The sequence below is a fragment of the Pectinophora gossypiella genome, unplaced genomic scaffold (genome assembly GCF_024362695.1).
Source record: "Pectinophora gossypiella unplaced genomic scaffold, ilPecGoss1.1 Pgos_50, whole genome shotgun sequence".
Classification (NCBI taxonomy): Eukaryota; Metazoa; Arthropoda; class Insecta; order Lepidoptera; family Gelechiidae; genus Pectinophora; species Pectinophora gossypiella.
Genome location: NW_026063260.1, coordinates 130,179 through 202,267, shown reverse-complemented (window position 1 = coordinate 202,267; position 72,089 = coordinate 130,179). Strand labels below are relative to the sequence as shown.

Below are 72,089 nucleotides of genomic sequence, written 5' to 3'. Positions count from 1 at the left end.
TAGAAGAACCTCTCAACCCAGAAGATCTTGCAAATTCTCAAGACCAGGATCCTGAGCTGCAAAGTCTTCTTAATGATGGTTCTGCCCTAAGACTCGAGAAGTGCAAGTATGGCAATACACATCTCTACTGCGACACATCAACTGCAAACATGAGACCTTATGTTCCCTGCGTGCATCGCCACCGTGTCTTCAAGGTTTTACATGGCCTTAGTCACCCTGGGATTAGAGCAACAGCTAAGCTGGTAGCACAGAGATATGTTTGGCCCGGTGTCAACAGAGATGTACGAAGGTGGACAAGGGAATGCAATGATTGCCAACGTTCCAAAACCTATCGCCATACTACCGCTCCTTTCACTCCTTTTTCCAGTCCTACGTCCCGTTTTTCCCACGTCCATATGGACATCGTAGGGCCTTTACCCATTTCGTCTGATTTCAGGTACTGCCTCACAGTCATCGATCGCTTCACCCGTTGGCCTGAGGCATACCCAATCAAGGACATCACCGCGGAGACCTGCGCGCGCACTTTCATTTCCGGCTGGGTAGCCCGCTTTGGCTGCCCCGAAAGAATAACGACCGACCGCGGAAGTCAGTTCGAGTCCAGTCTCTTCCACCAACTGTCATCTGTTCTCGGCGCGCAGCACCGCCCTACCACTGCTTATCACCCCACCTGCAATGGTATGGTAGAACGCCTTCATCGCCAACTGAAGAGCGCCATAATGTGCCACAAAAACGACCGCTGGAGTGAGGTGCTTCCTCTCGTGCTGCTCGGAATCCGTAGCGCGTGGAAGGAGGATTTGAAAACCTCGTCAGCCGAGCTGGTATATGGCGAACCTCTGCGCTTACCTGGAGATTTCTTCGCCCCGTCGAAGAATGTCTCCACGGATTATACGCAGTTTGCATCACGGTTGCGTCATCACATGGCAAATCTGGCACCTGTCCCGGTAACTTGGCATGAACACAAACCATTTTACATACCGAAAGACCTGAAGACCGCTGAATACGTTTTCCTGCGTCGTGGTCCACCCGGGAGATCCCTCGAGCCACCCTATACTGGTCCCTACAAAGTTCTTGAGAGAGGGGAGAAAGTATTTAAGATCCGCATCAAGGACAAGGAAGCCGTTATCAGTATTGATAGACTGAAACCAGCTTATTTGGCCAAAGAGATGAAGAGAGAGGACCCTATCCCTGAGCCAGTTAGAAAAACTCGAAGTGGCAGAACAGTGAAATTCCCTGACTACTATCGACCTCAGCAAGCAACGGTCTCGGCGGAGGAGTAGTGTGGGAACCACCACACATAATTATAATATATATAGCTAGAATTATGTAGTATATACTTACAAAATAATACAACACAAAGATACTTTACATATATACATACAGACATACATTACAATATATTATATATACACAATAATATCCCAATAGTATATTTGATTCATGTTAGTATTTAATTATGTCAATTCGCAAGCAAAGCCGCGTGCGCATTGTTGCATTAAACTTGCCAGGCGCACTATGCCTACAGGCGCGCGCGCACCGCCGCGCGGCGCTTGTTGCTACGCGCGCCAGCAGTCGCTAATTACCTCCGACGGTGAACGTATGTCGCTTCGTCTTGCGAGCTCCCGCGCTTTTGCTTACGATTATTACCTAGGCTTCTAAGTTAGTGCTTTCCGTAGCTAAACTGTATCTACACTATCTTGCTTCACTGTCTACTTCTGTGCTTGTCAATTCTACTCTTCCGTGCTTGTGTTATTTATGTACATTCTTTGGTGAACGTGAAATAAACATTTGATTGGAGTGTATTTGCTGTGTTCGAATTATTATAACGATCCCGGTAGGTGCACCCCATACGATCACATTCCCATACACAGTTTTTACCCCCGTGACATTTTCTGGGAAAACCAAGGAGCAGTTTTCGAAGATTGAGAACATTTTCCGTACTCGACAAGACACTCCGATTACACTCCCATACACAATTTTTACCCCCGAGACATTTTCTGGAAAAACAATTTTTTGTATGGCGGCCATCTTGTTTTTCCGCCATTTTGTTTTTTTTTCACTCACAATAGAATTTGACCAAGATTTAAATAGGTTTTGCGAAAAAAAAATTGTTCCAGGTGTGATAGTTTTGCCAGGCCGTAGGGTGTCTCCCTGATGCGGAGCAGTTTTCCAAGATCTGGAAGTTTTCCTATACTCACCGGGAGGTCCAGATCACACCCCCCATACATCATTTTGACCCCCCGACGCTCCTTCTGGGAGAACAATAATGTCAGTGAGTGAGTGAGTGAGTCAGTCAGTCAGTCAGTCAGTGGGTTTGCAGCTATATATAGTATAATAACTAGATGTCGCGTGGTTCGCTCGCAGCAAGCTGCTCGCGTGTCCTGTATTAGTTCGAAGCTTTGTATGGAGGCCATCTTGTTTTCGTGAAATCAAAAAAGTTCTAGGTGCTATAGTTTTGCCAGGCCGTAGGGTGTCTCCCTGATGCGGAGCAGTTTTCCAAGATGACGTTCCGATCACACCCCTATAACATCATTTTTACACCCGAGACATTTTCTGGAAAAACAAAAATTTATATGGCGGCCATTTTGTTTTTCGGCCATTTTGTTTTTTTTTTTCACCGGCGATAAAATTTGACCAAGATTGAAACGGAAATCTTTTGCTACCTATAGGAAGGTAGGTAAAATAGACAAGGTGTTATAAAAATACAGATATGTTTCAGAAAATTTATAAAGTGGTGTTTACCTGAAGGGCACAGCTAGATGTTATAGACCGGTGAGCATGAGACAAAGAAAACTCCCTTTGAATTTGTACAATGTATATTTCATAATATAATATTAAAGTACAACCATGGGCAGGTAAAAACCCTATGGAGGGAGACAGGTCGCGCTTTGGTCCGTCAGGTTAATTGTCACTACGTAACAGCCATGGGATCTCACTATGTTTAAAACACTGTCCGTACACCTATAGGCACCTCACTTACTCGAGGACCTCCGACTATCAGGCCTACCTGAGGCGTTCCGGAATACCATACAGGTGATGCGTTGAAGCCGGCTCAGGCCAGGGCGTGCTGGACGATGGCGGCACAGCGGGCCAGCTGTGTACGCAGCTGGCGGGCTGCACGTCCACCGGTCAACCTCGCAGTCCTTCACCGGGCCTTATCCGGAGTGTTGACAAAAGGAGAGGCGCGGCACATCCACATGCGCGCCGCACAAAGGAAAGCTTCGACGTGCAAACAACCAAGGCAAGCTCCGCCGAAATGAAGCTTGAAATAACTCTCAAATGCAGAAGAAAACAGTAGGAATCTTCATTCACAAAATTTGTTGAAATAGTCTGATCCAATCATAAACTTCTTCATAGAACTTAAAAACGTCAGAAAATTAAACAAAACTTTAAAGACGTTAAAAACTCAAAAACTTTAAAAACTCAAAAACTCAAAACTTTAAAAACTTTAAAACTTTAAAAAAACTCCATCTGCAACAAGGAATGGCAATGATTAGCATGTGGTTCAGCTGACAGCGTGGCAAGGCAACTCACGAGTGTAAAACAAAGAAAATAACTTACAGGTTCATCCGGGATAGTTGGGCATCGCTCGGATGAAACCTAAACCCACCCACTGGACCTTAGACGATGGGATTTCAGTGATGTTGCTGAAAACAAGGACCTCGAGGTTATCACAAAGTTGGTGCAAAAATATGCACGAAGAATTGCGAGGACTCACCATCTCGGTTAAGTTGTTTATTTAAATTGAGACATCGGCTCTTGATGTCGCCGATAAATCGTGGCTTTTAACTTGCCCACATTATAGTTACGGCAGTGGAGTCTCCGGCGCTCTCGCGACGTCCCCACTTTCCAAAACCTGTCTCAGCTCAGCCAGCTGTCAGTCTGACACAAGAACCACGAACAAAGTTGCCAAACTAGAAAAAATCTACCAAACCATAAATTCGCCGAATCAACGACAACAATCGATCGATTTGTTTGATCCCAAAATTTAAACAATATAATTATAATATATCAAAAATAAATGTTGCAGATAATTTTAATATACCAAATTTTGAAGAAAATAAAATAATTAAAAATATTCGGGCCCATCGATAACCCTGCAGCGCCATCTGTGATTTCCTGCGGGTAAAATATAAAACAACGTTATATCGCCAGAAACCACAAGATGTCGCTACAAGGCTCGTTGGTCCGAAATGCTTCGTTACAATACCCCCCTACCCACGAGAGGTTTCGGACTGGGTGAGAAACACGGCTGCCCTCAGCCATAGAGCCTGGGGCGCACAACCAGTCTAAATTAAAAAAAAAAGCTGTCTCTAAAGACGAGACGACAAAACAATTCATAAAAAAACGTAACGAAGCACAACTCAAACATCTAAACAGCACAACGCTAAGCACAACAATTACCCCGACCTGTTATTCATCACCATTCATTGATCACCTTTCACTTCTTTCATATAGTAGCACCCAGTATCCATTTCACTGGATGTTACCCACATTCATAACCCTGTTGAGCTGACGACTCTCATAGTGTCACTCGATACCCCAATTATAAAGACAAAGACAAAAAACAAAACAACAGTTGTTAGAGGCTTATTTAAGGAGTCACTACCCGCTCCGTCGAAAAGGGGAAAAAAAACAAAGAGTAACCTAATAAGGTTCCCTAACTAAACTTAATTTACAACGGCTACTATAATGCCCATTAAAAATTTTTTGTTGACACGAGCAACGTAAATAATAAAAAACTATACTAAATATTTGGCTATAACCGCCTAAACAAAAAAATATGAAACGCTAAATTGAGCGTTCATAAAAACGCTGCGTTGCAAACGCTAGTGTGCTTGGGCCTTATCAGTGCACCATAAACACACTAAAAAAACATGTAACATAAAACCACATAAAACATTTATTTGTAAATCTAGTGATTTTAAAAATCAAAAGACTACTTAAACAAACGTGACAGTTACAAATAGGTTGTTACTAGGTCTATTACGACACAAGTAAGCACACCAGTTTTATTTTTCTAAAACAAAATGTTATCAAAGCTAACCATGAAAAGGAAAAATACTAACATTCTTTATAAATGTAAATTTAGATTGAGCCAAAAACAATGATCCAAGCCGGAAAAATTTGTTTTAAAAAATTATGACATGGGGGAACACGGGGCAATTTGTAAATTAAATTTTTAAATCCTTTATATGCCAAGAACCTAAGTTCTTGCCACTAAATGATACCAATTCGTACACCAAGGGTAATAATACCTTTTTAATTACGCACTGCTCGTATTTTGGGGCAAGTTTCGAGGCTTTAAAACTTGCGGCGTCACTCTGTACGTACGTTTTCCGCCACACTACTTGACCCTCGCGCAAAGTATTAATGTTACGGCGTCGCAGGTTGTAGTACTTCGCGTTCGTCGTGTGAGCCTTCTCGATATTAACTCGAACCTTATTAAAAATATCCCGAAGGACCCCAAATTCACCCGCATACTCGTCCCTTGGCATAGAGACCTCATATTCCCTGTCATCATTATAAAAAGAACCGTTAATAATTGGTTCCCGGCCATGGACCAAAAAGAATGGACTAAACCCAGTGGTTTCGTTCACCGTACTATTTATTGCAAATTGCACCTTAAATAAATTGAGATCCCATGTCCTATGATCGTCAGCTACATAAGACGAAACAGCTGTCATGACTGTTTTGTTATACCTTTCCACCATGTTAATCTGTGGCGTGTACCTAGGCCCGTAGTGAACTCGTGGAATATTGTACTTCTTGAGAAGGCCACTGAATTCTGATCCCGTGAATTGAACCCCATTGTCGGTAATTACGGTTTCAGGAATCCCGTGAGCTAGAAGCACATAATTCTCAAAGTTTTTAGCTACTGCAGCACTAGTCGCTCGACGAAGTGGAAATAACATGGTGTACTTTGAAAAACAGCATGTTACTACTAAAAGGTGCATGTAACCCGAACGTGATCGTGGAAGAGGTCCTACCAAATCTACGGATACAGCTTGAAATGGCCTATAGCACTGCTTAGGCTGACCCATGATCCCAGGAGTGAGTTTGGTCCTGTGCTTATAAGCGGAACAAATACGACATTTGTTGACAAAATCAAGCACGTCGCGGTACATTCCTGGCCAGAAATACCTCAAACACAACCTACGGTGCGTTTTAAACACTCCGAGGTGTGCCGAGGTCGGTGGTTCGTGGTTTTCGGACATGACCTGCAGACGGTTTGACTTTGGCACAACAATCTTCCAATCAAACTCCTGAGTCAGGGCATACTTACCCTTGCTGTATCGTAGAAGAGTACCATTTTCGACGCGATAATTGGGATAATTTTTGGGATAAGCCGTACATCCAGAGTAAACCTTATCATACCACTCATCACCGGTTCCTGCATTTGGAGCATCGATGGCATCCACATGCAGCAATCGTGAGAGGGCATCAGGGACGACATTATCCTTCCCTTTCCTATGCTCGATTTTAAAATTAAATTGGGATAACCTACAACCCCAACGAGCTAAGCGTCCCGTAGGATTCTCCAAATTCATGAACCACCTAAGTGAAGCGTGATCGGTTACGACGGTGAATGGTCTACTACCTAAATATGGTTCAAATTTCTCAACCGCGTACACAACTGCTAACGCCTCCCTTTCGGTAGCACTATAGTTACGTTCGTTTTTGTTAAGGGATCTGCTGATATAAGCGATAGGGCGGTCATGGCCATCAATATTCTGCGCTAACACACCTCCTACGCCAAAATTAGATGCATCGCAGTGAACTGAAAATGGTTTACTATAATCAGGGCAGGCTAAAATTGGAGCTGAAACTAAACTGGTTTTTAATGTATCAAAAGCGTTTTCTGCATCTTGGTTCCAGATATATTTGGTTTTTGAGCTGGTAAGAGCGTGTAAGGGTGCCGCAATGGTGGAGAAATTCCTAATAAACCTACGGTACCAAGAACAGACACCTAGAAAGGTTTTTAGTTCTTTCGGATTTTTGGGTACCGGGAACTCCAGAACAGCACGAACCTTATCGGGATCGGTCCTAAGGCCAAACTCATCCACTACATAACCCAGATATTTTAAGGAGCTTCGGAAGAATTTGCTCTTTTCAAAGTTAATCGTTAAATTGGCGCTCTGTATTCTTTCGTGAAGCCTTTTTAAAAGAAGTATGTGCGTTTCTAGATCTTCAGCAACTACTATAATGTCGTCGATGTACACGAATATCATGCCTTTAGTTACGTCACTGCAGAAAGGATGTCCAAACAACATGTCCATGAGCCGTTGTTGGCGAGCAGGAGCTCCGCATAGGCCGAATGGCATAACTTTAAATTTAAACAACCCCCTACCAGGCACTGTAAAACTCGTCTTCTCCTGTGAGCTAGGGTCGAGTGGAATTTGCCAAAAGCTCGATTTAAAATCCACAGAACTGATGTACTTGGCATTCTTGAGGCTATCTAATATCTGGGGTATGTAAGGAATGGCATAAGCATCGCCTTTCGTCACAGAGTTGAGCCTCCGGCAGTCCAGACAAAATCGCCATGTACCGTCAGCTTTAGGAACCATAAGGACCGGGTTGTTCCAAGGGCTCTCGCTTGGAGCGACGACGTCCAGCTCCAGCATCCTGTCCAACTCCTTATGTAGTTCCTCCTGCTTTTCCGGTGACATGGGATAAGGTCTACACTTGACCGGTGGCGCAACCCCAGTGTCGATGACGTGCTGAGTAAGATGCGTCCTACCTAAACCCTTGCGCTCAAAAGAAATGTCATGAAATTTCGATATTATTAGCTCCGCTAACTCTTTGTGTTCACTGGGAAGACTGTCATAAGCTTGTATAGAGTTGACTGGCATTTCTAAAAACATTTGTGGACCTTTCATGTAGGAAACACTTTCGAAAATTTCTGGCATTAAATTGTATGCCCGCCAAAAGTCCACGCCTAAAATAACATTTAATTTAATACTGGGTATTATAAAAAATTTCAAAATTTTGGTTACTCCATTAAATGTAATGGGCAACATTAAAAATCCAATTGAAGTACACTGGGAACCATCCGCTACAGTAACATTAGTGTCTTTACCAGATTGTACTGTGAAACCTAATGACTCAAAATATGTATGTGCTCCATTACCTAAAATAGAAATTGCTGCACCTGAGTCCAGTAATCCATAAATTGACAAATCCAGGACATTAAGTTTTAAATATGGTCGAACGTCATCATCATTGGGCTCGAACAAAACGGAAGCTACGTTGTTCAGCTTAAAATAATTAGTTACTACCTGTAACCAATGTTTCCAATCCCCATCTTCGACCTTTGATGGAGGATCGGCGTTATTGTCCGAGCAACCTAGTTTTTTGGGTTGTTGCATTTAGGGCACGACCTTACCGTAAACCCTAAATGACCGCATTTGAAACATTTGACTGTCTTGTCCCTACACCTTGCGGTTGAGTGAGTAGACACCTTACATCTTTTACAAAATACAGAGTTGTTAGCCGCACATTTTGACTTATAACCAGGCTTTTCACTAGTTGGCGGGTGTAGCTGCCTAATAGTTTGTGCCTGAATTGGTAGCTGAACTGCCGAGACCTGTTCGGTTTCCCTACTATCGGCGGATTCGCTGACGGGCATTACAGGTTTCGTTTTGCCTTTATACACGAAATCATTATTCAAACTAGACTGCTTAGGTGGTTCGACAAACAGCTGTGTCATTTGTCGCGCAGATTCTATTTTACGGCATTTTTCCTTAAGTTCAGCTATCGTAGCTATGTCGTGCAATGCTAACTGCTCTCTAAAAACGGGCCTAATATTATGTATTAAAATTTCAAATTTGTCACTGTCCGAAAGTGGTCGTTTCAATTGTGAAAACATACAGTTCATGACTGCAAAATAGATGTGTGTTGGTTCATCCTGTCCTTGGGTGCGAGCTCTAATCTCCCCCAGCAAACGATAATCAAAATCAACGGGTGCGAATTCTTGGACTAAAAGCTCACTCAATTCCTGCCAAGACGAAACCTGCTCCGTAACACCTCTGTACCATAGAAGACCTTGGTCCGAAAAGAAACAAAAGGCGGACCTGAAAAGTACACTGTCACTGACCCCGAACGCTGAGGCGCGTTCACCTATCGATTGCAAGAACGTATGTGGACTCATACGGCCGTCGAACTTAATATTCCATTTCATGAGATTAATTGCTGAACCACTTGTCCCTTTTCCCCTGTTTTCCTCTTCTGGGTCGATGACGTTTTTTGTTGACAACAATTTCTGCAATGAGTGACCGTAAGCTTTAAGATTTTTAATCAGCTTCGATTGGATGTCCCTATCGACAGACTCCGTGCATACTACACGCTCAAGACGGTGATGAAGATGATTATACAAAGCCCTAGCACGCATAAGGTGATGACGCTCCCTAGACTTCACTGCAGTATCAATCTTTGCCTGCAGCTCCTTCAGCTTCTCGGTGATGATTGGGAATTCTGCCTGTGGTTTTCGTTCATCGTCCATTATTTCATCCGGAGAGAAACCAGTGATCAACTCCCTAAGCTGTTTCTTCAAATTGAGAACAGTATCAGCCGGTGCTTCTGCACGAATACTCACTTCATATATTAATTCATCACGGAGCAGTGAATGTAAATAGACAGTTTGGATATCCATGGTTGTGTTTCAGAGTTATAATTTCAAGATTGTAAAGTGGTTTGAAGTAAACTGAAGTAAATTTATGTTTCAAAATGTACCCGTCTGCCTCCAAAACTTATTTTCTAAAATTTGTACAAATTTTCCATTAAATATAAACCAAATAAGTGTAATTATCACACAACATCAATTCTCAGTCTATCCCTGTAAATAATTTTCAAAACAATAAAAGAAACAACAGTGTTTTATATAAATTTTGTTTAAGGTTATGTTTACTATGAAGTAAATGTTTATTTTTAAGTTGTAATATATTATCAATCAATATGTAAAGATGGTAAAGGAAATTTACTACTGAATACTCAATAAAGTTGATGATGAAAGACAGTTCTATAATTATTTCTATAAAACAAGCAAAATGTTTGCCAAGCAGCGGCACAACTATCAATATTATGATGATGAAACAAAGTTACTTAATATCAATTTCCACTCAATGTCCTGTTGTAAATTGAGAACAGTATCAGCCGGTGCTTCTGCACGAATACTCACTTCATATATTAATTCATCACGGAGCAGTGAATGTAAATAGACAGTTTGGATATCCATGGTTGTGTTTCAGAGTTATAATTTCAAGATTGTAAAGTGGTTTGAAGTAAACTGAAGTAAATTTATGTTTCAAAATGTACCCGTCTGCCTCCAAAACTTATTTTCTAAAATTTGTACAAATTTTCCATTAAATATAAACCAAATAAGTGTAATTATCACACAACATCAATTCTCAGTCTATCCCTGTAAATAATTTTCAAAACAATAAAAGAAACAACAGTGTTTTATATAAATTTTGTTTAAGGTTATGTTTACTATGAAGTAAATGTTTATTTTTAAGTTGTAATATATTATCAATCAATATGTAAAGATGGTAAAGGAAATTTACTACTGAATACTCAATAAAGTTGATGATGAAAGACAGTTCTATAATTATTTCTATAAAACAAGCAAAATGTTTGCCAAGCAGCGGCACAACTATCAATATTATGATGATGAAACAAAGTTACTTAATATCAATTTCCACTCAATGTCCTGTTGTAATTGTTATAAAAAAACTACTTTTATGTTTTATGGAAGTAATATTAATTGTTTTATAAATTAAATTGCAAATTGTTTGTTTTTATCATTTATGTTTACAAATTGTAAAAAAAATTGTTGAAAAATGCAGTACTAGGTATAACTATTATTATGGATATTAGTAGTCCAAATCTTACTTAAAAAAAATAGGTACTCAATACTGGTAAAAAAATAATTGCTAGTAAGCATTAAAAAGTTCTAATAATTGGTTTTAACCTGTAATTTTAAATAAAAGGTTTATAAAAAAAAAACAAACACAAATGTAGTAGGTACTAAAATGACAATAAGCCCTAGACCATTTAGGCCATAAAATTGGGTTTAAACTTACTGCAAATTATATAAATACTTAAGTTAGGTCTCTGTAGGAGGCCTAGAACCTTACTTATGCTAACAAACAGACACAACTTAACCTAAGATGCAAACAAAACACAAACAATTCACACAAAATCCCATCACTTTTTTTATTAAAAAAATACACTGTTTTCACAAAAAAAATTTCTTAAAGTTTATGCCAACACCACTTATATTCTAAATGGTTGTACAGAGCGACAATTTCACCAAGAAGGGCGCCACTGAAACGGATCTTTTGCTTAGAGAATGGAATTCAATGAAAACTAGTTGGCCGTTAGGTAAAGTATCACTCTGTGACATGACCATAAGATAGCACTAGGTTTTAAATATCTTTCCGTCCTCCTTGTAGGCACCTCACTTACTCGAGGACCTCCGACTATCAGGCCTACCTGAGGCGTTCCGGAATACCATACAGGTGATGCGTTGAAGCCGGCTCAGGCCAGGGCGTGCTGGACGATGGCGGCACAGCGGGCCAGCTGTGTACGCAGCTGGCGGGCTGCACGTCCACCGGTCAACCTCGCAGTCCTTCACCGGGCCTTATCCGGAGTGTTGACAAAAGGAGAGGCGCGGCACATCCACATGCGCGCCGCACAAAGGAAAGCTTCGACGTGCAAACAACCAAGGCAAGCTCCGCCGAAATGAAGCTTGAAATAACTCTCAAATGCAGAAGAAAACAGTAGGAATCTTCATTCACAAAATTTGTTGAAATAGTCTGATCCAATCATAAACTTCTTCATAGAACTTAAAAACGTCAGAAAATTAAACAAAACTTTAAAGACGTTAAAAACTCAAAAACTTTAAAAACTCAAAAACTCAAAACTTTAAAAACTTTAAAACTTTAAAAAAACTCCATCTGCAACAAGGAATGGCAATGATTAGCATGTGGTTCAGCTGACAGCGTGGCAAGGCAACTCACGAGTGTAAAACAAAGAAAATAACTTACAGGTTCATCCGGGATAGTTGGGCATCGCTCGGATGAAACCTAAACCCACCCACTGGACCTTAGACGATGGGATTTCAGTGATGTTGCTGAAAACAAGGACCTCGAGGTTATCACAAAGTTGGTGCAAAAATATGCACGAAGAATTGCGAGGACTCACCATCTCGGTTAAGTTGTTTATTTAAATTGAGACATCGGCTCTTGATGTCGCCGATAAATCGTGGCTTTTAATTTGCCCACATTATAGTTACGGCAGTGGAGTCTCCGGCGCTCTCGCGACGTCCCCACTTTCCAAAACCTGTCTCAGCTCAGCCAGCTGTCAGTCTGACACAAGAACCACGAACAAAGTTGCCAAACTAGAAAAAATCTACCAAACCATAAATTCGCCGAATCAACGACAACAATCGATCGACTTGTTTGATCCCAAAATTTAAACAATATAATTATAATATATCAAAAATAAATGTTGCAGATAATTTTAATATACCAAATTTTGAAGAAAATAAAATAATTAAAAATATTCGGGCCCATCGATAACCCTGCAGCGCCATCTGTGATTTCCTGCGGGTAAAATATAAAACAACGTTATATCGCCAGAAACCACAAGATGTCGCTACAAGGCTCGTTGGTCCGCAATGCTTCGTTACAAGATTTAAATAGGTTTCGTGAAAAATTTATTGCTCCAGGTTTTATAGTTTTGCCAGGCCGTAGGGTGTCTCCCTGATGCGGAGCAGTTTTCCAAGATGACGTTCCGATCACACCCCAATACATCATTTTTACCTCTGAGACATTTTCTGGAAAAACAAAAATTTGTATGGCGGCCATCTTGTTTTTTCGGCCATTTTGTTTTTTTTTTCACTGGCGATAAAATTTGACTAAAACTTTAATAGGCTTCGTGAAAACAAAAAAAAAACCAGGTGCTATAGTTTCGCCAGGCCGTAGGGTGTCTCCCTGATGCGGAGCAGCTTTCGAAGATCGAAAAGTATTTCCATACTCAACATGATGTTTCGATCACATTCCTCATACATCATTTTTACCCCCGAGGCATTTTCGGGAAAAACGAAAATTTTGTATGGCGGCCATCTTGATTTTCCGCCATTTTATTTTTTTTCACCGGCGATAAAATTTGACCAAGATTTAAATAGGTTTTATGAAAACCAAACAGTTCCAGGTGCGATAGTTTCGCCAGGCCGTAGGGTGTCTCCCTGATGCGGAGCAGCTATCGAAAATCCAGACGTATTTTCATACCTGACATGACGTTCCGATAACATTCCTAAACATCATTTTTACCCCCGAGGCATTTTCAGGAAAAACTACAAATTTGTATGGCAGCCATCTTGATTTTCCGCCATTTTGATTTTTTTTCACCAGCGATAAAATTTGACCAAGATTTAAATAGGTTCTGTGAAAAAAATAATCGTTCCAGGTGCGATAGTTTTGCCAGGCCGTAGGGTGTCTCCCTGATGCGAAACAGTTTTCCAAGATGACGTTCCGATCACACCCCAATACATCATTTTTACCTCTGAGACATTTTCTGAGGTTTTGATCACTTTTCTCATACATTATTTTTACCCCCCGGCGCTCCTTCTGGGAGAACAACCCTGTCAGTGAGTCAATGAGTGAGTCAGTCAGTCAGTACATGGGTTTGTAGCTATATATAATATACTAGATTTCGCGTGGTTCGCTCGCAGCAAGCTGCTCGCGTGTCCTGTATTAGTTCGAAGCTTTTTCCCGCCATTTTTTTACCGCGATAGAATTTGACCAAGACTTAAATAGGTCTCGTGAAATCAAAAAAGTTCTAGGTGCTATAGTTTTGCCAGGCCGTAGGGGGACTCCCTGATGCGGAGCAGTTTTCCAAGATGACGTTCCGATCAAAACCCTCAGACATCATTTTACTCCTGAAGCATTTTCTGGAAAAACGAAAATTTTGTGTGGCGGCCATCTTGTTTTTCCGCCATTTTCTTTTTTTTCACCGGCGATTGGATTTGACCAAGATTTAAATATGTTTTGCGGAAGAAAAATTGCTCCAGGTTTTATAGTTTTGCCAGGCCGTGGGGTGTCTCCCTGATGCGGAGCAGTTTTTCAAGATCGAGAAGTATATCCATACTCAACATGACCTTCCGATTACGCCCCCATACATTGTTTTTGCCCCCGAGACATTTTTTCAAAAAACAAAATTTTGTATGGCGGCCATCTTGTTTTTCCGCCATTTTGATTTTTTTTCACCGACAATAGAATTTGACCAAGATTTAAATAGGTTTTGCGAAAAAAAATTTGATCCAGGTATAATAGTTGCGCCAGACTGTAGGGTGTCTACCTGATGCGGAGCAGTTTTCCAAGATCTGGAAGTTTTCCCATACTCATCGGAAGATCTTGATCACATCTCCCATACATCATTTTTACCCCCCGGCGCTCCTTCTGGGAGAACAACCCTGTCAGTGAGTCAGTCAGTCAGTCAGTCAGTACATGGGTTTGTAGCTTTATATAATATAATATATATATATATATACTAGATGTCGCGTGGTTCGCTCGCAGCAAGCTGCTCGCGTGTCTTGTTTTCCCGCCATTCTTTTACTGCGATAGAATTTGACCAAGACTTAAATAGGTCTCGTGAAATCAAAAAAGTTCTAGGTGCTATAGTTTTGCCAGGCCGTAGGGTGACCCCTGATGCGGAGCAGTTTTCCAAGATGACGTTCCGATCGCACCCCAATACATCATTTTTACCTCTGAGACATTTCTGGAAAAACAAAAATTTGTATGGCGGCCATCTTGTTTTTTCGGCCATTTTGTTTTTTTTTTCACTGGCGATAAAATTTGACCAAGACTTTAATAGGCTTCGTGAAAACAAAAAAAATCCAGGTGCGATAGTTTCGCCAGGCCGTAGGGTGTCTCCCTGATGCGGAGCAGCTTTCGAAGATCGAAAAGTATTTCCATACTCAACATGATGTTTCGATCACATTCCTCATACATCATTTTTACCCCCGAGGCATTTTCGGGAAAAACGAAAATTTTGTATGGCGGCCATCTTGATTTTCCGCCATTTTATTTTTTTTTCACCGGCGATAAAATTTGACCAAGAATTAAATAGGTTTTATGAAAACCAAACAGTTCCAGGTGCGATAGTTTCGCCAGGCCGTAGGGTGTCTCCCTGATGCGGAGCAGCTATCGAAAATCCAGACGTTTTTTCATACTTGTCATGACGTTCCGATCACATTCCTATACATCATTTTTACCCCCGAGGCATTTTGAGGAAAAACGAAAAATTTGTATGGCGGCCATCATGTTTTTCCGCCATTTTGATTTTTTTTCACTCACGATAGAATTTGACCAAGATTTAAATAGGTCTTGTGAAAAAATAATCGTTCCAGGTGCGATAGTTTTGCCAGGCCGTAGGGTGTCTCCCTGATGCGGAGCAGTTTTTGAAGGTCGGGAAGAATTTCCATACTCAACAAGACGTTCCAATTACAACCCCATACACAATTTCTACCCCCGAGACATTTTCTGGAAAAACAAAAATTTGTATGGCGGCCATCTTGTTTTTCCGCCATTTTGATTTTTTTTCACCCACGATAGAATTTGACCAAGATTTAAGTAGGAATTAAGAAAAAAGAATCGATCCAGGTGTGATAGTTTCGCCAGACTGTAGGGCGTCTCCCTGATGCGGAGCAGTTTTTCAAGATCTGGAAGTTTTCCCATACTCACCGGGAGGTCCCGATCACACCCCCCATACATCATTTTCACCCCCCGACCCTCCTTCTGGGAGAACAATTATGTCAGTGAGTGAGTCAGTCAGTCAGTCAGTGGGTTTGTAGCTATATATAAATAATAAAATAACTAGATGTCGCGTGGTTCGCTCGCAGCAAGCTGCTCGCGTGTCTTGTTTTCCCGCCATTTTTTTACCGCGATAGAATTTGACCAAGACTTTAATAGGTCTCGTGAAATCAAAAAAATTCTAGGTGCTATAGTTTTGCCAGGCGGTAGGGTGTCTCCCTGATGCGGAGCAGTTTTCCAAGATGACGTTCCGATCACACCCCTATACATCATTTTTACACACGAGACATTTTCTGGAAAAACAAAAATTTGTATGGCGGCCATCTTGTTTTTCGGCCATTTTGTTTTTTTTTCACCGGCGATAAAATTTGACCAAGATTTAAATAGGTTTCGTGAAATCAAAAATTTCCCAGGTGCGATAGTTTTGCCAGGCCGTAGGGTGTCTCCCTGATGCGGAGCAGATTTCAAAGATCGAGAAGTTTTTCCATACTCAACATGACATTCCGATTACACCTCCATACATTGTTTTTACCTCTAAGACATTTTTCTGAAAAAACAAAATTTTGTATGGCGGCCATCTTGTTTTTCCGCCATTTTGGTTTTTTTTGACCGGCGATTGGATTTGACTAAGATTTAAATACGTTGTGCGAAAAAATCATTGTTCCAGGTGTGATAGGTTAGCCAGGCCGTAGGGTGTCTCCCTGATGCGGAGCAGTTTTTCAAGATCGAGCAGTTTTTCCATACTCAACTTGACGTTTTGATCACACCTCCCATACATCATTTTTACACCCGAGGCATTTCTTAAAAAAACAAAATTTTGTATGGCGGCCATCTTGTTTTTCCGCCATTTTGTTTTTTTTTCACCCACAATAAAATTTGACCAAGATTTAAATAGGTTTTGCGAAAAAAAAATTGATCCAGGTCTCATAGTTGCGCCAGACTGTAGGGTGTCTCCCTGATGCGGAGCAGTTTTCCAAGATCTGGAAGTTTTCCCATACTCACCGGGAGGTCCTAATCACTTTTCTCATACATTATTTTTACCCCCCGACGCTCCTTCTGGGAGAACAATTATGTCAGTGAGTGAGTCAGTCAGTCAGTGGGTTTGCAGCTATACAGGGTGTTAGTGACATCGTAACGAAAAAAAAAATGGAACGCCTATTTTATTGTACTAAAAACGATGGTGGGTGTTTTTCTTGTCGCAAATGTTTAATTAAGATTTTCAATTTTTACTGTGCCGCAATGTAAGTCGAACAACGCGCCACACAGACGCTAAACTTACGCGCGGCTACGTTACGCGTGCGTGATACGATGTTGATATCTAGGTAGGAGTTTTCATTCTCTTGTATTTAGATGCTTAGTGGTTCAACGTTTAAAAATGTTGTTTGTTAAAGTAGAACACCTACTGCCACGATTTTTCACGCACGGTACCTACCTACCAGTTATTAAAACGTTCCTAACTTATTAACAATAAAAACCCTACTCTTGCCTTACCTTAATTGTTATTCCTTCGGATGAAGTACCTAGGTAGGTACCCTAGAACATGTCACGTCACGTAGGTATGCAACATCGCGTTTCCTTCGCGGTAGGTAGGTATCACACGCACTCACAAACACAACACCTTGCTGCTTTAATAAACATCAACAATCTTCCATACTTTTGCGCAGTAAATGGTCTATGATCTATCATCATAGTCGACACTACTCATTTACAGAATGAAACAAACACTCACAAACACGAAAAAAATATCCTCGAAAAACATCACGCGATTCGGGTCAAGCTTAGTATTCGACTGAGCGGAAGCGCGCGGCGGCGGCGTTAGCGCAAAGCATCAAAGGCGCCGACTAAGGGCGCCGACGACGCACTGGCCGCGGCCGAGTCGAGCCGACGACTAGAGAGAGAGAGAGAAGTATGTTTATGGTGCAAGTGACAGAGAAAGAAATAGTATCTGTTCGTATGCCTACTTTATTGGCGAGCGTTGCCCTTGACCCGTGCGCCGGCTATTCACCTGCGCATAGCTGAAGTTGTAGATACGTTATTATTATTATTGATGACATTGATAAAATTTAATAATTAGTAATTTTTATTTGTTTATTTTAAATGTGCGTTCTATGCAGCTTAAAACACAATATGGGACTGAAAAAAATCTATTTTTTTTATGAATTTGGCGACAGGAAACTTCACTTGATACCTATCAACTCAAAGAAATACCTAGTATCTGTTCGTAATGCCTTCTTTATTGGCGCGCGTTGCCCTTGATCCGTGAGGCTATTTACGTCCGAGTATCCATCAAGACAGATCAAACAAGCCCTAACTCGGAGGTCTTGCGTCCCAGGATCCTTTAATTATGTCTTAGAACCTTCTTGGCCTATGTGGTCCAGTGGTTGAGCGATGGGATGCGGAGGGTCCGGGTTCGTATTCCGGTGGGGACATATCACAAAAATCTGTTTATAAGGCCTTTGGTTGGGACGTTACAGGCTGATCACCTGATTGTCCGAAAGTAAAATGATCCGTGCTTCGGAAGGTACGTTAAGTCGTTGCTCCCGTCTACTAGGTACTTATGTAAGCACGTAGCCGTTACATGAATATTGTACACAGAACAGGATAGGTTTAATTAGTTCTTTACTGATGATTTAACAATGAGATTTAAAACCACGAATAACTTAGTACTTAGTACCTCGGTACGGTACCAACATGTAACAAGAAAAATAAGATCACTCCTCTCGGACAATTTTTTTCTTTGAACATGCCGACATTGCCTACGCGGCGGAGTTGCCGAACTATCGATAGGTAGATTATCAATTGTTGAACTTGAAAATTGTCTAAACTATCGAAAGTAGTGATAGTACATTTAGATCGATACAAGCGATAGTACCGATAGGTCTTGCTTTGTAACAATAATGGGTATTGATCTAAAAGATCTATCGATAGGTACCTACTATTGGTTTTTTTTTAACTAGGTATCGATAGAATATCGATATGCAACACTCTGGCGGAGTGTCCGCCCAATTCTAGACGCGATCTCGCTCGATTTTTGTGTAGCGAGGTTTTGCGTAGGTACTTACATACTAAGTTGGTGGATGGTTGACATAGTAGGTAACTAATTACCTAATCTGTGGTGGTTGTGTTAGTTGGTTGTTAGTTATTCTAATGACAACAAAGAATACAATTATTTACTGTTTCAACTGTTTTAGGTAGATAATGGCCCTGATTCCTATGAGTAAATGAATGAATAACCCGGTCGAATCAAAAAGGTATCTCGCTGGTAACTTAATTCTGTCGGTTGTTTTAGATTTCTGCTTAAAATTGACGTGTATTCCATAAATTTTATGCCTGTTGATAATCCGTCCATTTAAGAATAAGAATAAAATAAATTTATAATTTACGATAGACAGAGAAAGAAATAGGATCGGTTCGTAGTGCCTACTTTGTAGGCCGCGCCGCCGCCGCGCCGCAGCCGCGCCGCGGCCGCGCCGCCGGCGTGCGGCGCGGGGCGCGCGGAGCGGGGCGTGCGGAGCGGGGCGCGCGGAGCGGGGCGTGCGGAGCGGGGCGCGCGGCGCGGTGCGTGTGGCCGTTGACCCGTTCGAGCAGCTGTTGTCTCCATTACATCGAAAATTTTCGATAATTTGTCATTATTGTTTTTTTTATTGAAATTTGGGTTCTATGCAGCTAAAAGCACAATATGGAATTGAAAATAATTAAAAACAAAACTCAAAATTTCATGAATTTTGCGACGGAAAATTCCACTAGATATTAACTCAGAATCATGGTCTGAATCATCCCTCTCAGTATTCGTTACGATGTCACTAACACCCAGTATATAATATAACTAGATTTCGCGTGGTTCGCTCGCAGCAAGCTGCTCGCGTGTCTTGTTTTCCCGCCATTTTTTTACCGCGATAGAATTTGACCAAGATTTAAATAGGTCTTGTGAAGAAAGAATCGTTCCAGGTGCGATAGTTGCGCCAGGCCGTAGGGTCTCTCCCTGATGCGGAGCAGTTTTTAAAAACCTTGAAGTATACTCGTACTCTAGATGACGTTCCGATCACACCCCTATACATCAATCTTACCTCTCAGACATTTTCTGGAAAAACAAAATTTTGTATGGCGGCCATCTTGTTTTTCCGCCATTTTGATATTTTACCACCAGAGAATAGATTTGACCAAGATTTAAATAGGTTTTGTGAAAAAACAATCGTTCCAGGTGCGATAGTTTTGTCAGGCCGTAGGGTGTCTCCCTGATGCGGAGCAGGTTTTCAAGATCGAGAAGTATTTCCATACTCAACAATACGTTCCGATTACACCCCCATACACAGTTTTTACTCACGAGACATTTTCTGGAAAAATAAAATTTTGTATGGCGGCCATCTTGTTTTTCCGCCATTTTGATTTTTTTTCACCGGCGATTGAATTTGACCAAGATTTAAATAGGTATTGTGAAAACTAAAAAGGTCCAGGTGCGATAGTTTCACCAGGCCGTAGGGTGTCTCCCTGATGCGGAGCAGTTTTCGAAGATTAAGAACATTTTCCGTACTCGACAAGACACTCCGATTACATTCCCATACACAGTTTTTACCCGCGAGACATTTCCTTGAAAAACAAAATTTTCTATGGCCGCCATCTTGTTTTTCCGCCATTTTGTTTTTTTTTTACCCACGATAGAATTTGACCAAGGTTCAAATAGGTTTTGTGAAAAAAGAATGGTTCCAGGTGCGATAGTTTCGCCAGGCCGTAGGGTGTCTCCCTAATGCGGAGCAGATTTTAAAAATCGAGAAGTATTTTTATACTCGACATGACGTTCCGATTACAACTCTATACATCATTTTTACCCCCGAGGCATTTTCAGGAAAATTGAAAAATTTGTATGGCGGCCATCTTGTTTTTCCGCCATTTTGATTTTTTATCACCAGCGATTGAATTTGACCAAGAATTAAGTAGGTTTAGTGGAAAAAAAAATGTTCTATGTTTGATAGTTTAGCCAGGCCGTAGGGTGTCTCCCTGATGCGGAGCAGCTATCGAAAACCCAGACGTATTTTCATACTCGACACGACGTTCCGATCACATTCCTATACGTCATTTTTACCCCCGAGGCATTTTCAGGAAAAACGAAAAATTTGTATGGCGGCCATCTTGATTTTCCGCCATTTTGATTTTTTTTCACTCATGATAGAATTTGACCAAGATTTAAATATGTTTCGCGAAAGAAAAATTGCTCCAGGTTTTATAGTTTTGCCAGGCCGTAGGGTGTCTCCCTGATGCGGAGCAGTTTTTCAAGATCGAGAAGTATTTCCATACTCAACAATACGTTCCGATTACACCCCCATACACAGTTTTTACCCACGAGACATTTTCTGGAAAAATAAAATTTTGTATGGCGGCCATCTTGTTTTTCCGCCATTTTGATTTTTTTTCACCGGCGATTGAATTTGACCAAGATTTAAATAGGTTTTGCGAAAAAAAAATTGATCCAGGTAAGATAGTTTTGTCAGGCCGTAGGGTGTCTCCCTGATGCGGAGCAGTTTTCCAAGATCTGGAAGTTTTCCCATACTCACCGGGAGGTCCTAATCACACCCCCCATACATCATTTTTACCCCCCGACGCTCCTTCTGGGAGAACAACTATGTCAGTCAGTCAGTCAGTCAATAGGTACATGGGTTTGTAGCTATATATAATATAATAACTAGATGTCGCGTGGTTGGCTCGCAGCAAGCTGCTCGCGTGTCTTGTTTTCCCGCCATTTTTTTACCGCGATAGAATTTGACCAAGACTTAAATAGGTCTCGTGAAATCAAAAAAGTTCTAGGTGCTATAGTTTTGCCAGGCCGTAGGGTGACCCCTGATGCGGAGCAGTTTTCCAAGATGATGTTCCAATCACACCCCAATACATCATTTTTACCTCTGAGACATTTTCTGGAAAAACAAAAATTTGTATGGCGGCCATCTTGTTTTTTCGGCCATTTTGTTTTTTTTTTTCACTGGCGATAAAATTTGACCAAGACTTTAATAGGCTTCGTGAAAACAAAAAAGTTCCAGGTGCGATAGTTTCGCCAGGCTGTAGGGTGTCTCCCTGATGCGGAGCAGCTTTCGAAGATCGAGAAGTATTTCCATACTCAACATGACATTCCGATTAGACCCCCATACATTGTTTTTACCTCTAAGACATTTTTTTGGAAAAACAAAATTTTGTATGGCGGCCATCTTGTTTTTCCGCCATTTTGATTTTTTTTCACCGGCGATTGAATTTGACCAAGATTTAAATAGGTATTGTGAAAACTAAAAAGGTCCAGGTGCGATAGTTTCACCAGGCCGTAGGGTGTCTCCCTGATGCGGAGCAGTTTTCGAAGATTAAGAACATTTTCCGTACTCGACAAGACACTCCGATTACATTCCCATACACAGTTTTTACCCGCGAGACATTTCCTTGAAAAACAAAATTTTCTATGGCCGCCATCTTGTTTTTCCGCCATTTTGTTTTTTTTTTACCCACGATAGAATTTGACCAAGGTTCAAATAGGTTTTGTGAAAAAAGAATGGTTCCAGGTGCGATAGTTTCGCCAGGCCGTAGGGTGTCTCCCTAATGCGGAGCAGATTTTAAAAATCGAGAAGTATTTTTATACTCGACATGACGTTCCGATTACAACTCTATACATCATTTTTACCCCCGAGGCATTTTCAGGAAAATTGAAAAATTTGTATGGCGGCCATCTTGTTTTTCCGCCATTTTGATTTTTTATCACCAGCGATTGAATTTGACCAAGAATTAAGTAGGTTTAGTGGAAAAAAAAATGTTCTATGTTTGATAGTTTAGCCAGGCCGTAGGGTGTCTCCCTGATGCGGAGCAGCTATCGAAAACCCAGACGTATTTTCATACTCGACACGACGTTCCGATCACATTCCTATACGTCATTTTTACCCCCGAGGCATTTTCAGGAAAAACGAAAAATTTGTATGGCGGCCATCTTGATTTTCCGCCATTTTGATTTTTTTTCACTCATGATAGAATTTGACCAAGATTTAAATATGTTTCGCGAAAGAAAAATTGCTCCAGGTTTTATAGTTTTGCCAGGCCGTAGGGTGTCTCCCTGATGCGGAGCAGTTTTTCAAGATCGAGAAGTATTTCCATACTCAACAATACGTTCCGATTACACCCCCATACACAGTTTTTACCCACGAGACATTTTCTGGAAAAATAAAATTTTGTATGGCGGCCATCTTGTTTTTCCGCCATTTTGATTTTTTTTCACCGGCGATTGAATTTGACCAAGATTTAAATAGGTTTTGCGAAAAAAAAATTGATCCAGGTAAGATAGTTTTGTCAGGCCGTAGGGTGTCTCCCTGATGCGGAGCAGTTTTCCAAGATCTGGAAGTTTTCCCATACTCACCGGGAGGTCCTAATCACACCCCCCATACATCATTTTTACCCCCCGACGCTCCTTCTGGGAGAACAACTATGTCAGTCAGTCAGTCAGTCAATAGGTACATGGGTTTGTAGCTATATATAATATAATAACTAGATGTCGCGTGGTTCGCTCGCAGCAAGCTGCTCGCGTGTCTTGTTTTCCCGCCATTTTTTTACCGCGATAGAATTTGACCAAGACTTAAATAGGTCTCGTGAAATCAAAAAAGTTCTAGGTGCTATAGTTTTGCCAGGCCGTAGGGTGACCCCTGATGCGGAGCAGTTTTCCAAGATGATGTTCCAATCACACCCCAATACATCATTTTTACCTCTGAGACATTTTCTGGAAAAACAAAAATTTGTATGGCGGCCATCTTGTTTTTTCGGCCATTTTGTTTTTTTTTTTCACTGGCGATAAAATTTGACCAAGACTTTAATAGGCTTCGTGAAAACAAAAAAGTTCCAGGTGCGATAGTTTCGCCAGGCTGTAGGGTGTCTCCCTGATGCGGAGCAGCTTTCGAAGATCGAGAAGTATTTCCATACTCAACATGACATTCCGATTAGACCCCCATACATTGTTTTTACCTCTAAGACATTTTTTTGGAAAAACAAAATTTTGTATGGCGGCCATCTTGTTTTTCCGCCATTTTGGTTTTTTTTCACCGGCGATTGGATTTGACTAAGGTTTAAATACGTTGTGCGAAAAAATTATTGTTCCAGGTGCGATAGGTTAGCCAGGCCGTAGGGTGTCTCCCTGATGCGGAGCAGTTTTCGAAAATCGAGAAGTACTTCCATACTCAACATGACATTCCGATTGCACCCCAATACATTGTTTTTGCCTCCGAGACATTTTCTGGAAAAACAAAATTTTGTATGGCGGCCATCTTGTTTTTCCGCCATTTTGATTTTTTTTCACCGGTGGTTGAATTTGACCAGGAATTAAATAGGTTTCGTGAAAAAAAATTTGATCCAGCTATAATAGTTGCGCCAGGCCGTAGGGTCTCTCCCTGATGCGGAGCAGTTTTCCAAGATCTGGAAGTTTTCCCATACTCACCGGAAGATCTCCATCACACCCCCCATACATCATTTTTACCCCCCGACGCTCCTTCTGGGAGAACAACCCTGTCAGTGAGTCAGTGAGTCAGTGAGTCAGTGAGTCAATGGGTTTGTAGCTATATATAGTATAATAATAATAATAACTAGATGTCGCGTGGTTCGCTCGCAGCAAGCTGCTCGCGTATTTTGTTTTCCCGCCATTTTTTTACCGCGATAGTATTTGACCAAGACTTAAATAGGTCTCGTGAAATCAAAAAAGTTCTAGGTGCTATAGTTTTTCCAGGCCGTAGGGTGTCTCCCTGATGCGGAGCAGTTTTTTAAGATCGAGCAGTATTGAAATACTCAACATAACATTCCGATTACACCCCCATACATTGTTTTTACCTCTGAGACATTTTTCTGAAAAAACAAAATTTTGTATGGCGGCCATCTTGTTTTTCCGCCATTTTGGTTTTTTTTCACCGGCGATTGGATTTGACCAAGATTTAAATACGTTGTGCGTAAAAATTATTCTTCCAAGTGCGATAGTTTTGCCAGGCCGTAGGGTGTCTCCCTGATGCGGAGCAGATTTGAAGAAAGATAAGTGTCTCCATACTCAACAAGACACTCCGATTACACTCCCATACACAATTTTTACCCCTGAGACATTTTCCGGAAAAACAAAATTTTGTATGGCGGCCATCTTGTTTTTCCGCCATTTTGGTTTTTTTTTCACCGACAATAGAATTTGACTAAGATTTAAATAGGTTTTGAGAAAAAAGAATCGTCCCAGGTGTGATAGTTTCGCCAGACTGTAGGGTGTCTCCCTGATGCGGAGCAGTTTTCCAAGATTTGGGATTTTTCCCATACTCACCGGAAGGTCCCGATCACACCCCCCATACATCATTTTGACCCCCCGACGCTCCTTCTGGGAGAACAATTATGTCAGTGAGTGAGTCAGTCAGTCAGTGGGTTTGCAGCTATATATAATATAATAACTAGATGTCGCGTGGTTCGCTCGCAGCAAGCTGCTCGCGTGTCTTGTTTTCCCGCCATTTTTTTACCGCGATAGAATTTGACCAAGACTAAAATAGGTCTCGTGAAATCAAAAAGTTCTAGTTGCTATAGTTTTGCCAGGCCGAAGGGTGTCTCCCTGATGCGGAGCAGTTTTCCGAGATGACGTTCCGATCACACCCCTATACATATTTTTTACACCCGAGACATTTTCTGGAAAAACAAAAATTTATATGGCGGCCATCTTGTTTTCGGCCATTTTGTTTTTTTTTTCACCGGCGATAAAATTTGACCAAAATTTAAATAGGTTTCGTGAAAACAGAAATGTTCTAGGTGCGATAGTTTCGCCAGGCCGTAGGGTGTCTGCCTGATGCGGAGCAGTTTTCGAAAACCTTGAAGTATACTCGTACTCTACATGACGTTCCGATCAAAACCTTTATACATATTTTTTATCCCTGACGCATTTTCAGGAAAAACGAAAAATTTGTATGGCGGCCATCTTGATTTTCGGCCATTTTGTTTTTTTTTGACCGGCGATAAAATTTGACAAAGATTTAAATAGGTATCGTGAAAACAAAAATGTTCTAGGTGCGATAGTTTCGCCAGGCCGTAGGGTGTCTCCCTGATGCGGAGCAGTTTTCGAAAACCTTGAAGTATACTCGTACTCAACATGACGTTTCGATCACATTCCTCATACATCATTTTTACCCCCGAGGCATTTTCGGGAAAAACCAAAATTTTGTATGGCGGCCATCTTGTTTTTCCGCCATTTTGACTTTTTTTCGTCGGCGAATAGATTTGACCAAGATTTAAATACATCCTGCGAAAAAAAAATTGATCCAGATGTGATAGTTTCGCCAGGCCGTAGGGTGCCTCCCTGATGCGGAGCAGTTCCTGAAGATCAAGAAGTATTTACATACTCAACATGACCTTTCGATTACGCTACCATACATTGTTTTTGCTCCCGAGACATTTTCTGGAAAAATTAAATTTTGTATGGCGGCCATCTTGTTTTTCCGCCATTTTGATTTTTTTTCATTCACAATAAAATTTGACCAAGATTTAAGAAGGTTTTGTGAAAAAAGAATCTTTCTAGGTGCGATAGTTGCACCAGGCCGTAGGGTCTCTCCCTGATGCGGAGCAGTTTTTCAAGATTTGGGATTTTTCCCATACTCACCGGGAGGTCCCGATCACACCCCCCATACATCATTTTGACCCCCCGACGCTCCTTCTGGGAGAACAATTATGTCAGTGAGTGAGTCAGTGGGTTTGTAGCTATATATAATATAACTAGATGTCGCGTGGTTCGCTCGCAGCAAGCTGCTCGCGTGTCCTGTATTAGTTCGAAGCTTTGTATGGCGGCCATCTTGTTTTCGTGAAATCAAAAAAGTTCTAGGTGCTAAAGTTTTGCCAGGCCGTAGGGTGTCTCCTTGATGCGGAGCAGTTTTCCAAGATGACGTTCCGATCACACCCCTATACATCGTTTTTACACCCGAGACATTTTCTGGAAAAACAAAAATTTGTATGGTGGCCAACTTGTTTTTCGGCCATTTTGTTTTTTTTTTTACCGGCGATAAAATTTGACCAAGATTTTATTAGGTTTGGTGAAAAAAGAATCGTTCCAGGTGCGATAGTTTTCCCAGGCTGTAGGGTGCCGCCCTGATGCGGAGCAGTTTTTGAAGGTCGGGAAGTATTTCCATACTCAATATGACATTTTGATCTCATTCCTCTTACATCACATTCACCCCCGAGGCATTTTCGAGAAAAACGAAAATTTTGTATGGCGACCATCTTGATTTTCCGCCATTTTGATTTTTTTTCACCAGTGATAAAATTTGACCAAGGTTTAAATACGTTGTGCGAAAAAAGAATTGTTCCAGGTGCGATAGTTTCGCCACGCCGTAGGGTGTCTCCCTGATGCGGAGCAGTTTCTGAAGATTAAGAAGTATTTACATACTCATCAAGACGTTCCGATTACAACCCCATACACAGTTTTTACCAACGAGACATTTTCTGGAAAAACAAAATTTTGTATGGCGGCCATCTTGTTTTTCCGCCATTTTGATTTTTTTTCACCCACAATAGAATTTGATCAAGATTTAATTAGGTTTTGCGAAAAAAAAATTGACCCAGGTATAATAGTTGCGCCAGACTGTAGGGTGTCTCCCTGATGCGGAGCAGTTTTTGAAGGTCGGGAAGTATTTCCATACTCAACATGACATTTTGATCACATTCCTCATACATCATATTCACCCCCGAGGCATTTTCGAGAAAAACGAAAATTTTGTATGGCGGCCATCTTAATTTTCCGCCATTTTGTTTTTTTTTTACCGGCGATAAAATTTGACCAAGATTTAAATAGGTTTTGTGAAAAAATTATTGCTCCAGGTTTTATAGTTTTGCCAGGCCGTAGGGTGTCTCCCTGATGCGGAGCAGTTTTTCAAGATCGAGCAGTATTGAAATACTCAACATGACGATCCGATCACAATACTATACATCATTTTTACCTTCGAGGCATTTTTAGGAAAAACGAAAAATTTGTATGGCGGCCATCTTGAATTTCCGCCATTTTGATTTTTTTTCAACAGCAATTAAATTTGACCAAGATTTTAATAGGATTGGTGGAAAAAATAATGTTCTAGGTGCGATAGTTTGGCCAGGCCGTAGGGTGTCTCCCTGATGCAGAGCAGTTTCTGAAGATCAAGAAGCATTTACATACTCAACATGACCTTCCGATTACAACCCCATACACAGTTTTTACCCCCGAGACATTTTCTGGAAAAACTAAATTTTGTATGGCGGCCATCTTGTTTTTCCGCCATTTTGTTTTTTTTTCACCGGCGATAGGATTTGACCAAGAAATAAATAGGTTTCGTGAAAAAATAATCGTTCCAGGTGCGATAGTCGCGCCAGACTGTAGGGCGTCTCCCTGATGCGGAGCAGTTTTCCAAGATTTGGGATTTTTCCCATACTCACCGGGAGGTCCCGATCACACCCCCCATACATCATTTTGACCCCCCGACGCTCCTTCTGGGAGAACAATTATGTCAGTGAGTGAGTCAGTCAGTGGGTTTGTAGCTATATATAATATAATAACTAGATGGTGCTAAGTGCGCTCGCTGCTAAAGCAGCTTCGCGGGCGTTGTATGTGAATTGACGTTTTCGTATAGTTTGTTTCGCATCACAGATTTGTAATAACTATTAAGACAGACACAAAAAGAAATAAAAAAAATGTGTAGGATATTGTTGGTTTATTTTATGTTATCAAAAAATAAAAATATAACATTATATTCTCTCTCTCTCCCTTGCATTGTTCCCATATGGTGGTGGGGTCTTTATTCCGAGTCTTTTCTTTCCACTTCGCTCTGTTGGATGTATCGTCTGCGGAAACATTGCAGGAACAAAGATCTTCTTTGATGATATCTGCTTCTTTGCCTTCTGTATTTCCTGTTAAAAATAAAATAATATTAATTTATTTATAATAACGTATAGATATAATATCCTTTTCTTAGTCGATAGCGATACGTTTTTGCCAAAGTGGTCGTGGGCGTCATGTAACGTACCTAAATTCTTGTCACTATTGATTGCTGGCTGTCACACTGCTGCATTCATTGAAGAAGCTACCGACATCAGGCTTGGTTGATATAATACTATTGTATTAATAATCTCCTACGCAGTTCTTTGCCTTCTGCATTTCCTATAAATAAAATATATATTAAATATTATTATATAATAATTTCTTTTCCTTGGTCGATAGCGATACGTCTTTGCCAAAATAGTCGAGGTCGTCATGTAACGTACCTCGATATCTTGTAACTTTTGATTGCTGGCTGTCACACTGCTGCGTGCATTGAAAAACTTCAGGCTTGGTCGATTTTATTCTATTGCAATCATAATCTCCTACACAGTTTATTACACTCTGCATTTCCTGTGAATAAAATATATATTACATTTTTTTTCCTTAGTCTATAGCGATACGTTTATGCCAAAGTGGTCGTGATCGTCATGTAACGTACCTCGACATCTTGTTACTTTTGATTGCTGGCTGTCACACTGCTGCATTCTTTGAATGAGCGGCCAACATCAGACTTGGTTTATATAATACTATTGTATTAATGATCTCCTATGCAGTTTTTTGCCTTCTGCATTTCCTGTAAATAAAATATAAAATTTATTTTCCTTAGTCGATAGCGATACGTTTTTGCTAAAATAGTCGTGGTCGTCATGAAACGTACCTCGATATCTTGTTACTTTTGATTGCTGGCTGTCACACTGCTGCATTCATTGAAGGAGCTGGCAACATCAGGTTTGGTTTATATAATACTTTTGTATTAATGATCTCCTACGCAGTTTTTTGCCTTCTGCATTTCCTGTAAATAAAATATATAATTTATTTTCCTTAGTCGATAGCGATACGTTTTTGCTAAAATAGTCGTGGTCGTCATGAAACGTACCTCGATATCTTCTTGTAACTTTTGATTGTTGGCTGTCACACTGCTGCATTCATTGAAGGGGCTGCTGACTTCAGGCTTGGTCGATTTTATTATATTGCAATCATGAACTCCCACACAGTTTATTGCCATCTGCATTTCCTGTAAATAAAATATATATATATATATATATATTTTTCCTTAGTCTATAGCGATACGTTTTTGCCAAAATAGTCGTGGTCGTTCTGAAATGTACCTCGATATGTTGTAACTTTTGATTGCTGGCTGTCACACTGCTGCATTCATTGAAGGGGCTGCTGACTTCAGGCTTGGTCGATTTTATTCTATTGCCATCATGAACTCCTACACAGTTTATTGCCATCTGCATTTCCTGTAAATAAAATATATATTATTTTTTTTTCCTTAGTCTATAGCGATACGTTTTTGCCAAAGTGGTCGTGATCGTCATTTAACGTACCTCGATATCTTGTTACTTTTGATTGCTAGCTGTCACACTGCTGCATTCATTGAAATAGCGGCCAACATCAGGCTTGGTAGTACTATTGTATTAAAATCTCCTACGCAGTTTTTAGCATTGTGCATTTCCTGTTAAAAAAAATAATAATGTTAATTTATATAATTATATTAACTTTTATTTATAAATATATACATATATATATATTAAGTGATTTCCAAACTACCCAGGAGGTACACCCAGTAGCTCGCTTTTTTTCATGTGGTTCCCCCGCTAATCGAGGCCGCATCCACCTACTTATATGAGAAGTAGGTTCTATCTAATGAGTTAGCAATAGTCATTCAATAAGCAGAGAAATGTGAAAGAAAAAGCAATTTTTAGCTAAGGAATTTAAAATAAAAAGCAATTTTCAGCAATTAGCATGCAATAAGCAAAGCAATTACTCAGTAATTGTCAAACATAAGCGAGTTGTATAATTTAAAGATATTATTGACAATAACAAACACGTACCGAGTTTGTTAATACTTACATTGAGTTATCATCGCTAAGTTGACCAAATTATTAGTACAGGTTATCACATTCACTAAATGAAAATATGTGTTTTTATCAATTGTAACAATGCTTGCATGACCTAACCAACCGTTGGTGTTGTGGACGCCAATCTTCAAGAGACAAGTGGACGGGTGTGAGGAAAACTGGCAAGATGAACACGTCGGTGTGGGTGCGACTGGTGCACGGGAGAGAAGTGGAGCTAGTTGGCAGATGGAATTAGGCATCACTCTCTTGCTTCAGTTAAGTTCCACTCAGATCAGGTGGGTTGTCGCATGGATGAACATCGCATGGGTTGGAGTAATTCGGAGTAGAACTGTCCATGTTGTTCCCTTCATCGTAGGCACTTCAGTGGACTGTGGATCGATCAACAATAGTTACGTGAGTTGGCTGTCAAACCGATATGACGTGCCAGCCGAATCTAGCGACCAGGTATGCAGGGGATGGAGGTATCCTGTGGAGTAATCATATCAGCAAAGGTGAAAATGTCGATTGGGAGTGAAATGGAGGGAGAAGGAGAGCTGCAGTCAGCGGTCACGATCTTGCTGTAGATAGACTACATGCTCAGTTTACGTGTAGTTGTAACTGTTCGAAGTTAATTGAAAACGATCGATATGCAAATTCCTGTTTAATGAAACAAGTAATAAATGAACAGGCAGGTGTTTTTTCGGTATTTAAACGCTAAGACCGTTGTTTGTTTATTGATTAGCAGTGGTATGATGAATTCTTGGATACTGATGAATGCTAATAAGTTAAGTATTTAAAACAAAATCACATTCAGAAGCATTAAAAACACATTAAATTAAAGAACGAAATAATACCATATGAAATATTATTTAATATAATATAAAGGATGGAAAGAAGAAATGACAAGAATGCTATTTAGCGTGACATGGCTCTAACCAGATCCACTGGAAAACATAATAAAACAATATAAAACCTAAGTTTTAGTTTAGCTCATACACGATATTATGTTTTTTGAGGAACCGTCTCATGCGAAACAGTGTTCTATTGAAAAGTATTGTAAGAAGAAATGCAAAGAACACCATTTAGCGTGACATAGCTCTAACCAGATCCACTGGAAAACATAAAACCATGTAAAACCCTATGTTTTAGTTTAGCTCATACACGATATTATGTTTTTTGAGGAACCGTCTCATGCGAAACAGTGTTCTATTGAAAAGTATTGTAAGAAGAAATGCAAAGAACACCATTTAGCGTGACATAGCTCTAACCAGATCCACTGGAAAACATAAAACCATGTAAAACCCTAAGTTTTAGTTTAGCTCATACACGATATTATGTTTTTTGAGGAACCGTTTCATGCGAAACAGTGTTCTATTGAAAAGTATTGTAAGAAGAAATGCAAAGAACACCATTTAGCGTGACATAGCTCTAACCAGATCCACTGGAAAACATAAAACCATATAAAACCTAAGTTTTAGTTTAGCTCATACACGATATTATGTTTTTTGAGGAACCGTCTCATGCGAAACAGTGTTCTATTGAAAAGTATTGTAAGAAGAAATGCAAAGAACACCATTTAGCGTGACATAGCTCTAACCAGATCCACTGGAAAACATAAAACCATATAAAACCTAAGTTTTTGTTTAGCTCATACACGATATTATGTTTTTTGAGGAACCGTCTCATGCGAAACAATGTTCTATTGAAAAGTATTGTAAGAAGAAATGCAAAGAACACCATTTAGCGTGACATAGCTCTAACCAGATCCACTGGAAAACATAAAACCATATAAAACCTAAGTTTTTGTTTAGCTCATACACGATATTATGATTTTTGAGGAACCGTCTCATGCGAAACAATGTTCTATTGAAAAGTATTGTAAGAAGAAATGCAAAGAACACCATTTAGCGTGACATAGCTCTAACCAGATCCACTGGAAAACATAAAACCATGTAAAACCCTATGTTTTAGTTTAGCTCATACACGATATTATGTTTTTTGAGGAACCGTCTCATGCGAAACAGTGTTCTATTGAAAAGTATTGTAAGAAGAAATGCAAAGAACACCATTTAGCGTGACATAGCTCTAACCAGATCCACTGGAAAACATAAAACCATATAAAACCTAAGTTTTAGTTTAGCTCATACACGATATTATGTTTTTTGAGGAACCGTCTCATGCGAAACAGTGTTCTATTGAAAAGTATTGTAAGAAGAAATGCAAAAAACACCATTTAGCGTGACATAGTTCTAACCAGATCCACTGGAAAACATAAAACCTTATAAAACCTAAGTTTTTGTTTAGATCATACACGATATTATGTTTTTTGAGGAACCGTCTCATGCGAAACAGTGTTCTATTGAAAAGTATTGTAAGACGAAATGCAAAGAACACAATTTAGCGTGACATAGCTCTAACCAGATCCACTGGAAAACATAAAACCATATAAAACCTAAGTTTTAGTTTAGCTCATACACGATATTATGTTTTTTGAGGAACCGTCTCATGCGAAACAGTGTTCTATTGAAAAGTATTGTAAGAAGAAATGCAAAGAATACTATTTAGCGTGACATAGCTCTAACCAGATCCACTGGAAAACATAAAACCATGTAATCCCTAAGTTTTTATTCTGCACTTACTATGTATATTATATTATCATTGTATATTCATGGTAAGTTGGATTTACTGTAGGTGTATGCAAATTCATAACAAGCATAGTTGTTTGTTATTTGCGTCATTATAAGTAAATAAATAACGAATGTAGACTTAAAAAATAAAACGTAGGTAGTATGTTGGTTATGACTGTACACATATAAATTAAACTTAATGCGTAATAATATAGAAAATATGACTTGTTACTTTCATTTCTAATAACATTTGGTGTATTTGGTAACATTTAAAACTAAACAATTTTACCAGAATATATAAAATATGATTCGCTTTCTATTTTTTTTTAACTAAAGGTGTTTTCTTTTACCTTTCAATTTTTAAGTATTTTTTTTTGTTTTAGCCATATTTGATTTGAAAATTTGAATATCAAAGTTTCACGTTGTTAGGTAGTGCTTTCTTCTCCAATTATTGTTTTTCCAAGTAGTAGGTATTTTCTAGCAATTTCACTTTATTTAGCCTGTATACATGTATTAATTACTTTATGTATGTTTTTGTATCGATGAGTGATCATTCTTCTGTCAATACTGGTGAGACCCGCTTGTGGGAGGCCAGAAATTAACATGATCAAATTTGTTTTTGAATTTGCTTAGAATGGTATAGAACATTCATTGTTGATTATAGGCTTAATTATTTTCAAATACACCATTAAAGGTAAAGCATGGTCGTAAATAATATCCTCCTGCGGCTTAGATTTTCAAACACAACAGCGAAACAATGGGATTTGGTTTAAGGACTTTTTTCATGTTTAGCCCATCTGACAGTCGTCATATTTACCCATGTTTATGAATGAAATTGTTCGTCACTGCCGGATATAGGTAATTATTGACCTATTTTATTCCACAACACAATAAATAATGTTCTAAATAACACTTTTCATTTATATATTTGTAGCCACAAATCTGTGCAATTGATGATGCGTCTTTGCTGACACAATGACGATGACGATTCTTACACCATTGAATGCTAATGTATAATATTATACTGTACTGATTCGACGTACCATAACACATAATCTTTATTCTGTCCGTTCCATTACAGGACACGCGAGGTGTAGCGTTTATGTGTACTTATTAATCGATTTCCAGCTGGGCATTTGTTTAAATTTCTGAATCTTTCTTCGAGCAGACATTTGTAGTAATGTTATTTCTTAAAGTTTTCTTGATGATGAGTAAACAGGCACCCGGATAGTTTCCTTTCTTCCTTATATTTATTAATTAAGGCGTATATTTTTTTGTTAGTTTACTTAATTCTAACTTAAGTTCCTAATATACGCTAATTTGCAAATGGTAAATGCATTAAAATGTATACACTACACATTACACAAATTTAATCGGTTATATAAACTTATTTTTCATTATACATTTATTTTCCTGAATTAATGTATGAAAATATCAAGTCGTTTGTGTTATAAAATAGCTAATCCAACTTACCATGAACATCGTATTTTTTTATTATTTTAGTAAATATATTTTGATTACTGCTTAGTGAATGATAAAAATATAAGTGACTAAAATGACAAAGATAAATTTTACTTAATGTAAGTTAGGTATTGGGTAAAATGCTTTTGAATGATGATTTGTTTAAATATACTCGTAGAAGTATAATTACTGCATAACTTATTGCTTTAAGTTGAGAAAGTAGCACTTAGGAGAAAAATGTATCAATAAACATCATTGGTGTCTTCATCGAAATATTTTAGTATTAATTTATTATTGTTTATATACGCACTTAAATTTGGTAACAATATTATTTGTAAAGCGTTAGCGTTATAAAGTAAAAAAAAATGAACATCAATAAATCATACGTTTGCTTACACAAAAAACAGTTTTAGCGCTTAAACACTGAAACAGAATTCTTTTCAAATAACTTCGAACAATTACCACTTTAATACACCTAAACTAAACATTGTCCATGTACAGCGAGATCCTGAATACTGATTACAGTTTCCGTACTCCCTCCTTTCCAGTCCTAAGCGACATTCAAACCTTCACTGACACGATCATTCCACAGGATACGTCCATCCCTTGTATCCCAGATCGCAAGAATCGGCTAGCACGGCATAGCAGCTTGACAGCTAAAACTCACGCAACCATTGTCGATCGACCTACAAAATCCACCGAAAATGCCTACGACGATGGGAACGACACCGACAGTTCTACTCCGGATCATTCCAACCTGCGACATTCATCCATATGACAGCTTACTTGATCTGAGTGGAACTCAGCTAAAGCAATCGAGTGATACCTGCCTCCATCTTCCAGCCAGCTCCACTTCACTCCCATGCACCGGTCGCACCCGCAGCCAAGTGTTCATCCTGCCAGTTCCCTTCACGCCCGTTCTCTCGTCCCCTAAAGATGAGCCTCCACAGCGTTAACGGCTGGGAAGGGCATGCACACATTGCCAATTGATTAACACACATTTTAATTCAGTGATAGTGACTAATAAAATGGTAAACCTAGCTTTGAAATTCAATGTAACCATCATCAAATCGAGTGCAAGCTTGTTAAAGTCAGTTCTATCGTTAAATTATACTAAAAGAAGAAAAAACAAGATAGAATGAATATAAATAATAAATAAAAATTCGCAATATACGATAATTTCAGCACATGATTTAACCGATCTAAAAAAAACCCAATAAGCTTAATAACAGAGATGAACTGTTCAGTCTTTTCAAGAAGTGCCACCCTAAATAAAGTTACGTTAAACTTAAAAGTTCTGATATGATAACGTTATTCGAGAAAGGTTGGTCATTTTCGATTCGGTGCCTGGGTAGTAGTACTTTTATGTCACGTCTTTCGCGAACGCGACCTAAAGCTACATACAGTTGACCGTGACTAAACATATCAGATCTAAGATCGACCCCAACGCGACTAATCGTTTGACCCTGGCTCTTGTGAATAGTCATTGCATAACACACCTGCAATGGAAATTGACGGCGACACATCTCGTAAGGGCTGTTATGTTCTATAGGCGCTTTAAAAAGAATTCGAGGGATCAAATAATCTCCTAGTTCACCTTGTTTCCGAACTTTAATAATATATGGAGATGTTTCAACGACTATTACTTTGGTGCCATTTACTAAGCCGTCCGCGAAACTAAGATTACGCGTGATTACACAAACACATTCTAATTTTAATTGTAAGTCGAAATCTGGAACACCTTGTGGTCGAAGTGTATGTAAGAATTCAGGACTAAAATATACTTGATCAGCGTTGTCGCTTAAAACTTTGTCTATGGCATAAAAATGTAATACTTCTCCTGGTAGTTTGTCTAAAATAACGGCATTAATTTCTCTAACTGCATCGTTACGGGTGCATAGAATCGCTCTGAAGGAGCATACGCCTGGCTCAGTAAGGGTAACTTCTGGGAATACAAAATCAATTAAATCTTCTAATTCAGTAACATAATCAATGGATTCAAGTTGGACTAATTGCAAATCATTATTATTTGTTTCTAACCTATGAGTAGGTAATGAATTTGAACCCAGTTTTAAAAGAAATTCTGCGTACTGTGCGTCATCCTTACATCTCTGTGAAGTTACCAAACTAAATTTTTTCAACTGTTTCCAAATAGGAGAAGTTTTTAGTGACGCGTTTAATATATCAAAATTCGTTCGTGCTTCTGGGACTACAGGAGGAATTTGACGAAAATCTCCTGCAAAAATAATTATTTTAGAACCAAAAATTTTGTCTGACCTCATCAAATCCTGCAATGATCTATTTAATAAATTTATAAGGTATTTATGAGCCATCGGCGCTTCATCATACACAATGAGATTAGAATTGTAAATCAATTCAGCTCTTTGAGTACCATTTGAGATGTTCCAGTATCCGCTATCATCTAATAGATGTAAAGGAAATCTAAACAAGGAATGAGCCGTCATTCCGTTTGTGTAATTTTGAGCAGCAATTGCAGACGATGCACAGGTTAAAACTATACCTTTAAGGTTACCGCGGATATATGCAGTTATGACCTTCAATAAAAGCGTTTTTCCGGTTCCGGCGGGACCATCGATAAAAATCGCACAGTTGTTGGATTCTCGGTAAACACTATCAACGCAAAGCTTTTCTACGTAATCGAATACGGCACGTTGATCGGGAGATAACTGTGGCAACCACTCTTCTACGTATGATTTCAAACTATCTAAATCATATTCAGTGCGTTCCCTATCCAACTCCGTTGACCTGTAAACTACTTCCGGCAAACCTTGTTCTATTAACGAAGTTCCGTGTCTGCGTAGCATTCTATCTATTTGAATGAGGCACATGTTAAACGCGTTTTCTTCGTCATCTGGCACCCTGTAAAGGAAATCTTCGGCCAATTGACGTTTATACGTGTTCCACAGTGACGCCACTGAGGCACCATTAACAGCCAGCGTTACAAAAAAGCTACGAAGTCGTGGTCCGGTTAAAAAAGTGGAAGCTTCTTCCATAGCCCGTTCATATTCGACTGCGTCGTCCGCAAGTCCTACGAATTTGGCAGCTTCTTGAAAAGTTGTGCAATTTGGACCTCCAATTTGTAGTAAATCCGCGAAACTACGACAAGGGTAAACACTTAAAAGAAGTCTTAAAAAGAACTGTTCACCTCTGTTCGGCGCGACCCAAAATAGACGCGCGACGAGCTCACCCCGCATCCTCCGCGTAAGAAATTTGCCGTTTTGCATTTGCACCGCCTGAACTGTCTTTAAACATGGATCTTTCGCATGAATGTTATAATTTTCAAAAAAATCTAAGTAGGATACCCGATCAAACTCCTCAGTTAAAGGCCTACTGAAATAGTCTAAAAGATCTGAACCTGCATTTTTAACTGCCTCGTTCGCGTGGCCAGGCTTAAAAAAAACTGAATTTTGATCGGGCAAATGCACTGTTAACATTTTTACCGTAGGGTTCCTAGCTACAATATCAAATTCGAGAACACGCCACGCTGCTTCGCTAGAACTAATATATCGCTTAGTGACATATTGTTCGATTTCATCCTCACGATGTTCTTCATCAACAACGGCAATACGGGCTTCATCAGGTCCTTTTGTCATATATTTAAATAAATACTTAATTATAGCACGCTGTGTGGACACTTCTAAATTTATGTGAGCATCATATTTTAGGAGAAGAGCAGGATTATAAGGAACGACCCATAAATCATTAACTATTACGTCTCTGCCGCGATATTTAATAATCGCCTGATTTTTACTATTGCGACGTAAATGTATAAAACCTCTATCGTCACTGAAGGTGACTGGTGTTTCTTTTTTTGGAAAATATTTTAAACAGTTTTTTTTTTCACTATTCCAACACGGCAAATTAGTTCGGTAAGGAGGGCCGCATGGACCATGTATCATATGATCCATGACAACTTTGTATAATAAAGTTTGTGCCGGATCGGGTATGGTAGCACGAACAAACTTATCAATATCCGGACTTTCCACAGGTCCACCACCTTCCACTCTAAAAGCAATATGCGCGTGTGGTAGTCCTCTTTTTTGGAACTCAATAACATGCATTATATAAACAATTTTTCCGAACCATTTACCCGATTTTAAATCTTTTAATAACTCTCCGAGTTTTAAGTTGAAAACTCGAGCACAAGTAAGGGGGTCTTTTGATCGACCTGATAATGTTGAATTTTTTATTTCAGGCCAGTTGGGATTACAAGTTAAAGTTAAAAAATATGATGGTGGACCTAACCTGTTTACCATTGCTATAGCATCCAGGTATTTCTTTTTCATGTACCGCGGACCCCCTGTGAATGAGCTAGGTAAATAAATTTTACCAGGTTCTACTCCACCTTCTCCTAAAATAAACTCGTCATTAATTAACTCTTGGAGTGGAGCTACTCTTAGCCTGTTTTGTTGTTTTGATTGGCTATTTTTCAAAAACCGTAGGCGTTCTTCTAAAACTCTACAAAACATATCGACTAACCACTCTTCAGATAAACGACCAAATATGCTAAATCGCGACTCTGATAAAAGTAAACAACGGACATATTTAACCTGATTAAGCTTATTGCCCTTATTATCTCTCATATCTGGATGCCAACCAGTATTTCCGTGAGGATATAAGAGAGGATACTGGAAAGTCTCGTATAAGGAATCCATTATATCTATTGTTCGAGGCCTACCGTCTGCTATCTTTTTGACTACAATACAGCGTGGAGAAAATTCTTCGCGGTCTGTACTAATAATTGCGGCAATTTCTTGACCAATAGGTTGATCTCCGAGGATGTTACCGTGAGTCGCACGAGTAGTTCTTTCGAACTTCAAGAAAGCTTCTGATGATACCTCTGAACTTAACCTTCTAAAACATTTTATGTATGGATTAACTGTGTGCATGAACCCTGTAATCATTCGAACTACCGTTTTATCTAAACTTAATTCGCCAGCTAAACTCTCTCTTTCGCTACTGTCATTTATGTAAAAATTAATATTATTAGGACTTTCATTGTAAGACAAATCAAAGATACGGTGGTAAATACGTCCTTGAATTTTTAGAAAAGATATACCTTCTGGATGATGGTAACCATGGGAAACACCTAATGCCGAAAATGCAAAAATATTATTGTAAGCGCGTGGTCTATTTAAAAAAGCTGAATTTGTATAAAATTCTTCGTTTAAGGGGAGAAAATTCTGAACGTTATAGTCACCTGAATGACAACACCATTGCCGACGAGATTTCTCTTCTTCGAACAATGGAGCATTGCATCTTGGACATCTATATGTTTGCTCAGACAGAAGCGACATATTTTTTAAATTATATAAGCGAATAGTGCTGAGTTCATGTCCCTGTTTTTCACCTATTAAATTTTTTGAATATCTCAGCGGTGTTTCTATGTTACGACAATTTTCTGTATATCTTTGTGCTGCTTTTTTGTTAATTTCGGGGTGGAGCTCGTAATAACGTTGAACGGCCGCGCGATGAACGTCTGGGTTGTTCTCGTTATAACGTTGAACGGCAGCGCGATGAACGTCTGGGTTGTTCTCGTTATAACGTTGAACGGCCGCGCGGTTTATGTCTGGATTGCGTTCGTTATACCGTTGAACGGCCTCGCGGTTAATGTCTGGATTGCGTTCGTTATACCGTTGAACTGCCTTGCGATTAACAGCGGGGTTTTTCGTTGTATATTTCCTTACAGCTTCGCGATGCGCATTTTCTTTATTCGGTTTTCGTCCGCGTTTCTGTTTTTTGGGTCGGCCGCCTTTATTTTTAACGCATTGGTTTTCGGCTTGATTACCAATTCTTTCTAATAGGACAACTGGTTTTAAAATTGACAATTTCAAATCATTTGTAGTGTCATAAACATCTACAGGATTTGTATCAACTTTCAATTTACTATCTAAATTTTGCACAGAGGTTTTAATCGGGGTCAGTGTTGACTGATAGTTTATCAAAATAGAATCTAAAGTTTGATTCACATGTAATGGTGATGATATTAAATCTATTAAAATGGACTGTGAAGTTTCGGAACTAACCTGGGTTTCATTTTGCCACATAAGGTCGTCATTTAATACTCTTAATCGAGTTAATGAGTATTCGGATCCGTCGTAAATTTCATTCGCGAGTAAAAGTTTTGCTAGCGCTTCGGTTGAATTACATTTAAATAAACGTGCTACGTAAGGACCGTCCTCTGGTTTGCCCCTTCCTATGTTAATGTTTTTGCTGTTAACCGCATGGCTGTTAAAGAAATAATATTCACCATTAAAGCGCCAAAAACTAAAAGTATAACCCTGACCCGTAAACAATATGCTATCCGTACTGTCGTTGTGATTTGAATTGTTTACATTATAAGCAAATTCTGAATCAACAGTATAGTCATTAGTATTAAAAAATACTCTGTTGTCCAAAATATTCTTTAACGTTAATAAACCTACGTCTTTATTCGCGGGAGTTGTAGGATACGTATTAGAAATGATCCAGTTGTCCTCCATGCTAACTATATTTACGACGTTACTCCCGACGCGAAGCTCATTGGGTAATTCATCTGGCATAAAATAACTGACACCCCTCTGAAGTAAATATTTTAACTGCATGTAAAGTGTATCCCCCATTTTTAAAATTTCATCAACTTCGGCAGTAGTGAAACATGCGCGATTATGGAATACAGAATAAATTGAAGCGCATGCTGAGATAACCGTACATTGCGAATTATTACCTTCATACACATCGGAGCCTTGGTGTGTTAGACCTAAGGAATTAGTAAACGTTAGATATTAATTTATTTAATAGATAAGGCAATACACACTATTTTTGACATCAAAAATAAGATAATTTTGATATATTCCATGCTATCTAAACAAAAATATGGTCCAATCTGGTTCTAGGTAATGGACATTTTTTTTAAAAACCATTTTAAACGCCTTAACCTCAGTGCGAACGTTAAAATTTGAGAAATGATTAGACTGTACCACTAATTTAAGGTGCTAATAATTAGGCAGTTTACCCTATATACTTAAATTAAAATATTATTTATCAATATTATCATTCTCCAATAATGTAATTTTTTAATAAAAAAATAATTCACAGATATAATTACAGGCAATGCAATAACTATTATATGACCATTAAATTACCTATTATTAAAAAAAGAAATAATAACCTACGCATATACAATTTCAGTCGGATCAATAAACCTAGGTAGTAATTTGTTTAAGCCTTACGTATAAAAATACACAATGCCGCCTTTACATTGTAAACGCAGGCTAAATAAGCTGTTGGTTATCTAAATAAAATAAATAAATAAATAAATAAACCCTACAAGATTTATCAAAATAATGTACTATGTATTGTACACATTAAAAAGGTCCACAGAAAACTCCGCGATGGTATATGTGTATCTCTTATGGATATCTTTAGTATTCATCTACGGATGAATACGAGCTTATACTTGGAAGAGTTACAATCAAAAATTCAACAACTGGAACAAAAACTGGAAATAACAGAGAATGAAATTGAGAATTTGGTATCTGAAAACTATGCACTTATAAAGAAAAATTCTGACTATGAACTAAAAATTAAACAGCTAACGCAAATATGTAAAACTACACCAAGCCAAAGTGCGTCTAAGAAAAAACTTCAGACCCTTAGTCTAAATTGAATTTCTCGAGTTTAGCTAACAACCAACCAATTGTTCCACCTATGATATGGAGTTTATTTCTTTAAATATCCTGGAATTAATCGAGGTATGTCTCTGCTTACCCCGGTGGGAAATAGGCGTGAGTTTATGTATGTATGTATGTATGTACTACCTAGGCCTTCCTCTTCCGATTCTACTAATTATACTACTAAATAAATCTTGTCCATGTCCAAAATATCTAAGCATTCTTTTATCAATTCTCTTCACTATACATTTTCTTTCACAACAGTCCCTTATCACGCTATTTTATCATTCAAAGTCATTTCACTCATACTTCTCAATGTTGTCATTAGTAACCTTTTGACAGTTTTAATAAAAGATTAAGCAAATAATTAATTAACGGTAAGGTAAGGTAATAAACTAACTTTAAGTCCAATTTCTCTCTCGTAATCTGTTTTCTGCCTACCCCAATGGGAAATAGGCGAGATATTATGTAGGTATGCAATGCAGCACTCTATTTAGGAATATTTCGAAAATTTAATATAAAATAACAGTAAAACGTAATACCACAGTTTTTGTTCTTATTTTAATCTTGTTGCATCATAGTGTGAGATTATTTCAGACTAATAAGTGAAGTATGTATATTTTACAAAATATAAAAAAAAAAACCAGGCAAGTGCGATTTGGAATCGCGCACCTAAGGTTCCGTCCACAGATGTGATCAGTAAAAGAAAATTCTGATGGCGAAATCTAAGATATAATACGATTGAGTTGAACATCTCTCATCATCATCATCACACATCAAAAATAAAGAATAATATAATACCTTAGAATGGTCTGTCTCGTACTTATGCATTAGACGTGTAGGTATCTATACTACATACTTACATACACAGAATTTTCCTTTATTAACCTTTACTGTGGACGGAACCTTAGGTACATATACACATTAAATATAGTATAACATAGTATATATACCTACATTATTTTTTACTATATCAGGGCTGTGGAGACATGGTATTTTTATGCACTCATTGCATTCGGCGTTTTCCATATCTTTAGACAGCTGTAAAGTTGTTACTTTATTTTGCTTATTACTTTATAGCTCATCATCATCATCAGCCCATTAACGTCCCCACTGCTGGGGTACGGGCCTTCCCTATGGATGGGTAGGGAGATCGGGCCTTAAACCATCACGCGGGCCCAGTGCGGATTGATGGTTATTAACGACTGCTAATGCAGCCGAGACCAACGGCTTAATGTGCCTTCCGAAGCACGGAGGAGCTCAAGATGAAATTTTTTTTTTGTGGTCACCCATCCTGTGACCGGACTTTGCGAAAATTGCTTTACTTCAACAATCGCAGACCGAGCGCATTAACCGCTGCGCCACCGAGCTCCTCAAATAACTCTTATAGCTATAACTTTATAGCTATCACAAAAAATAATTAAAAAAAACTCAAACCAACTTCAAAATCTGTCAAATAAAAAGTAATAAATAATATTAAGTTAAATACCTACATTAAAATCAAAATTTTGAAAATACTTTTTATTTATTTATACTCGAGAGTGTGACTAATAATATAATTTAATTAATACGCCCGTAACCAGGTACCTTCCTTAACAAAACACTGGAATATAACATACATACACATAAACAGCCTATATACGTCCCACTATTGAGCACAGGCCTCCCCTCAATCAACCGGAGGGGGTATGGAGCATACTCCACCACGCTGCTCCACTGCGGGTTGGTGGAGGTGTTTTTACGGCTAATAGCCGGGAGCAACAGCTTAACGTGCCCTCCGAAGCACGGAATCATCTTACTTTTTCGGACAATCAAGAATATAACATGTCTTATAATTTGTTTAATGTGTGTAGTGCCCGACACACCCTTGACCGTTTTCCAATTTTCTTTAAACCATTAGTAATCATACTCACTTAAGCTGTAAGCCTCTATTAGTCGTCGAAACACAAGGTTCCTAATTTTTAACTGTTTTTCAACCATAAGTTGGAAATTTCTAAACCAATTTTGATGAAACTTGCATTCTTTCCTATGTTGGACGATACTTAATCCCATAAACAAGCATTATTGCAATACGATTTGTAGTTACTAAGAAATGCATGGACAAACATACATCCATATATTTTGAATACATATGGGTCCAATTGATAACCTATTTTTTGAAGTCGATTAAAAAAAAGGTTTGTTTGTGGTCTACCTAGGTGAACTGACAAGGTGTACCAAAACCAACACAGGGTTTCCTTCAGTCCCTACCACATGGTCATCAAGATATATAACCATATTCAAAATATAGACAAACCTACATTCACTCTTTGACAGTAATTTAAGTTTCTTGTAAGTAGACAAATGTTATTATACCTAGCATTCAATATTTTTTTTTTCAGATAAACTAAATATTTCAAAGCTTCAATATCTCTATATTAGGTACTTACTTAATAACTTGTTTGATATAATTTTGTTATTATAAATAGCTGTTAAATAATTAAGTAGGTAACTTTGTAATAATTTTGTTACCTAATTACTTATTTCTATAATTCTTAGTTAGATAGTTAATATTTAACCATCATTATCACATATTTAGTTGACTTTTTCACGATTTTAGAGAAAGGTTTAACTTTTCACTCAGAATATTAAGAGAGTGACTGCTATAGCATAGAATAAGTAATAATACTATGGTCATAGGTTAACTTATGTGTGTATTATAATTTGTTACAGACCTACTTATTACTTACAGGTCATCTAATGAGTAATGTTACTGTTGTGCTACAACATGGGTTGCTGTCAAACCTGAATCACTCCGATTGTTATAATTCAAAAAGGATTGACTCTTATTATTATTATATTTATTTTCTACAGTCTTATGACTTCTCTGACCATCTAAATTTATCATAGGTTAACTAACTTACTTCATATAGGTACCTACCTACTTAAATATTCTAAAATATGAATAGTAATTACCTATCGCCTATTCTAGTCACACAGCATAAGTAGGGGCAATGCAATTGATTTAAGTAGATACCTAGGTACCTAATACCTGTTATTAAGTAAAGTTTTTTCCACGGCTGATGTCAAGCGGCTGGCTACTTTAGACATAATGATCAATCGATCGTTTCGTAAAATGGATTTAACATAAAAAATGTGCATTAGATATTAAGCTCGTTAAAACCTAAATACTTACCGGCACCGACGCAGGTCGCAGCAGTCTCGTCATAGAGGCCCTGCTGCTCGTCGTCGACGCGACGGCGAAGCATTGTAGAGCACGATGGAATCTCAACGCTTGAACGCTTCATCTGTAAACAAACCACTTCTATACTATTTGTGTTTATCTAATAGACAATAAAATAAGAATTATAGCTTTTAAGTAGATAGGTACTTACCTTTTAACGTTCTCACTTTCATTATGTGAAAAAGAGAAAATCAGTACCTACAGAAAGTTAAAAATCTTACAATTATAATACCTAATTATGTTTATATGGCTAACTTTTTTACGATTTCAAAGATTAGTACCTTATTATATACCTAAATATTTATAAATAATTGTTAAATTATTAATAACAAAATCGACTTACCTTTGGAAATCTTGAAATACAAGTGAAAAGACGCTTGTCACTTTTTCGCGCCAACGGTTTGGGTACGAATTAACTTTTTTTTTCCATGAGACTAACAAAGAAATTCTGCCAAAACAGATTCAAACAGCCAATATCGAAAAATATTGAGATACTTTTTAACGTCAGTTGGACGCATAGATATCGATGGAATTAATAAATAAGCAATATAAAATCTAATTGTTTTTTTGTCACATCAGTACCATTTAACTTTATAAATAAGCAACAATGATTGAGTATTTTCATTCATTTTTCCGTGGGTTTTTGGCGGGAAAGTTGCTTTTTTCATTGAATAATCTTTTTTTTTTCTTATTTTATCACCACTTGCATAAGCAGGTCTGGGGGGCTGCCGTTCCTTCATTTCATCAGTCGGGTGTTTTGAATAATCTAAATATTTAATACGAAGTGAACATTGAACATTCTTATCACAATGAGGGACATTCTTGGCTACGTTCGCGAAAAAAATGTGTGTATCCATGGATGATGGCGCAAAGCAACCTTGTTAGTAATTTGAGTTTAAGGCCCCAGGAAATTAGATTCACCCCGGGTGAGACCGCGCTATTATAATAGAAGATGAAGCTGTAGGTATGGCATAAATAATACCTTTGCGTAACCTGTGGATAAGACATAACAACAGTAGAAACTGTATGCCTGTGTACCATTGCCTTCCGATTTAAGAAAATTAAAATACGTTTACCTATTTTTAACGAATTTAACGTAGGCTTTTTGGCGGGAAACGGGAACGGGACAGTTGCTTTCTTCATCGAATAATCTAAATAATTACGAAGTGGTGTTTTGTAGTTAATGATCGCATTAAGTTAGTCGGAAGACATTCGCGAGTGTTATTATATCGGAGTATTCAATAAACAAAGTGTATCTGCCTATTTTCGCTTCGTGCCAGGAAACCGCTTCATAACTCGAAAGTTTATGCGGACTTTTGAGTTAATTCGTTTGGGGTTCGGAGTAGGAGTCTACTCCGAGGGTGGGGGCTTAGGTTTCACCATCATCACCTTTCATCATTTCATTAATCATCAAGAAAAAAAATACGTAAGACATGGCTGTATGGGCATAGTTCCCTTTGCCTTACCCTTTGGGGAAAAACAAAACAAAAAAAAAGAATTTAACGTAGTACGTTTGGCTGTATGGGTTATGTTCCCTTTGCCTGTTCTATGGACAAAATAACAAAAAAAAAATTATATATTTTATTTTATTTTTTTAGACTTTTTGGCTGGAATGGACAGTTGTTTTCTTCATTGAATAATCTTAAATCTAAATAATTAATACGAAGTGGTGTTTTGTGGTTAATGACCGCATAAAGTTAGTCGGAAAACATTAGCGACAGTGTTATGCTATTATATCGGAATATTCAATAAACAAAGTGGATCTATTTATTTTCGCTTCGTGCCAACAAGCCGCTTCATAACTTCAAAGTTTATGTGACTTTTGAGTTAATTCGTTTAGGGTTCCTGAGTAGGAGTCTGCTCCGATGGTGGGGGCTTAGGTTTCATCATTCATCGTCATCACCTTTTATAATTTAATTAATCATCAAGAAAAAAAATATGTAAGATATGGCTGTATGGGCATAGTTTCCTTTGCCTTACCCTTCGGGGAAAACAAAAAATATATTTTTTTTGTCTCGGTCGTGTCTCGGCAAAGACCTTTGTGTCTCGGTGAACATTTGAACAATTGGTGAAGTTCTATTGTATTGATAATATTTTCCTGTGCTACTTTTTTCCTACCTACTTTATTAGAATTTGTAACTTACAAGTTCATCGAGTCGAGCCCTACTTCTCCGTTTTTGCGTGGATATTCAACTGGTAAAACTTCCAGAACCATTATGTGTTTTGGATAAAGCCGAAATGATAAAAAGTTTGTGGATAATGTTCGTTGATAAATTGCAATGTAAGTAATATACAATCGAATGACACTGTTATTATAAAGTTATTTATTTATAGGTGTTAGATGCTGATCGACTTTGTGTGTAACTCATACTAAGAGATGCAAGTAACAATAACAAGTCTCCTGATGAATGTTCCAGTCCGAGAGTTGGAAGTAATGTGTCTGTATAAGATGTGGAATATCTTTGGGAAGGCATACAAGAAGACAAAATCACAGGCCATAACCTTGAAAGAAATGAAGAGTGACATATAGAAAAACAAAAATATCTCCGAGACAGGTAATAAGGTGAATATCAAAATGTGCCAAGTTTGGTGGCGAACTTTCATATTATTTTTCGTGAAAAATTGGGTTCCGACATGATAAAGGATCCAAAAGGAGGAGGAGGATCCTTTTTCAAGTCGGAACCCAATTTTTAACGAAAAACAAAATATAAAATTTTGCCACCAAACATGGCACATTTTGATATTCACCCAATAAAGTATTAAAGATTATAATTTACATTGTGTAAGAGCTATTTAAAAGGTTTTATGTGTTTCAATCATAATGGGGGACTTTCCAATCGGTGTTCCGCAAAAACACAATAGATGGTATTGTTAAGTTTTTTCTTCGTTTAAACTTCTAACTTCATGGATAATAGACATATGCATCTTTTATCTTTGTTTTTGGGTATAAATGATGATGGTAGGTATATTATGATGATACAACTTCCACCTATTATTATTCTGATCAAAAGAAGCAATATAGGTAGCAATGTCATTCTATACATAATGTGATCCTAAAATCAAGAAACAATTAGTTTTATATTATATGATGATTCCATCATTACATTACATTTTTGAATAATTATGTACCCCAGCAAAGAGAAAATAGGTAATTATCAGGTTAAAAGTGAACAACGCCATCTATCATGTGTTTGGGGAATGTCGATTAGAAAGACCCTCATTGTTATAAGGCAACTTAAGTTGGCATATTTTAATTTCATCCCTACAGATTTAATAATATTGTTATAATCAGGCATATTGTGTAAAATATATTATTGTACATGGGACATCAAAACTACAATTATTTTTTTAAGAACATTCATATTTGCTTTCAGATTCCTGATGGATGCTCATGTATGCATTGTTTGCAGGATGAGCTCACCTCAAAAGTATTAATATCTAGTGAACATAAGAGCTGTGTTAAGTGTGCCGTTCTGTTGCATTGTATGTAGTTAGTAGCTATTTATGTTCATAAATGTTGTTAAACTATGAGCTTAAATTACTTTATAATTTATATTATCATATCATTAAATAGTTAATAAGCTAGTTAGGCACATAACCCATATATTTTAATGTTATTGTCAAGTTTATTCTATACCTACTTACTAATATGTTACCATATTAAGTTCCCTGACATGATTTATGTAATGACTATGTACTAACATCAGTAAGTAGTAACTGGGACCAGCAGCTTAACATGCCATTCGAAGCATAGATTATCTTACTTCAGGCAATCGGTTGATCAGCCAGCCATCTCCTAACCAAACTGGGGATCACAAAGTAATTTTTGGGGAGTTGAACCGAGGACCTCCAGATGTGTTGACCCAACAGTCAGCCACTGGACCATGGAGGCCGAGAGTACTTGGTTAAGTTGCTGTTTTATTTCAACTATTTAATTAAATGTAGAAATATTTTGTGTGGTTGCACCTACTTATGATATTTTAAATATATAATAAAACAACTTATTTCTAAAAATATATCTTTCATTGTCTTTTAATAAAATTGTTTAATTTAAAAATTATTTTGAAACATATAAATAGTAATCACATAGTTTACCACCACTTCAACTGATAAGATCTCACAATCGGTGTTTTGTTGTAAGTATCAAAATTGTTAGTTGCATTTTAATGTAGGTACCTACCTACTGACAGTGAACTTATGACCTTTTGAGACCAGATTTCTTTATTGGCTTAAATACAAGACAAATATTATTACAAAATCTATAGGTACCAATGAGGGACTTTCCAGACTACTTTTCCCAAACAAAGATAGATGGCTCTGTACAGATGTGCGATCGTTTAACCTTCTAATTTTACGGATAATTTATATACTGCCATTGCATTATAATATATTTGAATAATTATTTATTCGAGTAGGTAATGAGAAAATAGGTATTTACGTATTTATCACGTTAAATCTGGACAACTCCATCTGTATTTTTTTTTAAATAGCCTGGAATGTCATCTATTAGTATTTTATAAAATATTTCTATTACCTACCTACCTACTTAGTTACCTACTAAATATGCAAGAGTAACATGTGTTGTTGGTGCTGATTCCAGTACACACTATCGAAGTTAATTTGAAGTTATACCTGTCATTTTCTTATCAACCGAAAAGGAAAGGGACGGATGATTGAAAACTGTAACTGGGTACCTTCACACGACTTATTTAAACTATGATAATCGCTAATTACAGTACCCAATGCACCTAGAGCGAGGCGTCAAAGTCACGTCGAGATTGGGATAATCGACGCTATTACCTACAGTAGCTCGTGGTTACCATGGTTATGAACTACACGACCCTGATCGACAAGCCCGTGACCTTGACGCACCGGGCAGAATGAATTAGAAAGTGTAATTGCCGCGCGATAAAATTTGATCAAGATTTAGTTAGGTCTCGTGAAAACAAAAAAGATCCAGGTGCGATAGGTTTGCGAGGCCGTAGGGTGTCTCCCTGATGCGGAGCAGTTTTCGAAGATCGAGCAGTATTTCAATACTCAACATCACGTTCCGATCAAATCCCTCATACATACGTTTTACCCCTGAGGAATTTTCTGGAAAAACAACAATTTTCTGGAATTTTGTATGGCGACCATCTTGTTTTTCCGCCATTTTGTTTTTTTTTTACCGGCAATTAATTTTGACCAAGATTTTTAAATACGTCTTGCGAAAAATAATTGATCCAGATTTTATAGTTTTGCTAGGCCGTGGGGTGTCTCCCTGATGCGGAGCAGTTTTTGAAAACCTGGAAGTATATCCGTACTTTAGATGACGTTCCGATCAAAACCTTCATACATAATTTTTATCCCTGAGGCATTTTCAGGAAAAACGAAAAATTTGTATGGCGGCCATCTTGTTTTTCGGCCATTTAGATTTATTTTCAACGGTGATTTGATTTGACCAAGATTTAAGTACGTATAGTGGAAAAATAAATGTCTCAAGTGCGATAGTTATGCCAGGCCGTAGAGTGCCGCCCTGATGCGGAGCAGTTTTCAAAGATCGAGAAGTATTTTTATACTCAACATGACGTTCCGATTACACCCCCATACACAGTTTTTACCACCGAGACATTTTCTGGAAAAACAAAATTTTGTATGGCGGCCATCTTGTTTTTCCGCCATTTTGTTTTTTTTTCACCGGCGATAAAATTTGACCAAAATTTAAGTAGGTTTTGTGAAAAAAGAATCATTCCAGGTGCGATAGTTTCGCCAGGCCGTAGGGTGTCTCCCTGATGAGGAGCAGTTTTTCAAGATCTGGAAGTTTTCCCATACTCACCGGGAGGTCCCGATCACTTTTCCCATACATCATTTTCACCCCCCGACCCTCCTTCTGGGAGAACAATTATGTCAGTGAGTGAGTCAGTCAGTCAGTCAGTCAGTCAGTACATGGGTTTGTAGCTTTATATAATATAATATAATAACTAGATGTCGCGTGGTTCGCTCGCAGCAAGCTGCTCGCGTGTCTTGTTTTCCCGCCATTTTTTACCGCGATAGAATTTGACCAAGACTTGAATAGGTCTCGTGAAATCAAAAAAGTTCTAGGTGTTATAGTTTTGCCAGGCCGTAGGGTGACCCCTGATGCGGAACAGTTTTCCAAGATGACGTTCCGATCACACCCCAATACATCATTTTTACCTCGTGAGACATTTTCTGGAAAAACAAAAATTTGTATGGCATCCATCTTGTTTTTCGGCCATTTTGTTTTTTTTTTCACTGGCGATAAAATTTGACCAAGACTTTAATAGGCTTCGTGAAAACAAAAAAGTTCCAGGTGCGATAGTTTCGCCAGGCTGTAGGGTGTCTCCCTGATGCGGAGCAGCTTTCGAAGATCGAAAAGTATTTCCATACTCAACATGATGTTTCGATCACATTCCTCATACATTATTTTTACCCCCGAGGCATTTTCGGGAAAAACGAAAATTTTGTATGGCGGCCATCTTGTTTTTCCACCATTTTGTTTGTTTTTCAGCGGGGCTTGGATTTGACCAAGATTTAAATATGTTTCGCGAAAGAAAAATTGCTCCAGGTTTTATAGTTTTGCCAGGCCGTAGGGTGTCTCCCTGATGCGGAGCAGGTTTTCAAGATCGAGAAGTATTTCCATACTCTTAAAGATGTTTCGATCAAAACCCTTATACACAATTTTTATCCCAGAGGCATTTTGAGGAAAAACGAAAAATTTGTATGGCGGCCATCTTGTTTTCCAGCCATTTTGTTTTTTTTCACCTGCGATAAAATTTGACTAAGATTTAAATAGGTTTTGTGAAAAAAAACCGTTCTAGGTGCGATAGTTTCGCCAGGCCGTAGGATGCTTCCCTGATGCGGAGCAGATTTTCAAGATCGAGCGGTATTTCCATACTCAACTTGAGGTTTTTATCACATCTCTAATACATCATTTTTACCCCCGAGGCATTTTCTGGAAAAACGAAAATTTTGTATGGCGGCCATCTTGTTTTACCGCCATTTTGGTTTTTTTTTCACCGGGGATTGAATTTGACCAAAATTTAAATAGGTTTCGTGAAAAAAATATTGCTCTAGGTTTTATAGTTTTGCCAGGCCGTAGGGTGTCTCCCTGATGCGGAGCAGTTTTTCAAGATCGAGCAGTATTGAAATACTCAACATGACGATCCGATCACATCCCTATACATCATTTTTACCCTCGAGGAATTTTCAGGAAAAACGAAAATTTTGTATGGCGGCCATCTTGTTTTTCCGCCATTTTGGTTTTTTTTCACCGGGGATTGGATTTGACCAAGATTTAAATATGTTTCACGAAAGAAAAATTGTACCAGGTTTTATAGTTTTGCCAGGCCGTAAAGTGTCTCCCTGATGCGGAGCAGGTTTTCAAGATCGAGAAGTATGTCCATACTCAAAAATACGTTACAATTACACCCCCGTACACAGTTTTTACCCACGAGACATTTTCCGGAAAAATAAAATTTTGTATGGCGGCCATCTTGTTTTTCCGCCATTTTGATTTTTTTTCACCGACAATAGAATTTGACTAAGATTTAAATATGTTTTTCGAAAAAAAAATTGTTCCAGGTATAATAGTTGCGCCAGACTGTAGGGTGTCTCCCTGATGCGGAGCAGTTTTCCAAGATCTGGAAGTTTTCCCATACTCACCGGGAGATCCAGATCACTTTTCTCATACATTATTTTTACCCCCCGACGCTCCTTCTGGGAGAACAACTATGTCAGTCAGTGAGTCAGTCAGTCAGTCAATGGGTTTGTAGCTATATATAGTATAATAACTAGATGTCGCGTGGTTCGCTCGCAGCAAGCTGCTCGCGTGTCTTGTTTTCCCGCCATTTTATTACCGCGATAGAATTTGACCAAGACTAAAATAGGTCTCGTGAAGTCAAAAAAGTTCTAGGTGCTATAGTTTTTCCAGGCCGTAGGGTATCTCCCTGATGCGGAACAGTTTTCCAAGATGACGTTCCCATCACACCCCTATACATAATTTTTTCACCCGAGACATTTTCTAGAAAAACAAAAATTTATATGGCGGCCATCTTGTTTTTCGGCCATTTTGTTTTTTTTTTCACCGGCGATAAAATTTGACCAAGATTAAAATAGGTTACGTGAAAACAAAAAAGTTCCAGGGGCGATAGTTTCGCCAGGCCGTATGATGTCTCCCTGATGCGGAGCAGCTATCGAAAACCCAGACGTATTTTCATACTCGACATGACGTTTCAATCACATTTCTATACATAATTTTTTCCTCCGAGGCATTTTCAGGAAAAACTAAAAATTTGTATGGCAGCCATCTTGATTTTCCGCCATTTTGATTTTTTTTTCACCGGCAGTAAAATTTGACCAAGGTTTAAATACGTTGTGCGAAGAAAGAATTGTTCCATGTGCGATAGTTTCGCCAGGCCGTAGGGTGTCTCCCTGATGCGGAGCAGTTTTTCAAGATCAAGAAGTATTTACATACTCAACATGACATTCCGATTACATTCCCATACATCATTTTTACCTCCGAGACATTTTCTGGAAAAACGAAATTTTGTATGGCGGCCATCTTGTTTTTCCTCCATTTTGATTTTTTTTCACCGACAATAGAATTTGACCAAGATTTAAATAGGTTTTGCGAAAAAAAAATTGATCCAGGTGTAATAGTTGCGCCAGACTGTAGGGTGTCTCCCTGATGCGGAGCAGTTTTCCAAGATCTGGAAGTTTTCCCATACTCACCGGGAGGTCCCGATCACACCCCCCATACATCATTTTCACCCCCCGACGCTCCTTCTGGGAGAACAACTATGTCAGTCAGTCAGTCAATAGGTAGGTAGGTACATGGGTTTGTAGCTTTATATAATATAACTAGATGTCGCGTGGTTCGCTCGCAGCAAGCTGCTCGCGTGTCCTGTATTAGTTCGAAGCTTTGTATGGCGGCCATCTTGTTTTCGTGAAATCAAAAAAGTTCTAGGTGCTATAGTTTTGCCAGGCCGTAGGGTGTCTCCCTGATGCGGAGCAGTTTTCCAAGATGACGTTTCGATCACACCCCTATACAACATTTTTACACCCGAGACATTTTCTGGAAAAACAAAAATTTATATGGCGGCCATCTTGTTTTTCGGCCATTTTGTTTTTTTTTTCACCGGCGATAAAATTTGACTAAGATTTTAATAGGTTTGGTGGAAAAAAAAATGTTCCAAGTGCGATAGTTTTGCCACGCCTTAGGGTGTCTTCCTGATGCGGAGCAGTTCTCGAAAACCTGGAAGTATACCCGTACTCTACATGACGTTCCGATCACATCTCTGTACATAAGTTTTACCTTCGAGGCATTTTCGGGAAAAACGAAAATTTTGTATGGCGGCCATCTTGTTTTTCCGCCATTTTGGTTTTTTTTACCGGCGATTGTATTTGATCAAGATTTAAATAAGTTTCGTGAAAAAAATATTGCTCCATGTTTTATAGTTTTGCCAGGACGTAGGATGTCTCCCTGATGCGGAGCAGTTTTTCAAGATCGAGTAGTATTGAAATACTCAACATGACGATCCGATCACATCCCTATACATAATTTTTACCTTCGAGGCATTTTCGGGAAAAACGAAAATTTTGTATGGCGGCCATCTTGTTTTTCCGCCATTTTGATTTTTTTTCAACGGTGATTGAATTTGACCAAGATTTAAATAGATTTCGTGAAAACAAAAAAGTTCCAGACACAATAGTTTTGCCAGGCCGTAGGGTCTCTCCCTGATGCGGAGCAGATTTTCAAGATCGAGCAGTATTTCCATACTCTTCGGGAGGTCCAGATCACACCCCCATACACAGTTTTTACCCCCGAGACATTTTCTAAAAAAACTAAATTTTGTATGGCGGCCATCTTGTTTTTCCGCCATTTTGATTTTTTTTCACCCACAATAGAATTTGACCAAGATTTAAATAGGTTTCGTGAAAAAAGAATCGTTCCAGGTGCGATAGTTTCGCCAGGCCGTAGGGTGTCTCCCTGATGCGGAGCAGTTTTTGAAGATTGAGAACATTTACCATTCTTGACAAGACACTCCGCTTACATCCCTATACACAGTATTTACCCCCGAGACATTTTCTGGAAAAACAAAAATTTGTATGGCGGCCATCTTGTTTTTCCGCCATTTTGTTTTATTTTTAACGGTGATAAAATTTGACCAAGATTTAAGTAGGTTTTGTGAAAAAAGAATCATTCCAGGTGCGATAGTTTCGCCAGGCCGTGGGGTGTCTCCCTGATGCGGAGCAGTTTTCCAAGATCTGGAAGTTTTCCCATACTCACCGGAACATTTGGATCACATCCCCCATACATCATTTTCACCCCCCGACGCTCCTTCTGGGAGAACAATTATGTCAGTGAGTGAGTCAGTCAGTCAGTCAGTGGGTTTGCAGCTATATATATTATAACTAGATGTCGCGTGGTTCGCTCGCAGCAAGCTGCTCGCGTGTCTTGTTTTCCCACCATTTTTTTACCGCGATAGAATTTGACCAAGACTTGAATAGGTCTCGTGAAATCAAAAAAGTTCTAGGTGCTATAGTTTTGCCAGGCCGTAGGGTGACCCCTGATGCGGAGCAGTTTTCCAAGATGACGTTCCGATCACACCCCAATACATCATTTTTACCCCCGAGGCATTTTGAGGAAAAACGAAAAATTTGTATGGCGGCCATCTTGTTTTTCGGCCATTTTGTTTTTTTTTCACCGGCGATAAAATTTGACCAAGATTTAAATAGGTTTCGTGAAATCAAAAATGTTCCAGGTGCAATTGTTTTGCCAGGCCGTAGGGTGTCTCCCTGATGCGGAGCAGATTTCAAAGATCGAGAAGTATTTCCATACTCAACATGATGTTTCGATCACATTCCTTATACATCATTTTTACCCCCGAGGCATTTTCGGGAAAAACAAAAATTTGTATGGCGGCCATCTTGTTTTTCGGCCATTTTGTTTTTTTTTCACTGGCGATAAAATTTGACCAAGACTTTAATAGGCTTCGTGAAAACAAAAAAGTTCCAGGTGCGATAGTTTCACCAGGCCGTAGTGTGTCTCCCTGATGCGGAGCAGTTTTCGAAGATTGAGAACATTTTCCGTATTCGACAAGACACTCCGATTACATTCCCATACACAGTTTTTACCCCCGAGACATTTTCTGAAAAAACAAAATTTTGTATGGCGGCCATCTTGTTTTTCCGCCATTTTGATTTTTTTTCACCGGCAATAAAATTTGACCAAGATTTAAATAGGTTTTGCGAAAAAAAATTTGATCCAGGTGCGATAGTTTTGCCAGACGGTAGGGTGTCTCCCTGATGCGGAGCAGTTTTCCAAGATCTGGAAGTTTTCCCATACTCACTGGGAGGTCCCGATCACACCCCCCATACATCATTTTCACCCCCCGACACTCCTTCTGGGAGAACAACTATGTCAGTCAGTCAGTCAGTCAATAGGTACATGGGTTTGTAGCTATATATAATATAATAACTAGATGTCGCGTGGTTCGCTCGCAGCAAGCTGCTCGCGTGTCCTGTATTAGTTCGAAGCTTTGTATAGAATTTGACCAAGAGTTAAATAGGTCTCGTGAAATCAAATAATTTCTAGGCGCTATAGTTTTTCCTGGCCGTAGGGTGTCTCCCTGATGCGGAGCAGTTTTCCAAGATGACGTTCCGATCACACCCCTATACATCAATTTTACATCCGACCCATTTTCTGGAAAAACCAAAGTTTGTATGGCGGCCATCTTGTTTTCCCACCATTTTTTTACCGCGATAGAATTTGACCAAGACTTAAATAGGTCTCGTGAAATCAAAAAAGTTCTAGGTGCTATAGTTTTGCCAGGCCGTAGAGTGACCCCTGATGCGGAGCAGTTTTCCAAGATGACGTTCCGATCACACCCCAATACATCATTTTTACCTCGTGAGACATTTTCTGGAAAAACAAAAATTTGTATGGCGGCCATCTTGTTTTTCGGCCATTTTGTTTTTTTTCACCGGCGATAAAATTTGACCAAGATTTAAATAGGTTTCGTGAAAAAAATATTGCTCCAGGTTTTAGAGTTTTGCCAGGCTGTAGGGTGTCTCCCTGATGCGGAGCAGTTTTTCAAGATCTAGCAGTATTGAAATACTCAACATGACGATTCGATCACATTCCTATACATCATTTTTTACCCCCGAGGCATTTTCAGGAAAAACCAAAATTTTGTATGGCAGCCATCTTGATTTTCCGCCATTTTGATTTTTTTTCACCGGCAATAAAATTTGACCAAGATTTAAATAGGTATTGTGGAAAAAGAATAGTTCCAGGTGCGATAGTTTTTCCAGGCCGTAGGGTGTCTCCCTGATGCGGAGCAGATTTCAAAGATCGAGAAGTACTTCCATACTCAACATGACATTCCGATTACACCCCCATACATTGTTTTTGCCTCTAAGACATTTTTCTGAAAAAACAAAATTTTGTATGGCGGCCATCTTGTTTTTCCGCCATTTTGGTTTTTTTTCACCGGCGATTGAATTTGACCAAGATTTAAATATGTTATGCGAAAACAAAATTGCTCCAGGTTTTATAGTTTCGCCAGGCCGTAGGGTGTCTCCCTGATGCGGAGCAGTTTCTGAAGATGGAGAAGTATTTCCAAACTCACCAAGACGTTCCGATTACAACCCCATACACAGTTTTTACCAACGAAACATTTTCTGGAAAAACAAACTTTTGTATGGCGGCCATCTTGTTTTTCCGCCATTTTGATTTTTTTTCACCCACGATAAAATTTGACCAAGATTTAAATAGGTTTAGTGAAAAAAGAATCATTCTATGTGCGATAGTTGCGCCAGGCCGTAGGGTCTCTCCCTCATGCGGAGCAGTTTTTCAAGATCTGGAAGTTTTCCCATACTCACCGGGAGGTCCCGATCACACCCCCCATACATCATTTTCACCCCCCGACGCTCCTTCTGGGAGAACAACTATGTCAGTCAGTCAATAGGTAGGTAGGTACATGGGTTTGTAGCTATATATAATATAATAATAACTAGATTTCGCGTGGTTCGCTCGCAGCAAGCTGCTCGCGTGTCCTGTATTAGTTCGAAGCTTTGTATGGCGGCCATCTTGTTTTCGTGAAATCAAAAAAGTTCTAGGTGCTATAGTTTTGCCAGGCCGTAGGGTGACCCCTGATGCGGAGCAGTTTTCCAAGATGACGTTCCGGTCACACCCCAATACATAATTTTTACCCCTGAGGCTTTTTTCTGGAAAAACAAAAATTTGTATGGCGGCCATCTTGTTTTTCGGCCATTTTGTTTTTTTTTTCACTGGCGATAAAATTTGACCAAGACTTTAATAGGCTTTGTGAAAACAAAAAAGTTCCAGGTGCGATAGTTTCGCCAGGCTGTAGGGTGTCTCCCTGATGCGGGGCAGCTTTCGAAGATCGAAAAGTATTTCCATACTCAATATGATGTTTCGATCACATTCCTCATACATCATTTTTACCCCCGAGGCATTTTCGGGAAAAACGAAAATTTTGTATGGCGGCCATCTTGTTTTACCGCCATTTTGGTTTTTTTTCACCGGAGATTGAATTTGACCAAGATTTAAATAGATTTCGTGAAAACAAGAAAGTTCCAGGTGCGATAGGTTGGCCTGATGCGGAGCAGTTTTCCAAGATGACGTTCCGGTCACACCCCAATACATAATTTTTACCCCTGAGGCTTTTTTCTGGAAAAACAAAAATTTGTATGGCGGCCATCTTGTTTTTCGGCCATTTTGTTTTTTTTTCACTGGCGATAAAATTTGACCAAGACTTTAATAGGCTTCGTGAAAACAAAAAAGTTCCAGGTGCGATAGTTTCGCCAGGCTGTAGGGTGTCTCCCTGATGCGGAGCAGTTTTTCAAGATGGAGTAGTATTGAAATACTCAACATGACGATCCGATCACATTCCTATACATCATTTTTACGCCCGAGGCATTTTCAGGAAAAAAGAAAAATTTGTATGGCGGCCATCTTGAATTTCCGCCATTTTGATTTTTTTTCACCGGGGATTGGATTTGACCAAGATTTAAACATGTTTCGCGAAAGAAAAATTGCTCCAGGTTTTATAGTTTTGCCAGGCCGTAGGGTGTCTCCCTGATGCGGAGCAGGTTTTCAAGATCGAGAAGTATTTCCATACTCAACAATACGTTACAATTACACTCCCATACACAGTTTTCACCCACGAGACATTTTCCGGAAAAATAAAATTTTGTATGACGGCCATCTTGTTTTTCCGCCATTTTGATTTTTTTTCACCAGTGATTGAATTTGACCAGGAATTAAGTAGGTTTTGTGAAAAAAGAATCGTTCTAGGTGCGATAGTTGTGCCAGGCCGTAGGGTGTCTCCCTGATGCGGAGCAGTTTTCCATGATCTGGAAGTTTTCCCATACTCACCGGGAGGTCCCGATCACACCCCCTATACATCATTTTCACCCCCCGACGCTCCTTCTGGGAGAACAATTATGTCAGTGAGTGAGTGAGTCAGTCAGTGGGTTTGCAGCTATATATATTATAATAAAATAATAGTATTTTATGCAACAGTTGTATAAGAAGGGTCAAAAAATGCGAGTGGCGTGAGTTGCGATGTGAGCCTTGGCGAACATCGCAATAAGAGACGCCACGAGCATTTTTTGACCTAGTTATACAACGTTGCATACAATACTTTTTCTACGACGACGTAATTTTAAATGAAACAAAAATTTTCCAATTTATTTTCCAACGCGCGGGAAAATGGCGGCAAATGTATACTTTTTTTTTATAGTATATCTATGGCACCAAACAAAGTAAAGGTGCCAGTTTCCAGGTCAAAAAAAAAAAAACAACAACAATGCTTTTTTGGCGACATTATAGTACAGTTACACTTTGTAAACAATGCTTTTATAGGCCATAGAGCGTACACTTTTTCAAAGAGTTTAATTATGTATGTACTTATATTAGACTTTTTGGTTATTTAAATGCCAGATTAAAGTAGAGGAGTAGAAAAAATAATATATATAATATAAAATAATAATAATAATATAATAACAAGTGTAAGGTTTATAATAATTTTGCAAAATATTTACGTAATTTTATAGTATTTATTTACACATTAAAGATATAATTTAAATTTAAAAGTCACTTTACGATTTTTACGTGATATCACATGCCACTTAGTGGCAATGGTGGGGGGTAAAACGAAAGATGGCGATCGGGCTGGCAGGGGCAGTTGGGCAGCAGCGTTCGAGTGGAACGGTTGAAATTTACCGAATAGTGTAGTTGTGTGTGCAAGTAATAAATTATTTCAGAGAGTAACTTGTGTTTGTCTGAGTATTCTACATTTCAGAAGTGGGATCACATCGTAAAAACTACGTAAGTACTACACGCCTTCTTTTTAACTGTTCTATGACAAGTAATTTGAAAGTAGCATGAATATTTACTGTTTACATTCCGCGAATTTTAAATAAACGATCTTTTTATGTATATCACCTACCACGTGGATACTTCTAGCTTTTATAGTCATTTATTTTACTTTCATTTAAATACAATGGATATCGCTTACCACGTGGATAGTTCTAGTTTTTTTTTTATAATAATTTATTTTATTTTAAATTAAAGAAAATGCATATCACTTACCACATGGAATATACTAGCTTTTATAATCGTTTATTTTACTTTCAATTTAATGCAATTAATTACTTATCACGTGGATATTCTTAGCCTTTAAAATACCTTTTTATATTTATTCGATGATAACACGTGGCTAATAAAAATTGAATACATATATGTAAATGAATAATGCTAACTTTATATGTACAGAGATTAACCACTGTCCCCGTTTCCGAGTTCCAGGTCATGGAAAACGGTAGTGAAAGTGTTAATGACCGACGCAGACTTGCAACCCCTGCGGGACCTTCCTCTACCTATGGGAGAAGAAGTCGTTCCCGAAATCGCAGCGGGTTGAGCTCTAGAAGTAGACGTTTGCATCAAAGAGAAGAAGAACTAGACCGTGAGAGAGCACGGTTACGTCAACTACAGCGCGAATTGGAAAAAGAGCGAGAAGAGAGTTTGAGAAGAAGGCGCAGCGAGCGCCACCGTGTTTCTATACCCTCTTGGGTTGCGACCGCGAGAAGTCGAAGCAAGAGCCGCCGCAGCCGGAGCAAGGGCCGCCGCAGCCGGAGCAAGGGCCGCCGCAGCCGGAGCAAGGGCCGCCGCAGCCGGAGCAGGGGCCGCCGCAGCCGGAGCAAGGACCGCGGCAGCCGGAGCAGGAGCCGCTGCCACAGCCGTGACCAAGCAATGGACGAACGGAAGAGCCGGGACGACAGCGCCAGACACCGGAAAAGGTCATGTAGTCCTTCTTTTACCTCTAAAGACGTTTTGAATATTTTACAATCTCTTCAAGGCGGTCTCACCTCCCAGATGACAAATCAGAGTATACACGCAACTAAAATAGAATCAAGGAACATCCTTCCCGAATTTGATCCATCCACTAAAAACCAGCGTGTTGATGTCTGGCTCAAAAAAGTTAACGAGTGTGTCTCTGTTTATGGCTGGGATGAGAGGACCACCGTGCATTTTGCAATGCAGAAACTGCAAGGACTGGCTAAAATCTGGTATGAAAGCTTAAATTCAATTTTATACACGTGGTCTGAGTGGCAAGAAAAATTACTGACCGCTTTTCCGTGTGAACAGAATTCAGTCCTTGTCAGTCCTTGGAGGATATGTTGAGACGGCGAAGTAGGTTTAATGAACCAATCGAGGCGTATTATTATGAAAAACTGTCTCTCTTGAATCATTGCGAGATTACGGGAAAACGCGCGGTGGATTGCATTATCCACGGTATCAGTGACAGGACAACGAAGTCAAGCGCTCTGGCATTGCGTTGCACTGCTCCAGACCAATTGCTGCAATTTTTACTGAGCAATAAAGAGATCGTAACTTCACAGCAGCCAGCTTTTAATAGGAACAGGAGCAATGCATCGCATGTCAGTGCCCCGTCTGAAAGTACGCCATATAATAGAGGGAATTTAAAACCTGTGTCTTACTCCGGATGGTTTTGTTATAATTGCAAAGAAAAAGGGCATCGCTTTGGTGATTGCCCCAAACCTTTGCTTAAATGCGAACAATGTAAAAGAATCGGACACACTACTGAATCATGTAGGCAGAAGTCCGTGAATGCTAACACTGCGTCCGTACAGAAGACTATGTGTATTACCATATCTAATCCAAGTGCCAAATTTAACAAACAGGCCATTGTTAACGGCAAGCTAGTGGAAGCATTCGTGGACTTTGGTAGTGAGGTATCGTTGATAAAGGAGTCCACTATCTTGCAAATGGGGATAGCGCATGATGGACTGGCCACTAACATGAGGGGTTTCGGTAACGGTGTGGTGCAAGCACTAGGGTCTGTACAATTAGACATAGCGATTGATGGAGTAAACGCGACGGTCCCGTTTAGAGTGGTTAGAGATAATTTGCTGGAAAAACAACTGTTAATAGGGCAGTCTTATTCCGAACAGCCCCACGTATTAGTTTACAAAGATGCCACCAAATTGCAATTTCATGATATTGGTAGCGAGGTAGCCTGTAATGATTTGAGTGACGACGTTGGGGAAAGAGTAGTACGAGTTAGGGCTGTGGGGCGTAGCAAACTTTATGGTGCTGCTACGATTGAGGCAGCCACTGTACCGATATTTACTGGTAACTTCATTAGCTTATAGGATGTGATGATCCTATAAGTCATAAGATTAACGTAAATGTAACCAATTCTGTCAAGTGATGTGTTAACAATATACTCGAACTTTCGTGAACTGAACTCTCTCGTTTCACTGAACTCCCTCCTTCTGAAAGGTGATATTAATTGGTGTTATAAACTAATAATACTAAATATAAAAATACGTACAACCGTACACATGTATTCCGCTCGCACAAATGATGATACCTATTATGATACATATCAACACATTCTGTGTGATATCATGTGATGAGGGTCCATCTGCTTGGAGCACCTCTGTTTCAGTTTCTTTCAAGTGCTGTATTTCATTTCTGATTCTTTTTATCTCATGATGAATGGCTGTATGATTGTTGTAACGGTCTTCATCTTCTGTGTTGTTGATGCTTGGCAGCGATAAATCGATAATATGGTTGATAGAAGGTATCTCAATTTTTAATACATTTGCTTGTATATTGATAGCGTTGTTCTGCTGCCTGTGAGAATAGATTGTAAAAGTCTCACTTTTGATTATGCAACCTTCATTGAGACTGATAATACCGCTTTGACTTAATTGTTCTGCTGAAACTTGATTCCCACATATGATACGAATAGTGCAATGTCCACAGCATGAGTATAAATGTGTATTGATTTTATTTAATGCTGTCCATGTAGTTTTGCAAATCTTTGTGTTTGCAGTGCACTGTGATGTTGCGTTATCCTTTACGCATAGACTCTTGTCTGACGTGATATGATGTACGGGACTTCGCAGCGGGCAAAGATGCGTGGCATCATCGTACTGACTACACTTCTGTAAGTCAGTTTGTGTCAAAGTTATATAGGAATCCTTTTGTATGTTCATTGCTACATAATTTGATATAGGTATTATGCTGACCATTTTATTTTGTGCTTCCAGTTGAATTGGTATGAGATGATAGATTTCGTAATAATCTCTGGCTACCAGTGGGATTCTGATTTCAAACATGAAAAATTGTTTTGTCATTTTTGCTTTGACTTTCAAAATGTGATATAACTTAGATAAGTCACTGGGTATATTGTTGATTGGTAATGATAAGTCCTTAGACAGCTGACCAGATATTATATTCAATTCATCTCTCAGTTGCTCTGGCGTGATAAGATGGATATTGAATGTACCATGATGAAGATCGACTATGGTGTCAAGTAAATACTCTTGTACGTTTTCGAGGTTCAGCAAAATATTATTAGAGATGATAGCTGATAATGCAAAGTCGTTGTTTTTTGTGATGCTTTGGATTTCGTCCTTCAGGGAGTTAGCCATTTTTTCTAAGGCGTTAATATGCTGATTAATGATCTTGTTTTGCTTATCCATGGTTGCTTCTACTCTCTGTAGCAAGTTGTGTTCAGCTTCAACTATAGAGGTCTGATTCTTCCAAAGCGTCGCAATGTGTCTCTGATTCATTCGTAGTAACTCGATATCCTTTTGATACTGTTCTGCGAATTGATTGTCGAGTACGCCGAACAGTGTGTTTGCTAGGTTACCAACACCATTGATAAGACCGCGGCGGGCACGTGCATGCACGCCGGCATTTTGCTGAGCCAGTAACAGGTGGTTGTAGTGATCGAGTTCCGTGTATCTGTGACGTAACTGCAATAGTATTGTGTCACATAGTGATTGTTTTTCTATGCTGCAAAGGGTTTCTAAGCTGTCTTTATATTTTTTGATCATGTCGGAGCCTTCCCAATAGGGTTTCATGTCATAATAGACTACGAGTTTCCATTCGTCTATGGAAAGATGCATATCCGATATCCTATCGAAATAAATGCTTTGATTGTTGCTCAGTTGTGCTATGTTGTAAGCACACTGAGTGGGTAACACAAGCATCATGGTGAGTAATGTGATTGCTAGTGTTTTGAAGGTGTTGCCCAATTTTGGTTTTGTTTTTGTGGATGATGTTGTGTTACTTGATCTCCCGTTCTGTTTCGACAATGGTGAGTGTAGGCCCACTTGATAGGAAGTGTGAAGGCGTCAATACGTCTATATCTTCGGGGTCTTCCGATAGAGCGCAAAGCGGCCTAGAGTTTAAGCATGCTTCTAGTTGCGTAAGTAGAGTCGAAAACTCTTCATACGTTGAATTCAAATGATGTTTTAAACTCTTTACAGCGGCTTCCCAAAGGCCACCGGCGCTAGGCCACGATGGCGCGTTGAAGTGAAATTCAATCTCCATGTCCGAAACTAGCGCAAAGAACTTATCATCTAATGTTGCTTGCAGATTGATAAATTCTTGCTTAATGATACGATTAGACCCAACAAAGTTGGTGCCGTTATCACAATATATGTGACGTGGTGTCCCTCTTCTAGCTGACATCCGACGTAGAGCTGCTAAGAAGGCTGATGCTGACAGATCGGAAACGAGTTCCAGATGCACTGCCTTCGTCACCATACAAACAAAAACGGCAATGTATCCCTTTGTGGTCTTAATCCCTCGACCCTTATTCGCTTTTACATCTACGAAGCCGGTGTAGTCGACTCCAGTGTTGAAGAATGGCCGAGTCGGGTTGCTGCGAGCTGCAGGTAAGTCTCCCATTAACTGAGTTTGCTTTACAGGATCGTGCCTTTTGCAGGTAACACAGTTACGAAGTCGTTTCTTTACAGCTCGGTTCCCTCCTATAATCCAGTATTTCTGCCGAAGCTGGTTGAGGGTTTGGCGTGCTCCGCCGTGATATGTGCTTTCATGTGCCTGATCGATGAGCAAGTTCGTCACATGTCCGTCATGAGGAATGATTATGGGGTGTTTCATGTTTTCATTGATCTCTGCATGCTTGATTCTTCCACCCACCCTCAATAATCCATTTTGATCTAGAAATGGATTTAAACTGAGGATCTTGCTTTTTGGATTAATCTTGTTAGTATGTAGGTAGAAAGAGACGAGCTGCGTCTCGCACGATGACACTGAGTTAGTCGATTATACGTGTTCCTCACATTCGGCCGTGTATCATTTCGCCACCCTCGCTCCGGTTATAACAGCTGGCGACGACTCGAACTAATTGCGTGCAATTTCAATATTAGCTTACCGCAATCATGGCTAAAGTGTCAGTCGGTTCATTATGTAGTGCTTGGCGTGGACTCGGGATCATTTACCTTTGTAAGTGATAGTCATGGAACTTGTAGTTGGCTCGACCATTGTTTAGTGACCCAGGCGGCTAGGCATACTGTTATAAATGTCTCAATTAATTATAATGTATTTTGGTCAGACCACTTTCCCCTAGAAATTCAATGTAACTTTAATTTGTTAAGAAATAAAACTATGTATCACAGCAATGACATTACTTCTATTTTATGGAGAGAACGAGATGATTCTCAGATCTCACAGTATACTAATTATTGTAATGAAAAATTAAAACAAATTGATTTTCCGCCTATTTTGTCACAGTGTGGTGATAAAGTTTGTAATGACATCAATCATAGGAGTGTGTTGTTAGATTTATACAATCAAATTGTAAACATTTTAAGGGAAGCCTCTGAATATAGCTGTATTAAGAAAAAGCAAAATAAGAAGAAATATGTTTGTGGCTGGAATAAACATGTAAAGGCCGCGCATAGTGAAGCTCGTTTTTGGTTCAACTACTGGGTTCTGTATAATAAGCCACGTGATGGATACGTGTATAATAACATGTGTAAAACAAGAAATATTTTAAAAGCTAAATTAAAATGGTGTCAAACAAATGAGCAAAAAATAAAAATGGTCATTTTAAGTATGCATCACACTAATAAAAAGTTCTCGAGTTTTTGGAATCACACAAAAAGGCTAAATCCGAAAACAAGTATTCCCGTTAGTGTAGATGGGTTAAATGAACCCTTACAGATAGCTGAAATGTTCAAGGAACATTTTAGGGTTCTGACATCTTTAGGTCTAGCAGTGGATGAGGTTTCGACTACTTGTAGTGGTAACTGTCTTGATGCTAGGTCAGTCGTGATCACAGCAAAGGAGATTAGATCTGTGTTGAGAGACATGTGCCGAGGTAAATCGCCTGGACATGATCATTTAAGTATTGAACACCTGCAGTATGCTGGTGTGCATTTGCCACGAGTTTTGGCAATGTTTTTCTCTCTTTGTTTGGGACACGGCTACTTACCAGACAGCATGTTAAAAACTGTAATTGTGCCTATTTCTAAGAATAGAACTGGGAATACTAGTGATAAAACTAATTATAGACCTATATCATTAGCAACCATTATGGCAAAGGTGCTGGACAGACTGCTTGACAAACAGCTTAACAAACATTTGGCGCTGCACGATGCGCAGTTTGGATTTAGACCTGGTCTCTCCACCGAAGTTGCGGTTCTGTGTCTGAAGCAGACTGTCCAGTTCTATACTACTAGAAACACGCCAGCATACGCTGTATTTCTAGATTTGTCAAAAGCTTTTGACATGGTTCGATATGACGTGTTATGGAAAAAACTGACTGATAATACAGATCTGCCTAGACCATATACAGGGTGTAACGGAACGGGGGTATCAACCCGAAGTGTGCCTACTCTGTCACTATCTACAAATCACATGCGAGAGTATTGGCCGCCTAAATTCATATTTGCATTAGTTATGAGCAATTGAATTCCAGGTCTTCATGTAATAAATTCAAATTTGCACAACACTACGTAGCAATCAGCTGTTCAAGGTATTTAACTTTTGAGTGAACAGCTACCACCTCTTTTATTTATGCCTGCCCTAGTAAAGGGTAAACGTGCCAGTGATGGCCATATTAATCAATATTTTTTAAATTGTTTTGTTTCATCCTTGTGAGGCCAAGATTTCCAGACACAATAGTTAAAAAAACAATGGGCTTTGGTCCCGGTTACTGCTTACTGATGTAATAAGTAGTCGTTACATGAGCCATGTCAGGGGCATTTGGCGGCTCAATAATAACCCTCGCACCAGGATTGACGAGGTTGGTTATCCACCTCACAACCAATAGGATAGAACAAGATGTGAACATACATAAATCACGGCTTTATCCCTAGTGGACCAGACAGAGCTACAAGTAATTACACATATCTAATATCACACTTACTGCGCTACTGAGGTGGGCAGAGTCACTTTGTTGTACAAGTTTTGTCCAAAAATGTAGTCGATTACCTACATTAATAGTTGATAAAGAAATGTACTTTACAATGCATCTCGTCTCCTTGTGTAGTATGCTTTATTTTATGATTACGTAATATCAGGCTCCCTTAACACCGTCATCCAGGTCAAATGGGCATCACGCTAGCAGCGAATGCGTTCATAGCTAGCTAGGTACGGGACAGTTTCATTAGAATACTTTCAGAGTTTTGCAGGCCCTAAACAACTACTACTACTCATACACAGTTACCACCAATCACTGACTAAGATGTGCAAGTACTAACACCTCACTTTACAATGGATCAAAGGACACAGCGATTCAAGAGGTAACGACGCGGCGGACGAGTTGGCCAGAAGGGGAACGGGAGGTAACAGCCATCGGTCCGGAACCGATATTGCCGATCTCATTCGGACAGGTCCGCTCGCTGCTACGAACGAGAGCAGCCAACAAACACACCTTTTTTTGACGTGACTTATCGAAGATTTGCCGCAAATGACATTAACTACTTGGCCGGACAAATGGGGAGCGCTGAAGGCTCTCACCCGGTACAACGTTTAAGACAACAGGCCTGAGGGTGCCCAGTTGGGCGCGAACCTCGGCTCAGGGCGTCGTCTGAGAGGAAAAATATTTGAAAGAATTAAACGACCCTAGTAAGTCGATAGCGATAAGCGCTGATTGAGTGAAGTCGTCGACCACGCCGGCGGGGTCGGTATCGGGGTCCTGAAGTGTTTGGTGTCGCGAGCTGATTGGCTGCCTCTATGGCTAGGGTAATCGGGTCGTCGGGATCGTATATTACGTCCTTCGGACGCCGATACTTTTCAGTACCGTCCCTAAGCGGGATGTAATCGGAAGCCGCAACTACCAGGGGATTCGGGTGGTGCGGAGCAGAATCGAAAAAACGTTTGGAAGCTAATTTGAGCCATTGGGCAATGGTTGGCAGACCGCCAAAGCCGCCGCCCGCTCGAATTTCGTACCTATCGCGGCTGTGCGAGCGCCGCGAGTACCAGGCGACCAGGACGCGCTAGGAGATTTGTGTAGTGCCAATATTTGAGTGGATTAAGAACAGTGACCTCAATAGTGCTGTGCCGCGTTTTTAACATGCTGGAAATATTAAAATATTTTTTTAACTGAAATTGAAAAAAATATCAAAAGTGTTTTTTTTTAATTGAAATTTTGCAGATAAGATCTACATAAGGTATAGTTTTGTCCCCTTTCGGCTTGATACCCCCCTTCCGTTACACCCTGTATTTATACAGGATTATTTATACAAAAAAAAACACTTTTGATATTTCTTTCATTTTCAGTTAAAAAAATATTTTAATATTTCCAGCATGTAAAAAACACGGCACAGCACTATTGAGGTCACTGTTCTTAATCCACTCAAATATTGGCACTACACAAATCTCCTAGCGCGTCCTGGTCGCCTGGTACTCGCGGCGCTCGCACAGCCGCGATAGGTACGAAATTCGAGCGGGCGGCGGCTTTGGCGGCAACGTCAAAAGGAGTCGGCGGCCGATTGGAACAATCCGAGTCGGCGGCACGTCGGCGACTGTAACAAACAAGAATGACACTAAAGCATCTAATAATTGGAGTCATTTTGCTTTGACAACTATTCTCACATTATTTTATGACGTGTAAAATAAGTTAAAATTACCTACTTGTTTAGGTAAGGTATTTAATTTAATAGTAAATAGGAAAAAAAAGTGTGAAAGTGTGGGTAAGTAGGTAGGTAATTAATAATTAGACTTACGTTTTACAAGAAAGGTTCGAAATGTCGTCATCCCCGTTCGATGCACAGACCTGCCGCTTCATCTGTCCACAACACTTTCGAAGCAAAGTCTGGTGAGCACTTGAACTCGGTACCATTCTCAGAATGCCACACGAGGTAAATAATCAGCAGGAATTAGCTCGGGCGTACGTTGCATGTGGTAAGGTTCGCGTGGTAGTCCTTGGGTTGGCTGCACGGCTAGTACGGCTTCTTCAAACTCCGGATCACGGGTCGCCGAGCGGCCAGTCTCGGATGACGCGTGGAAAGAGCCCGTTAAATGCAGTAGGCGATTGACCATTTTCCTGAAGCAATGCAGTGAAGGCAGTTGCCTGGCTTCATCAGCTGGTCTACCTTCTATGAATCGCTGATACAAGTTCCGTGCTTCACTTAAGTTGCCATCGCCGGCACCCACACACATCATCATTTCATAATAACCTACATTACTCAAAGACACCTCGAACTATCACTGATCACAGTTATCACAACAAATCCAAATTTCGAACTTCACTCCACAGATAGTAAACAAGCACTGACAAATAATTTGACAGTTTACTTTCGTGTGCATGTTTTTATCTCTTTCGAATGCTAGTATCCTGGTACTTAAGGGTATGTTATTTCTTTGTGCGCAATAAAATATTTTTATGGTATTGTTTGAATGTATGAATGTATTGTATTTTATGAAAGTAGGTACGTATTTTACTTTGAACCTAGAAAAGTAAAAAAGTCGTTTATCTAATAAGGATCACCCGCGCTCACACTCTGGCACTAACACAGAATTGCCACGTTTCTTCGCAAATATCCCGCGCAATAGCAGAAGGCGAAATTAATCTGTCAATAATAAGACATACTATCACTCTGCCCGTATCCCTAATGGGGTGGGCAGAGTCACAAGAACATCCCATTAGCGGTACGAGCATGATAATTATTTATGTACCTATGTTATGATTACTTGTGGCTCTGTCTGCCCCATAAGAGATAAAGGCGTGATATTATGTATGTATGTTTGGTACGGGCATGTAGCGATACGAGCGTGTAGTGGTAAGTGAAATTCCGCAGTCTCTGCCTACTCCAATGGGAAAAAGGCGTGATGTTATTGTTCACTGTTGGATAATACACGACTACAATTTAGGAAGGAAAAAAAAAAACAAAAAAAAAAAATATTTTTTATCATGGTTAATGATAACTTTCCCTTAACAGCACCGCCATTTTGAATTTCGGGTGCACTAGGGCTTGCCGATCAAAAAATGACTATCGATAATCTATCCCGACCGAGAGTCGATCGATAGCAAGACTATTGATAACTCGGAAAGTGGGAACATTTTCGATTTTATTACCTAAGTGCAATACAATCGATAGTATCGTTGCGGATTAATAACAAACTATCGATAATTTTGCCCTCAGTCAGTAGTATTGCTACACTCCGATAGTATGGTTATTTTGAGTGGGCTGATTGTCTAAACTGAATTTCAATAACTCAAAAGTCCATGGATTTAGATTTTTTGAAAAGCTATTTTTTTATTTCTACCAATCAAAATCGTAGTTGAAAATGATTATGATCGATAATCGATACTGAACTATCGATAGTTTGAAACACTAGCGTGCCTTTTTCTATTCGCGAGCCCTGGCATCCTGGTACAGGGTATAAATCCCATTAACTGTCCCAATGCAATTTGCAATTCCGTGCTTCGGAAGGCACGGTTGGTCCCGGTGACTACTTACTCATGTAAGAAAGTAGTTATTACATGAGTCATGTCAGGGGCCTCTGGCGGCTCAATAGTTACCCTGACACCAGGGTTGATGAGGTTGGTAATCCACCTCACAACCCACACGATAGAAAGATTTAAAAAAATACTGTTATGTGTTT

At 39.2% G+C, this 72,089-nt stretch overlaps 3 long non-coding RNA genes across 6 annotated transcripts; 1 reads left to right on the top strand and 2 right to left on the bottom strand.

Moving 5' to 3' along the window:
• Positions 1-28,616: 28,616 nt before the first annotated feature.
• LOC126381407 (uncharacterized) lies at positions 28,617-29,816 on the bottom strand. Its single transcript, XR_007568802.1, has 6 exons — positions 29,708-29,816; positions 29,489-29,623; positions 29,270-29,404; positions 29,055-29,181; positions 28,817-28,950; positions 28,617-28,700 (listed from the first exon to the last, which is right to left on the bottom strand). It is a non-coding gene; the product is annotated as an uncharacterized LOC126381407 (long non-coding RNA).
• A 3-nt stretch (positions 29,817-29,819) lies between these two features.
• On the bottom strand, positions 29,820-45,713 carry LOC126381408 (uncharacterized). Of its 3 annotated transcripts, XR_007568804.1 has the most exons (5): positions 45,611-45,713; positions 41,490-41,522; positions 30,162-30,289; positions 29,940-30,074; positions 29,820-29,845 (listed from the first exon to the last, which is right to left on the bottom strand). It is a non-coding gene; the product is annotated as an uncharacterized LOC126381408 (long non-coding RNA). The 3 variants fall into 3 exon arrangements; XR_007568805.1 differs by lacking the exon at positions 41,490-41,522 and having other exon boundaries at positions 45,611-45,712; XR_007568803.1 differs by lacking the exons at positions 41,490-41,522; positions 45,611-45,713 and having other exon boundaries at positions 30,162-30,353.
• A 1,974-nt stretch (positions 45,714-47,687) lies between these two features.
• LOC126381409 (uncharacterized) lies at positions 47,688-49,683 on the top strand. 2 transcript variants are annotated; one of them, XR_007568806.1, is made up of 3 exons: positions 47,688-47,919; positions 47,993-48,213; positions 49,033-49,683. It is a non-coding gene; the product is annotated as an uncharacterized LOC126381409 (long non-coding RNA). The 2 variants fall into 2 exon arrangements; XR_007568807.1 differs by having other exon boundaries at positions 47,688-47,939; positions 48,076-48,213; positions 49,033-49,682.
• Positions 49,684-72,089: the final 22,406 nt, after the last annotated feature.